This window comes from Euprymna scolopes, chromosome 14, assembly GCF_053919585.1.
Source record: "Euprymna scolopes isolate OS-2025 chromosome 14, ASM5391958v1, whole genome shotgun sequence".
In the NCBI taxonomy this organism is placed as follows: domain Eukaryota; kingdom Metazoa; phylum Mollusca; class Cephalopoda; order Sepiida; family Sepiolidae; genus Euprymna; species Euprymna scolopes.
The window spans coordinates 150,088,569-150,160,657 of record NC_136495.1 but is presented as its reverse complement, the minus strand read 5'-3'; the positions used below and the strand labels follow the sequence as shown (position 1 = coordinate 150,160,657).

The 72,089-nt window shown below is 33.4% G+C and overlaps 1 protein-coding gene across 2 annotated transcripts; it reads left to right on the top strand.

Annotated features, from left to right (window-relative positions):
- The first annotated feature begins 16,904 nt into the window (after nt 1–16,904).
- On the top strand, nt 16,905–71,615 carry LOC145293288 (protein limb expression 1 homolog). Of its 2 annotated transcripts, none has more exons than XM_080139891.1 (5): nt 16,905–17,053; nt 60,202–60,534; nt 66,592–66,755; nt 69,165–69,305; nt 70,190–71,615. In XM_080139891.1, the coding sequence occupies exons 2-5, from the start codon at nt 60,276–60,278 to the stop codon at nt 70,601–70,603; spliced, it is 978 nt and encodes a 325-aa protein (XP_079996017.1). In that variant the 5' UTR covers nt 16,905–17,053; nt 60,202–60,275; the 3' UTR covers nt 70,604–71,615. The 2 variants fall into 2 exon arrangements, with proteins under 2 accessions (XP_079996017.1, XP_079996018.1); XM_080139892.1 differs by lacking the exon at nt 16,905–17,053 and adding an exon at nt 22,068–22,088.
- Nucleotides 71,616–72,089: the final 474 nt, after the last annotated feature.

Genomic DNA, 72,089 nt, shown 5'->3' with positions numbered 1-72,089 from the left:
TAAGCAGGGAGCACATCGAGCACCTAATATTCCCAAATGGTCACCCATTTAGTACTAACCAGACTCAACATTGCTTGGCAATAAACAAACTTCCTATCAAAGAGTGATGGTAAAGCCAGGGAGGCTGCTTCTGCTAAGATCAACTAAGACCTTACAGAGCAGGGCCAGTTCATGACATAATGGCTAACCCTAACCGCTCAGACTGATTGTTGAAGATATATCCTGATATGAAGCTAAAACAGGTTGAAATTATTTCTTTCTAGGATTTCCTGGACGACTAGAACCCAGGCTCACTCAAGAGATTCATAATTGGTAACATATTGTTAATCATGGTTTTATGGTAGTGTTTTATATCTACAATATAAAACTGAACATCTGTGTGTGTGTGTGTGTGTGTGTGTGCGTGCGTGCGTGTGTGTGTGTCTGGTCACGAATAGGCCCTTATATGGTTATATTTTAAAAAACTGATTACATATAATGATAGAAGATGTATCGAGGATCAGGAATGGGCATGTTTGATCTGGCAGAACGTTGGTTCATAAAAATTGCGCCACCATTTTCTTCTTATTCATATTTATATCGATTCTTTGCTTTAAAAAACTAAAGTAATTACGTGTTTACTTTTTTAATATCCCATTTTGCTGTTTCGGATTATTTTACTAAAGTAAGTAAAGCTTCATTATTTTTCAAAACTGTTTTTGTTTCTTTGTTTTTCGATATTTCGTCGATATTATTTAGTAAGAGTGTTTAGCAGAAAAGCCAACAAACGACTACCCGAAAAAAATAGATATACAAGAAATAAATGTTACCATGGTCAATAAAAGTTCAGTTCATGTTTTTTGTTTTGTTTTGAAATAGTTTTTAATGCTCTTTACTTGAAATAATTTCAACGAACCGAAATTAAAACGAAATTTGAGGCGATAACTACTTAAATGAAATTTTATATAAACTACACATGCCATAATCGGATATTCCTCAAGCACAAAATAACGGAAATCATTAAAATATGTTTATAAATATTCATTACGTTGACGGAACTCTCTTAAATTGTTAACACAGATGAGAAATTGATGTGCGAGATGAGATGAACGAGCTAATATAAGCTACTCCTTTTCTTTCTTTGTTCATTCGGCTTACTCTTTCTTTTTTCTTTTCACTTCTTTCTTGGCGGGGAGCATCAAATTTTTACATTAAGATGCGGTTGGATAAATGCTAAAAAGCAGTTGGCTTTAATTGCTACCTTTTTTCTTTTCACACTTTATAAAATCAGTTTTCACAGGAACGTGTGAACTGAAAATATTTACCAACCAATAAAAATTGTTTCAAACTCCAAAACTAACAATCCTGTGTGCCATTAAACAAGCCTGTGAGACAGTGGCTTGATCAAGTGAAAACAGAGTTCTTCTGGGTGAAACCTGCGATGCACCTTGCCCATCAACGATGCTCATCCGAGAAGATTGAAGTGACATACTGAAATTTCTATAAGTCTGTTGCTATATCTCAAAACAGCCACCTAGAAAATAAACACACACACACACACACACACACACACACACACACACACACACACACACACACACACGCACGCACACACACACACACACGCACGCGCACACACACACGCACACACACACGTACACACACACGCACGCACACACACACACACGCACGCGCACACACACACGCACACACACACGCACACACACACACACACGCACACACACACACATATAACTTGGAAAATAAATTTTTGATGCTTTTGTCTGCTTCTTATTCAAGAACTTTAAAACTTCTCAACAAACTTTGGTCTTTTACAGTATATTTTACATTTCTATAAAATTCTTGATATATAAATATATTTTGTTTATTAATTCATGTTTTCCCACATTCGTTCCAAAAATCCTGTTGGTGAGTTAGCACCTGTTAACTGATGACCCATTCATAATTCATAACAGTCATGTTTTTTTAATCCATCTTTTTTTTTTATTCTCGCTAATTTCACTGAATGTTTATTAATTCTTAGTGTTGTTCTTGTCATTTTTAAAAAGTAACAATTCTGTGTCATATTAGCAAGTTGATGTGAACTCCTATAAAACAGTGGCTTAGTGAACAGAAATTCAAGGGTAACATCTTCTACACGCCTTTCAACAGCAACAACGACCGTTCTAGAAGACTGGAATGTCCCACGCTGAAATTCCTTTATGTCTGTTGCTATATATTCAGTGAACACAACTAATCAGAAGGTAAACACACACACACACACACACACACACACACACACACACACACACACACACACACACACACACACTGGAACTTTGAAACGCCTATTTCATTACATGTATATTAATTGATAGCGTTGTTCTTAGCACTTCTCAAATATGTTAGTATCACCAAATTACACTGCCTGCTGCCAGGAGCAGTACAACTACAACCTTTGATACTCTTGTCTCTGCAGATTTTAAATTAACCTTTTCCTGTCATTGAAAGTAATTTAAAACTGGAGAACATTTCAACAAACTCACATTCATTTAAACTGTAAAACTATATTTGATCACACAGCAATTATATTAACATTGTAGTTGCTAGTCTTTCATCATCCTTTCCTTTACGGCTATATTTCTTCTTTGCCTTCCATGTCAGTCTGGCTGCTAAAAAGCAGCCAGACTGACATGGTTTGAGCAAATCTATAGCTAAAATTAACAGGCACAAAAAAAAAAAAAAAAAAAAAAAAAAACTAATAAAAAAGAACTAAAAAAAGACACGTTTTGCTAAAATATTGTAGCATTTACATGACAGACTTATTTTGTTTGATTTGAATTATTCGAATTACTATACTCATCTTCATTGTTATTCTCACAGAAAATGTGTACTTATTTTCTATAATACAAATCTCACCTGTCTGTTTAAATGTATGTATGCATGTATGTATGTATCGCAAGAAATTTCGACAGAGGCGACGGATTTTCACGAGATCAGTATCATTTTGAAGTTAGGCCCTTTGGACGACAAATATCGAAAAATTGGCCAAAAACATTAATTCCTTCGTCCTTAACTGGGCACGTTTCTACAGGAAGGGGTCGTTTTCTTTTTCGCTAATATTTGCGAAAGTCACCGCCTCTTTTCGATTGTCTAGCCTTAATTTAAACCTGTGTCACTTCCGGTTTGCCAATGGGCGCATCAGCTAACGCGTCACGTTTTTTTTTTTTTTTTTTTCCTCCTTCACAGTACGGGATCGAGCCTGCCTGCCTATTACAACTTTTTTTTTTTTTTTTACGTTATCAATTTTTTTTTTTTTTTTTTTTTAGTCAACCAATACCGTCACACACACCTCCACTTTCTTTTCCGCCTTTGCGTCATGGGTTAAGCCTGCCTGCCTACTACAACTTTTTTTTTTTTTTTGCTCAATACACACCTACAAACACCCGGGCAATGCCGGACACCCAGGCTAGTTAACATATAAAATAATCTATACTAATACGAGATAATCGTCTCTTTCTATTTTTTTTCATACAAATCGTTCCAGACAAAGCATGAAGCTACTTGATGTAAAGAAGATGTCAAGATCAAAAACTAAACAACGATAAATGTTAGATGGATTAGATTATTCATACAACTCTTCTCATCTTCAGTTATTCTCAAAACGTTTTGGTCGATGTAAGCTCCGAGCTTCTTCAGGTGTATCTTATTGAACTCATGAATCTTTTTTGTGGAATTTCAAACGGAACCGTTTATTTAATCCATGAGGATCATTCTCTCATTCCATCAGCCACGACCCTATAGAAATCTAAAGTAATTCACAGTTATATTTTTAGTATTGCGCGTTCTGAGGATTACATTTTCAACCTCCAAAAGAGTGTCACATACAACTGAATTTTACTTAGTTCTCTATCCGTTATGCCACGGGTGCTAATAAAACTCAAGATGAGAACAGTGATCCGAATAATACAAATGGCATCACAAATAAAAGACTTATTTTCTCGTGCGAATCAATGCCCCTCCACTTCTAATAAGTGATTCGGCCACACACTGACTAACCGGCTGGCAAGGCGCATTGATTCCATCTGTCCCCTAAGGAACTTTTTTTAGCCCCTTTGGAAATCACGTTCAGCCAGATATTCAGAAAACCCGGCAAGCAATAAAGACAGACATGCCCTCTCTCCCTCCCCCCCTCTCTCTCTCTCTCTCTCTCTCTCTCTCTCTCTCTCTCTCTCTCTCTCTTTCTGGACACTCCAGCATAAACGATTTTCACTGGCCGAACTGAGACATTCCAAAGAACTGCTGCCTGACCAAAGAACTTTTTATTCTTTTTTGCACTCGGACAGTCGGACACAGTCCAACTTTCGACTGCCGAAATAAACCTTCGTTGTTTTGATTTTAAAAGAGGTTTTGTTAATTATTCTGTGCTATGTGTTCGACTATCCATCCAAATTTTCTTATTTAAAAAATTCAGGAACATTATTTTATTCAAATGTGCGCACAGTATAATGCGTTAGATTGAGTCGCGATTTGGCTTCACGCACTTGAGCCCGGACTGTTAACTGTGTGGGTGTTATGTTACATCTGCGAAGAAACAAGATAAGTACGTGTAGGCGTGTCATAGAAAAAAAATAAAGAAACAAAAACCTAATATATCAGGATTTTTTAAATATTTTTTAGACGGATTTGAAATTTGCAAGACTTGCAATATTTATTATCCAATATGCTATTAAGTTGAGAAGAAAGTTTTTGCGAAATTTTTAATTCTGATTTCAAATAATGTATTTTCCAATAAGTTTTCGTTATAATACGATTACTTTTAATATCATTTAAAGAATTTTTTGCGCGCTTTCTAATCGTTTAAATTACAATCGTTTTAAAACAATTATGTCTTCTTTTCAGAATGTTGAATACAAGATGGAAAAAAAAAAAAAAAAATTCTCACAATTTTCTTCTCAACCTATGTACTCAACGAATTTTTTATCTATAGACTTGAAATTTGATGTATAGGATATTCAAACACCTGGAAAACTTTTTAATCGGTTTTCATCCGGAAAAGAAGGCTGCTAAGGGGTAAAAATTGAAAAATTGGTACACAGGGATGATCAGATTTCTATCTTTTTTGAAGTGTTTCACGACTGCGCATGCGCAGTGGTGAAACATGACAGCTTCCTTATGTTAAATATAAGTTGGTTTGAAAACACTTTTTAAAGATTATGTCAAGCTGGCTTAATGGTTATCATACTTTACTCACTGCTTTTAGGTTTTGGTTTCGATCTCAGCTGGAGATTATTTTTACTTACAAGAAGTGAACTGTTTAGAAAAAAACTAATACTCGCATGCACATGTCTCAGTTTCTTTTCGTGTTTTTTTTTTTTAACTTCATTTTTTTAAAGGAATTTAACGTTACATTTCATACCTACGGTATTTCTGTTTCAAATAAAGAAGAATATTGCACGAATTAAAATATAAAATTTATGTGTATTTTATGACCAGGCAACGCCCGGCGGCCTGCTAGTATATCTATAAAAATGAGAATGTGTGTGTGTGTGTGTGTGTGTGTGTGTGTGTGTGTGTGTGTGTGTGTGTAAGGACACTTCTCAACCTATATAACGGATTTTTGATCTACAGACTTGAAATTTGGTATATAGGATATTCAGACATGTGGAAAATTTTTATTCAGTTTTCATTCATAAAAACGGGTTGCTAAGGAGTCAAAATTGAAAAATTGATCCATGGGAGGTCATCGGATTTTTATCCGTTTGCTAACTGTTTCATAAATGCGAATGTGTGAATGGTTCACATGACAGATCCATTATGTTAAAAATAAGTAAGTTTGAAAACACTTTTTAAAGATTGTGTCAAGTCAGCCTTTGTTTGTTAATCATGCTTGACTCACTGTCTTTAGGTTTTGGTTTCGATTTGGACCCGAGTATTTGCTTCTTTTTTTTTTACTTACAGAAAGTGAACTGTGTAGAAAAAGTATAATACTCGCATGCACATGTCTCAGTTTCTGTATGAATTAAAATATATTTATACGTATTTTACGACTGGGCAACGCCAGGCAACCTGCTAGTTCTAAAATAATTACTTTTTTCTTTTTGTCCAAATTTTCAAGTTGTTTACACGTAATCACCTAAAAAGTAGAATCTTAAAACAAGTTTTTGCCTCAATATGTGACAATGAATGAAACATGGATCCAGCAGAACAGCAAATGAAAGCTTTTCAAAGCAACTAACGATACAAACATCAGCAGGTAAAGTTTTAGCATCCGTATATCGGGATGTGTAAGGTATTTTGTTCATTGATTTCCTTGAGAAAGGAAGATCCATCAATAGTGAATATTACATGTTAATGCATTTGAAGAACAGATCATCAAAAATAAATAAGCTTGCAGCAAACAAAATAATGATATATTTTCTCTTGCGAATCAATGCCCCAACCCCCACTGAGTGATTCGATCACACACTGACCAATCAGCTGATGGAGCACAGTGATTCATCTGTCCCCTAAGGAACTTCTTTAGCCGCCAGCAGAGAGCTCAACTAGCAAGTAATACAGATCTCTTTCTCTCTCTCTCTCTCTCTCTCTCTCTCTTTCTCTCTTTCTCTCTCTCTCTCTCTCTCTCTCTCTCTCTCTCTCTCTCTCTTTCCACTATTAACCCTTAGCCGTAGAAACTGACGACCCACTGGGCGCTTCAGCATACCAGCCTTTGCCAAAGAAACAACTTACTTCTTCTTGACCGGTCTACTTTTTATATTGAAGAAACCTTTTTATTGTTTGTCTTAAAGAGATGCTGTTCTTTCTTTTGTGCTCAGAAACTTATAATTAGGAGGAAAACATAAATTCCTTTTCCTAAATTTGTTTTATAACTTGTGCACTGGAATTATTGTGGTATGATAATAACGTGGATATCTGATTAAAAAATATGAATATTTCAAAATATTATTTTCTGAATTTCAACTTATAAATGAAGGTTCATAAAATTCCCTTAATTTGATATGATCTTGTAATGTAGTGCTCAGGCTTGTTGTTGTTGTTTCCACTGTCAGTGTTGTTGTTGTTGTTGTTGCTGCCATTATTATTGTTGTTGTTGTTGTTGTTGCCATTATTATTGTTGTTGTTGTTGCCATTATTGTTGTTGTTCTTGTTGTTGTTTCCACTGTCAGTGTTGTTGTTGTTGTTGTTGCTGCCATTATTATTATTGTTGTTGTTGTTGTTGTTGCCATTATTATTTTTGTTGTTGTTGTTGTTGTTGTTGTTTCCACTGTCAGTGTTGTTGTTGTTGCTGCCATTATTATTATTGTTGTTGTTGTTGCTGCCATTATTATTATTGTTGTTGTTGTTGTTGCCATTATTATTGTTGTTGTTGCTGCCATTATTATTGTTGTTGTTGTTGTTTCCACTGTCAGTGTTGTTGTTGTTGCTGCCATTATTGTTGCTGTTGTTGTTGCCATTATCATTGTTGTTGTTGTTGTTACTTCCATTATTATTATTGTTGTTGTTGTTGCCATTATTATTGTTGTTGTTGCTACCATTATTATTGTTATTGTTGTTGCCATTATTGTTGTTGTTGGTGCTGTTGTTGTTGCCATTATTATTGTTGTTGTTGTTGTTGTTGTTACCATTATTATTGTTGTTGTTACCATTATTATTGTTGTTGTTGTTGCCATTATTATTGTTGTTGTTGTTGTTGCCATTATTATTATTATTTTTGTTGTTGTTGTTGCCATTAGTATTGTTGTTGTTGTTGTTACCGTTATTGTTGTTGTTGTTGTTGTTGTTACTTCCATTATTATTGTTGTTGTTGTTGTTGTTTCCATTATTATTGTTGTTGTTGTTGTTTCCATTATTATTATTGTTGTTGTTGTTGCTGCCATTATTATTATTGTTGTTGCTGCCATTATTATTATTGTTGTTGTTGTTGTTGCCATTATTATTTTTGTTGTTCTTGTTACTGCCATTATTATTGTTGTTGTTGTTGTTGTTGTTGTTGCTGCCATTGTTGTTGTTTTTGTTATTGTTGTTGTTGCGGTTGCTGTTATTGTTGTTGCTGTTGTTATTGCTGTTGCCACTGTTAGTGTTGTTGTTGTTGTTGTCATCGTTCTAGGGTTAATTAGTTAATAGTACACAAGACACAAAGCAATGCTTACACTTGGTTTTAATATTTTTTAAAAATTATTAGTATCTGAAAACAAAGAAACAAATTATTAATATTTGAAAACAAAGAAACAGAAAACTCTTATTAATTTGTCGTTAGTGGGTGTTGCTGCTGCTTGTTTGTTTCTTTCTTTCTTGAGCACCATCTAAGATGATGATTTTTGTTAGCACTTCTTTCCCCAATATCATTGTATTAGAAATTCTTTTTAGAAAGATATCGGATGCTTATCAATGCCCGAAGGCCACTCGAGGATATGGATTAATGAATATAAGGTGGTAGTTTAATAATCATTAATGGTGTAGATTGGGTAGAATTTGGATTATTTAAGGAGACCGCTTAACAAGAACTTGTTTACATTGGACTTGAAGGCTGCCATGTTGTAATCGGCTGAGAAGCAGTCCAATAGAACAGTGTTCCACATATGGGCAGTTCTAGAAAAGAAACTTTGCTCATGGAATATGCATTTCGAATTAGGCATGGATAGAGAGTGGGGAAAAGTCGGCATAAATGTCTATGAATGATCTAAGAATTTGATTTGGAAGATTATTGATGATGATCAAGAAGAGAGTTATGCTCAGGATGGAATCCTGAGGGACGCCAGCATTGATATTATGAGCTTCTGATTTCTGCCCATTGATGACTACGTGACTTTATAAGCGTATCAGAGAGAAAGGATTTAATTGAGGACATTTCCAACTATTGAATAGCTGGAAATCTTGTGAAGTAGACTTTCACGCCATATCCTATCAAAAGACTTTGATATGTCAAGAGCTATTGCTCTAGAAACGAAGCCGTTGTCAAGAGATTCATTAATCCTGTGTGATGTTACAGTTAGCACATCAGCTGTAGATATAGAAGAACGGAAACCATATTGTATGTCACTTAGATTATTACTGTAAAGGTGGTTGACCACTTTTCTATTTATCACAGATCCAGCAATTTACTCAAGACACACAGGAGACTGATTGATCTGTATTGAGAGGCAGATGACTGATCTCCAGAATTTTTAAATATGAGACAGATTGATTCGGTTTTTCAAAGTGTTGGGAAGCATTTCTCCTTGAGGCAACGTTCAAACAGCTTTTTAAGTATGGAAGCTAGTTTCAGTTTCTTTTTGAGCACTATGATTGAAATGTCATCGGAGCCAGTTGTTTTACTGGAATCAAGATTTTTCATAAGTTTGGCAACATGACATACAGATATTTGTAAGTCGTATAGTGTATTTTTAGACACAAAAGGAAATAAGGTGGGTAGGTGGTCATGGTCGAAAAGGGTAGAATTTGCTACAAAGTTCTTGGCAAAGAGTTTTACTTTGTCAGAGGCTGATGAAATTACTTCAAACCAATTCATGATGGTTGGGATAGAGGACACATCTGTGTTGAGGACCCTATTTGTTATTTGCCAAAACTGGTGAGAACCAAGCTGCTGCTCAGCTACTTTAAACTTAATTTACTGTTTTTATCTTAACCGAAACAAATGAGTGATCAAAGATACCAATGGAGACAGAATGTAGGATGAGCACAATTCTAGCAAGTAAGAAAAAGGTCAAGGATGTTAAAGTTGGAGTTATCAAAATTGGTGGCCTTCTTTTATATATTTAGTTATGTCCCTTGTCTCGAGTGGATATTCAATATGGCGTCTGACCAGCTGTAAAACGCGTTTATCCTTATGAGAAGTACTAAGTGAACTAACATTGGTAGCAGAGCATATTCTTTCGTGTGACAAATATTATATCCCTTCAATTTACACTGAAACACAATTGAAAGAAAAATGACGTCATTTATGAAGCAGCCACCTATTTTGCAGAGTAAAGAAATGAGCACCTAATGGAAACAAGACATAAGTAGATGGCCTATCTTCACGGATTTACCTAAGGAAAAACAGGGCCCAGCAGTATTTTTGTCATTGCCACAAAATATATGAGAATGTGTCCGACACTTAGATGTCACAGATATCATCTGAACTGATGGATTAAAAATAATTACGGACAAGTTGGATGAGATATATTTAAGGAACAAAACCAACATGGCGTACATGTCATTCAAAACAAAAGAGTTTCTAGAATAAACATAAACAACTTCCAATGATTTTATATTCCACTATTTTACCTTTACTCGGTCTTTTACCTTTACTAGGTCTTGTAGTATTGCCTTTCAGTTCCTCCCCGTTACTATTGGAATTTTCATCATGTTGATCTTCAACTTTCTTTTCCAAGACTTCATTCATCTCATTTAACGGAATTGTATTTTCTTTATTCTTTGGCTTTCCAAAGTCCTTGTTTACCTTCATCAAGTGACGTGGATGCATCCTGTAGAATGCGCCTCCATGTCAGATCAATACACATTGACCCTTTTTACCCAAAACTTTGGCAAGGTCACGCCATCCTTTATAGTTTTGTCTTCTACAGTAAACGCTGTCTCCTGTCACAAGTTCTTCATCCGCATAATGTCTTATGTTAAATCACAGTGCTCTCCGAATTTTTTCACTTGATTCAGCCTTCATAAACCTTTTTTCTCGCAGAATGTAAGGCATTTAAATTTATTCTAACAATATCACTGGATGTTGAAGCGTCTAATGCGGGTAACTGGTCTATCAAAACTGACTTCGTATTTATGTTGGATCCAAAAACAAGCTCATTTGGGTTATATCCAGAATAATTCTGAAGAGCATTTTTGGCACTAACAACCTAAGCCAAAGCTATTTTTGGTTCACATTTCTCATCTTCTAATGTTTTCCTCATTGATTCAACCAATATTAGTGCCATTACTGAATGTACTTTCAGCGGCTGTAGTGTGGGTTTCAATATTCAGTTTTTCACTCATCTCTCTTTAACCATCATTATTAAATTATCCCCCATTATCACTCAAGAAGTGTTTGAGAACTCCAAAATATGCTATCCATATTAAAAATATGTTGCAAATAATTTCTTCACTCGTCTTGGTTTTAATCAACCTGGCAAGAGAACACCAATTAGGTGTCAAATCCAGCATTGGTTATGCCTGAATTCTTTTAAGTCCATAAATAAAGTGTCATTAAACCGGTTTCCAAGTGCCAATCTCACCACCAGACGAAAAGGTGGTTTTCTAAGCCTTAAACAAATTGAATCCGAACCACAGACATCCCTAATAAGAGCCAGAACTGCCTTATCATGAAAGGCCCGACTGCCTCTCACCAATGATACCAATTTCTCTTTTGATGCATGAGCAAACTGTTTATATAATTTCTCAGCCTTCGTTTTTTTTTTCTCCATTCTAAAGCATTTTTTAACGCTTCACAATATAACACAAAGTTTGGTGACTTTTCAGCCTGCAAAAGCATATTTGTTAATATAAGACTATAATGTCCAGAAGTTGTCTTTTGCAATTTTATATATCTGCCTAAAATCTTGCAACTGTCACTTTTAAAATCTAGCACCATGCCAGCAGTTTTCATTGATTTATGACTTAGTAACAAGGGTATGAAGCAGTTTATACTGACAACAAACCATTCAGCCAGTTTTCACCTCAGCATTTTTGCAAGGTGACATGCTAGAGAGAGAAGTATTTCTCACACCACCATCTGAGGCATGTCCAGGGTCACAAGTGTGGAATCTGAAAAGATGTATTTATGGATTGAATGATGCACCCCATTCATGGTACAAGAGAGTTACTCAGGAATTAACTAAACTAAAAGGAATGGTAAGTGCATATGACAATGCACTGTTTCTTTGGCATGATTTATCTGAGAACTTGATGGGTATTCTGGCAATGTGTGTAGATGACTTTATATTTTGTGGAAATGATTGTTTAAAAAAAAATGTGATTTCAGAATTAAAGAAAATATTCAAGGTTGGAATGCATGAAAATGGAACCTTCAAATTTTTGAGATCGTGCATTAGACAAACGGAAGATGGGATCATTATAAACCAACACAATTATATGTCATCTATTTCTACAATAGATATAAAGGAAGGAAGATTCTTAAGGAAAAGTGTTGAGCTGAGTGAAGAGAAAACAGATTTAAAAAAGCTAACAGGTCAAATGATGTGGGTATTTACCCAAACTCAAACTGATGTATCATTGAATGTGTGTAGGATGAGTAATATCAGAAAATATAAAGTAAATTTACTTTTTGAAGCCAACAAGTCACTATTAAAGCTTAAATCAAATACAGATTTCATATCATTTCCACAGCTGGGAAATCCTTCAGATTTAAGTGTGGTTTGCTATTCTGATGCTACCTATGCCAGCTTGGAGAATGGTTCCTCACAGGGTGGATTTACCATCTTCGTTTATAGGAAAGATGAATAGACTGGTTTCTATATGCTGGTCATCAAAAATACTTGACCGAGTAACAAAAAGCCCATTGGTATCCGAGACGTTTGCACTCAATAAAGCTTCTGATGCGGTGATAGAATGATAGCTGCCATACTGTAAGAAATTTTCAGACTACCCAAGTTGCTCGAAGTACTTTGCAAAACAGACAACACATCTTTGGTAGAGACCTTAAAATCTTGTAAGTGACAGATGTTTGAGAGTTAATGTGGCCAGAGTAAAGGAAATGTTTGTAAAGGAAGAAATCCAAATTGAATGGACAGAAACAGGTTTCAAAAAATGGGAGCCTCTACTGAAATTCTAAGAGACTTGCTGTGTTAAAGAGCCGGTTTTTTTTTTTTTTTTTTGGTTTTTTTTTTTTGTTTTTTTGTTGGAACTTTGACTTACACCTACCACCAGAAGACACCAGCCATATTAAAGTTCGAGTTATCGAATTTGGTGGCCTTCTATATATTTGGTTATGTCCATTGTCTCAAGTAGATATTCAATATGGCATCTGGCCAACAGTAACACACATTTATCCTATGTCATACGAAGTTCTAACTGAACTAACAAAGGAGACTTGCTAACTGTCCGTCAGTGTCAGGTATACGGGTGTGAGTTCGTGAACCATAACCCTAGTCATCCATTTTGTTTGAGTGAGCCAGCCATTCAACATTGTGAATATTGAAGTCTCTACAGATGTGAATGTTAGCTGATGGATGAGTAGACAGAATGTGGTCAATTTTTTTCGGAGATCCTCTCAATTATAGTAACTCCGCTGTTATGAGGACGATAGAGAGCAAATATAAAGCAGTGCTGTCAGCCAGTGCAACTCTGAAGCACATATAAGACAATTTAAGATCTTCTTTGGAGATGTCCCTAGCACATGGAAAGCCATCTCTAATGTAGACACATATTCCATGCCCATGACGAATTTGGGGGTCAGATTTTGATGCCAAGTTTGAGTATCCTTTAATTGCGAATTCATCTAGGAAAATAGTTGGACCAATGCCAGTTTTGCACAGGTTTGGTCTTCTGTAATTGGATTTCAACCGTTGGAAGGTTGAAACGCAGGCTGCTGATGTTGGAGAAAGAGACCTGGTAGTAGGAGTCTACATTGGGAGAGTTCTAGGTTTAATCTTAGATTGTTTCTTGAGACTTTTCATTATTGAGCATGTAGATATGTGGAAGAGGTCGGCAGAGTTGAACTTGGCACAACAGGTTCTCAGCCTGCATTGTTAACTACAGCCACCATCACTTCCCTGCTGCTCTTGCTGCTTAGATATTATGCCACTAGTGCACGAGTGTTAGTATGTGTGTATATATCTGATTTACCATAAGTTCTTTCTTGTTGTTGTTGTTGTTGTTGTTGTTGTTGTTGTTGTTGTTGTTGGTGGTGGTGGTGGTGGTGGTGGTGGTGGTATTATAGCTTTGTAGTAATAGCAGTAGTGAGTTCCATAACACATCCTGCATGTTCAAGGTGCTCTATGGAAAATTTATTCAAATTTTAGTCATTTTTTTAAGACTAAACTAATTACATGAACAAGAAAAGTTTGCACATGGCATTGTTCTTTACATTAATGAAGATTAGACAAAGTTTATGACTTTCAATGCGGAGGGGGAGATCACTGCTCTAGATGGAACAACACTGGAAGAAGTTACTGAGTTTATGTTCCTGTGCAGCAACATAGGTTCCACAGAGAGAGACATCAAAATTTGCATATCAAAAGCATAGGCTGCATTGGATAATCTGCAGTCAATATGCACTTCAATGCTAACTGACAAACTGAAAAGGCACTTCTTCAGAGCAGTGGTGGAGTCCGTCTTTGTTTATGGTGCTACAACCTGGGCACTCACCAAAAGATTAGAAAGAAAGCTAGATGGCATGTACGACTGTATGCTATGAACAGTGTTAAATATATCTTGACAAGATCATCCCATGAAGCAGCAACTTTATGGCAACCTACCTGCCATATCTACTATCATCAGGAAGCAACTTCTATGATTTGCCGGTCAGAGGAGCAAGCAAGAGCTGATGAGAAATGTATTGCTATGGACTCCATGGTACGAGCGCATGACCTAGATCCATGTACGTCCATCAAATTGCACATGATGCTAAGTGTGATCCTGAAGATTTGAGGCAGCTGAGGGAAGACAAGGAAATCTGGTCCGGGCAAGGAACCCCACCAGTTGGACAATTTTAAGACTGTAAATTACTTTTAGTATTAGCAATAGTAGCAGTATTGATATTTTACTCTGCCCTACTCCAATAATACATCCGGAATCTTAAGGGTGCTTCATGCTAAATTTGGTCCAATTCTGTCATGTTAGTTTAGAGCTTATAAGTGACCAACAAAAAAACTATACTAAATAATAATATTGATACAATTATTTTTATTTAGATTTACTTAAACACTCCAAGAATCTGTAATTTCAAATTAAAATTTAAAAAAAAAAAAAATGTAGGCGTTTTTTTTTTTTTTAAATGGTGACACTAGTAACAATTAACAATCAGACATTCATAAAAATCAAGGTATATCCTTTACATTATTTTGATTATTCGGACTACTGTTCTCATCATGGATGTTATTTTCATAACATTTTGGTCTATGTAACCTCTGACCTTCTTCAAGTGTATCTTGCCGAACTCTGTAATCTTTATATTGAACTCAGGAATCTGCACAGAATTTCAAACTGACCCCTTTATTTAATACATGGTGAGTAGACTGTTCTTGTTCCATCAGTCATGTCTGGGTAGAAGTCAAGTAAGTTTTAATTATATTCGTAGTATTACTTGTATTGAAGATTTAGCCTTTAACCTTAAAACTAGAACTATTAGTAATATCATATGGGTAAAACCTCTATACCACTATTTTTTGAGCTGTCTGAGAAATTGTCTTCTGATAGATGGGCTATCACATAGCCTCCTTCCAGTCAGATGACTGGACAGTGTAGGAACTGGTGGTCTGTGTTCTGGAGGGGAGCTTCCTTGCACTTTGGGCAGATTGGAGAGTCTATTTGACCTCACGTGCATTAGTTTACTGCAGTCCTGCAGTGTCTTGTTCTGATCTGGTTTGTTGCTACCCACTGCTTCCTACTATTTGGCAGGCACAAAATTGGGTTATCAATGATGTTCTCTCCTTTGGGAGTATTGTTTCTCCATCCCCCCTTCCATGTCTCAATTGGGTCGAAATTTTTTATTTTTAAGTTCTAGAAGGGCTTTCAGGACTTGAGACTGAAGGTATCTGAGACATCTTTTAAAATTTGTTGGATTGGTAAGTCACTGGTGTCCTCCTTGATGTTTTGAATCCATTTTTGAGTTGACTCTTCCCTCCTTCCATGTCTCAACTCAAAAATCAAAACTAGAACTGATTATCACTTAGTAGTTTATCTATTGTGCTACACACCTGAATAAGTTTGAAGGTTACATCGGCCAAAACGTTGTGAAAATAACATTCAAGATGAGAACAGTAGTTCAAATAATTTTAAAAAGTTTGTCTTTACTTGCAGCCGCACCAATGTGTGGTGTGGCACAAGATCGAGTTTAAATTGGGAAATCTGCCCCCCCCCAAAGAAGGGGGAACGCTGTATGGGTGCAAAAATAGCTACATTCAAAACAGTTGGTGTTCTTACGTGAAGGTGTCATAGGTGAGAGAAACAATAAACATATCCGTACTCCTTGAAAGGTGGAGACAAAGACTGGGAGGATGGCTTCCTAAACAAGGACTGAACATTTTTATTACCCCCGCAAGCCTGATTTCTGATATCCAAATAACATCCAAGAGAAAATAAAATATTTATTTTCCATCCTCATGGATATCTGCTATGTAATGATTCTAAGAATAATTCTTTTTATACTTGTGTTATTGTAGTTGTAATGTTGGATAGGCTATAAGAAAAAATTGTAGTTGTAATGTTGGATAGGCTATAAGAAAAAAAATCCTTATAGTCTCAAGAAATAATGGTGTCTGCATGGGGAGTTTATAGTGAAGCAAATGTTAAGCAATCTCTAACCGCGCCTCTCCTGAACAAGGAGAAGTTCAATTGACTGGAAACAAAGCTGTGATAAAGAGTAATGTTACTATTTGTTCTCATAATAAACTTCATCTTTTTTTGTCCTCGGTCAGCGAAGGAGACCCTTCCAGACTAAGGCAACCCAAAGTTAGATTTTCCCTATATTGAGAATCAACCTTGTGCTTAACTCAGCCCTCATGGAGAGGCAAGGTTTTATTTCAGAGATTTTTTCTTCTTTTTCTAGATTAATTGCACAACCAAGGCTGGAGAGTATAATTTACCCTATTTAATCCATAGCTAGAGGAATAATATATAGATTTATATCTTACTCAAAGGTAGTAATGAACGTGGAAGAGCTCGAACTCGGTACGCCGAGCCCACAATCTCTATAACGATAATACCACGCCACTTCCTATATACCAAAGGATGTTAAGGGGAGATAATTCTATATTCTTGTTTTTCACACTAGGTGACTAGAGAGAGAGAGGTGTCATCCAAGTTGCTGACCTCACACATAAGAATGTCGAAATGATAGATGCGTAGGACTTAAAAGCAAGAAAGAAAAAAATTGTATAAATGTCGGACTACTTAACAATTGTGACAAGTTAGTGCGTTTTATTTCATTTTTGCAGATTGTGTTTATAATGATAAATATTTGTGACATTATTTCGAGTTTTAAATATATATATATATTTAATATTGTTATTCGTTTACGTGTGTCCCTGTACCCTTTTTTTTTTTTTTTTTTAGTTTCTGGTTTCTTGGGGTCGAGTCGTTTCTCTATGAATTTTATTTAAAAATAACACCAACGTTATTCCTTATGTCTCCTAATTAAACCTCTTTGTCTTTATATTCACCTTTAATAACTTGAATGTTCATGACAATGATTTATTTTTTTGTTTTTAGCATCGATTGCTGTTTGGAATGAATTTGTTTTTCTTGTTTCTTTGTATTTATCGTCGTATGTAAATGGTACGATATATTTTTTTTTTCTAGTGGCCACAAGAGATGAATACATTGTTTTAATATTTACTTAACCCAGTATTATTTTGTGTTGATCAAATGTTAAAAAAAAAAACAAAAAAAAAAAAAAAACACGGATAAATTTTAATTAATTGAAACTGACAAATGTTTTTAATTGCATTTCCACTTCCCAAAACACAAATTTATCGCTTGTGTATGCTTTCAGCGTCCCAAATCCACCCCCTCTTTTTTTTTTTTTTAATTCCAAAATACGATTAGGTATATTGATTTTTTTTAGTTTTAAAATTATTTTACGATAACAGTAAAAAATATCGATTCTTGAATTTTTATTCATATTTGATTTTGCTGACTTGGTGTTTTTTTTTTTTGCTTTTTTTTACCGTGTTTTTTTTTTTGCTTTTTTTTACCGTGTTTTTTTTTTTGCTTTTTTTTACCGTGTTTTTTTTTTAAATGTATTCTCAAGTTACCAATTAGTTTTACCAATTCTAGTTTTATGACGTCTTATTAAATTGTTAGGTGAAAGTATAGAATAGTTACTTAGCCATTCTTAACACGGAGAATGTTTTCTAAATGTTACCATTTTAGCATGGTAACACAAGTGCATAAGTACCGTTAGCTTTAATATTAGCATTTTTAACATCCCCCAAGGAAATCTAGAAAGCCATTCTTAGCATGAAGAGAAGGAGTTGTTAATGTTAATTCTCTTGTGCGAACGGAGCTCTAAAATAAAATGCACGAGTGTAAAGAAAAAAAAAAATCCGAAACAACAATAAGAGAAAACGGTACTAGTGCAGAGAGTGATCCGGACGTAAAAAGCCGTTTTCAACATGGGGGGGGGGTGTACCTATTCTGTACTTCAACCTTACAATTGAATAAAAAAAAAAAAAACTTTAAACTTGGAAATACGATTTAAAAAATAGCGCGGATCATTCTCTGCATTAGCACAGAGAAAACAAAATGTAAGAAATGGGTTTAAATATAAAACTTGGTAGAAAGACGTTGTCTTAAAAGACTTGATATTAAATCTATTTCCACTCTGTTAACACATCTTTAAATTGCAATGCAATTTTAAAATTACAAATGAAATAATTGTATTCGAATGTCGTGTTTTGAAAACGAATTTAGGATGCGGAATTTGTAGTATGGAAGCTGGAATTTTTTTGTGTAAAAATCCTACAACACTGATTAATTGTAATATTTAAAACTAATTTTTGAAAATGCAAATGTTTCTATTGTTTTGTTAAAAATAGTTGAGAAATAAGTAAAAACAATTAATTTTAATTTCCACATTTACTCGCCCATTTGTGAGCTATTTGCGCTTTAAAATTTGAGTTGTTAGTGGCCTGGCAATGCCACAAGGGAGACAGCTAAGCAAAACAAAATCTTAACAAAATTCGGTGCTAAATGCACTTACTGATCCGCGCTATTTTTAAAATCGTATTTCCAAGTTTAATCACTTTTTTTTTTAAATTCAGTTGTAAGATTAAAGTACATATTAGGTACAAAACACTCTCCCCTCCCCATGTTAAGAATGGCTTTTTTAAATAATAACGTTATTTCAGCACGGATCAATAAGTGCATGACTGCATGCATGAGTACCCAAAATTCATCCCAAAGCAGCAAAACTAAAGCTGGCTTTCCAGGACACACACACACATACACACACACACACATACACACACACACACATACACACACAAATTTTGGCATATTTTATTGGTTTGAAAATATAAGTCCTTTTTATTACATTTTAACCATAGAATAGTATTATAATCTTCAAAAAACCTGCAAATATTCATGTGATCAGAATTCAACAAATGAAGGCTCGTTGGAAAAGTGATTGCCTGAATTGTGTAGTAGTGGGCCCCATTGCCCTTAAGGTTGCACATTAAGGGATCATCCAAAGCCTATATATTTACCCTTTTTTACAGCCATAAAATGTTTCAATCATAGTCATTTTTTTATGTTTTGCATATGAGTTACAAAAATACCACTGATATTTGCCCAAACCTCTGGCCTTGATGGAGGAGGGGAGATTGAAGCTTGGTGCTATGGTTCCAAATTATCTGAAATAACAGCAAACCCTATTTCCAACAGAGGAGAAATGTAACAAGAGAAATATTTGGAATCAAGTCTCCCTTGCTGTTATTTCAGATCATTTGAAACCACAGCAACTTTTAATTTCTCCAGAGGTTTTGGGGAAATATATATTCATACTGGTAGCCAAATTGAATATTGAAATGCTCATATCTTTGGTTCTATGGGACGAAACTACATGAAAATTTGCAGGCTTTTTGAAGATTATAATACTTTTAGTATTCTACGGTTAACATTTTATGACAATTGGTAAAAAAGATATGCCCAAATTTGCCTACATTTGTATATATAGTTTTAGCATTTTATACTGCTTTGGGATGAATTTTGCCTAGTTTTTTTTTTTTTTTTTTTTATCTGCGGATTGTCATCATCCATAACAGAAACTTTCATATTAGCAGGAGTATTTTTTAAGTTTATTTAATGACTTTTAACGTCGGAGATCACTTTTAAATTATAACGTTCTATTAATTTTTTCTTTTACACCACAAAATTGACCAAAAAAGTGGAATATCAATTTAATAGAACTTTATAAGTGACCCCCCCCCCTCTACGTTAAGTCATTAAATAAACTCTTAAAAAATGTTCTTGCTAATGTGAAAGTTATGTCTGTTATCGACGATAATCTGCGAAAAAAGACCAAAACAAAACGTGAAAAAGAACTAATTTTACGGCAGGGGGGAAAGCTCGTTCACGTCCGCCTAAATATCTGTTAGTGTTAAAGTATGCACAACCAATTACTGAACACGATGTCTGGCTTCTGATTACTTCATTCACAACCAATATTTATGGTAACGTCACCAAAATAGTTTTGAATAATTTCTCAACTGTATTTCCTTTTAAAATAATTTATCGGTAACATTTAGCAAAAACAAATCAACTTACAAATGTAAGCTTACATACATTTACTTTTTATATATAAAAAAAATGCATCGTAAAATTTTCAATTTTTAAACTTTATTTTACTAAAATCCTCTTAAAAGTAAATCGCGCATCTCGAATGTTTTCAATAACATTGAACAAACACTTGCTTTTGATTCATATTTCTCCATGTTGAGTATAAGTGTCGCCATGTTTTTAATAACATATTGAACAAATATTTTGTTTTCAATATTTGTATGACAACTTCTCGTGTGTCTGTATTTCTCGTTTCAGCGTAACTTTTGATAATTATACATTGAATTATTATTTTTATTGGGTTTGTTTTACAATCCACAGAGGTACGAAAAAGTTGCCACAAAACAAATATATAGCAAATAAATGTAATTAAAAGGCAAGACATGTTACTTTTCTACCTAACTGGATAAATTTTTAGTGAAAAACAAACAATGGACTGAACGGTACCGAAGAACAAGAAAATATCCACGACGTCATTGAAGTCTCGACAAAGACTTCAAAATAAGAATTAAACGATGGTAGAAACCCACTTAATAAATGTTGCCATGACATTTATTGGGGGGGGGGGGGCTACCACCATTTTTGGGCGCTTCTAAGACGAAATTTCGGAAATCGTAATACTGAATTTCACACGAAAACAATGGTGTTGGTGTCTACTTATCGTATTTTTAAGATGATTATATACAAAAATCACAAATCGAGGAAGTAGAAAATTATTAAAGAAAATAAAAATAGAATTTGAAAATGATCGTAAGACACAGAAGGGAGGTCATTCATTTCCGTTTCGATTCATACAAGATAGCTGCAATTTTTCACCTGCTATCAGCATTAAAGTTTTTTTTTTTTTTTTTTTTAATTAATATATATAGTAATATTCAGGTAATTTCGACTGCATAATTTGGAAGCTACTGTTGTAATTTATTAGAATCGACAAAAAAAATAATCAGAAACCATTTTTTTTAAACTCTGGAAACTCCATTTATCGACAAAATCTCGTTCCAATAGTGTAAAAGCGCTCCATTTTGTTTTATTTCTTATTTTGAAGTGATTATCGAAACTCCAGAGATGTAAAGAAACATCGTGGCCATTTATTTACGATTAATCTGTTGATCCCGAAACTTTTTCTTCTTTTTTCTGCGGCGCTGCTCGCTGCTGAACGTGATTTCATTATTTCAATATAACGTGTAAAATGTACTCTAGCTTACTAAGGCTGGCAAATAGTAATTTGTTTTAATCCGAAATAATTTGAGATGTGCTTTCGAATCAAGATTCGAAAAAGTGGTCAAAAATCCAAATATCTAACAAATCTTATCAAAGGTAAGATAAGTTACTCTTCAGATATGTCCAAAAAATTCAGTACGCAAAGTTAATTATTTTTTTTTGTTTCATGATAAAACGAAGTGGTTCCATATGGTTTCGTTTTTCGTTTAATGCTTAGTGACTTCCGTTCCATATTTGGGTAAATCGAGTCCACTTCCGGCGTCTTAACTTTGCGTACTGAATTTTTGTACATAACCTTTTTAAAAAGTGAAATAAAATGGAGTAAAGACTCCCGGGAAACGCCGGGTAGATACTGGTAATCAATAAAAGCGGATTTTTTTTTTTGTTGTTTTTTGAAGATGGAGAAATAAAACTCTAGCCGAAAATGTCTATTGTTTGCCATTGTGAGTGTGAGAAATCTTTCTTTTCTTTACTCATGTCGTTTACACGTGTTAATATCATTGCTTACTAAAAAAATTTTTTTTTTCTTGTGGGACTCACCGTTATTCTATTTGTATTGTTCACTGTTCATTAGAGCAAATAGCTTTCTGCTTTTTTTTTTTTTTCCTTCTTTTGACTTATATCCGACCACATTCCTAACATACTTTTCCTCTGCGTGAGTGGACTTGTATATTGTGTTATTAAAATATTAAAAACAAGGTGAAGTATTTTATTGACTTAACAGTACTATAACCTTCGTAAATAAAGATAGGCTATGTATGGTTCTTTGTTAGAATAGTGTCGCGGTCTCAAGATATTGTTTTACTCTCTTGCTTATATGTACTATAAATCGTGAAAAGTAGCCTGAGATGTCGGAAATTTTCTGTTTCTATGTCTATCCTTGTGGCCATGTCACTAGTAAGGGTGCTGGAGATAAGCGTTTCATCTAGGCTGATGTTATCTGCCTGATAGTTAAGGACCATAACCTTGAATTAACCACTAAGGAGGCTGTCCTATCAGCAGGTTCAGAGTACTGGGGCTGCTGTATTGCCATTTGATGAGTGGATTCTGAACCATGCAGTACTTTCTGGTGGGGCATCTCGATGCCATACTAGTGGGTAATTGTTACGGCTTTACCTTATGTGCTACAAAAAAAAATCCTGTCTTTTTCTCTCCTACTTTCCCTCTCTGTCCTGCTCTAACCAAGTCTGTCGACCCGTTCCACAAATCCCAAAACCTCAACATGAAATATCTCCAGAAAAAAAAACACGAATAAACCTAGAACCCCATCCTCCAATGTAGACCCCTACTACCATGTCTCCTTCTCCAACATCAGGGGTCTATGTTCCAATCTTTCAGGGGTTGAAACCCAATTACAGGAGCCAAAACCGGGCATATTCTTCCTAAGCGAAACCGGCATAGGGTCGACCAATTCCCTAGATGAGTTCATAATTAAAGGATACTCTAACTTAGCATCTAAATCTGACCCCCAAGATCGCCATGAGCATGGAATATGTGCCTACATTAAAGATGGCTTTCCATACAGTAGGGATATCTCCAGAGAAGACTCTAATTTACCTTATATGTGCTTCCGGGTTGCACTTATCGCCCTCACAATAGTGGGGTTACTACCTTAAGATTATATCTGAGAAAATTGACCACATCCTGTCTGCTCATCCTTCGACTAACATTCACATTTGTGGCAACTTCAATGTTCATAATATGGAATGGCTGACCCACTCAAATTATACAGATGATGAGGGGAGGTTCTGTCATGATTTTACCATTGTCTATGACCTCACTCAGATTGTTCACGAACCCACCCGTGTGCCCGATACTACCAGTCAGTATGCAAACCTTCTAGACCTTTTTCTCACAACTTCCCCTGAGCTATGTTCATGTTCCATTCTATCTCCTCTGGGATCCTCCGACCACGCCGTTGTATCAGTTAAGATAAAAATGAAATGTAATAAGTCTTCAGACGTACCTCTCCACCGTACTGTATATTGATACTCTATGGCTGACTGGGATAGCTTCCGTACACTTATATCTGATCTATCTCTGCATTCCATGTTTAAAAAGGATGTGTACTCTATAGTATCAGACCTGACCGAATGGTTAATTGTAGGCATAGACCGATTCATCCCATCCAAAAATTTCCAGCAAAAACCTAACAGCCAGTCATGGTTCTCCTCAGAATGTGCTGCTGGCATCGCATACAGAAATCACTTTTTCCATAGCTACCAACGTAATTGATGTACTGAGACTAAAGCTGCCTTCAGGACTGGCAGCAACCACTATAAAAGAGTAATAAAAAAATGCAAGAGAGCTATATGCTCAGTCCGTTAAATTCAAAGTAGCTGAGCAGAGGGTTTGGTTCCCACCAGTTTTGGCAAATAGCAAACAGGATCCTGAACAGAAGCACGTGCTCTATCCCAACCATCATCAATGGACCTGAGGTCATCTCGTCAGCATCAGACAAGGTCAAACTATTTGCCAAGAACTTTGCAGCTAATTCTACTCTATGCAACGAAGGCCATCAACTGCCTGTATTCCCTCCTATAACAGACAACACGCTATGCAACATACAAATATCTGTGCGTGAGGTCGCCAAACTAATCAAGAACCTTGATTCCAGTAAAGCAACTGGCCCTGACGGCATTCCAATTATAGTGTTGAAAAAGTTTCAACCAGAACTTGCCCCCATACTTACAAAACTGTTTAAGCGTTGCCTTAAGGATAAGTGCTTCCCAACACCTTGGAAAACCTCATCAGTATGCCCTATATTTAAGAATTCAGGTGATAAGTCATCTCCCTCTCAGTACAGATCAATAAGTCTCCTGTGTGTCATGAGTAAGCTGCTGGAATCCATGTTAAATAGAGAAGTAGTCAACCACCTCAGGAGAAATAACCTTCTTGGTGGCATACAATATGGTTTCAGTTCTGCTAGATTTACAGCAGATGTGCTAACGGTTCTATCCCATAGGATTAGTGAATCTCTCGACAAAGGCTTCCTTTCTAGGGCAATTTCTCTTGACATATCAAAGGCCTTCGATAAGGTATGGCATAAGGGCCTACTTCACAAGATTTCCAGCTACAGTATAACTGGAAATGTTTTCTCAATCATTAAATCATTTCTCTCTGATAGGCTCATAAGAGTGGTGGTTGATGGACAGAAATCAGAGGCTCTCAGTATTAATGCTAGAGTCACTCAGGGGTCCATCCTGGGCCCAACTCTCTTCCTGATCTACATCAATGATCTCCCAAAACACATACTTAAATCATTTGTTGATATCTATGCTGATGACACATCCATCTATGGCAACACATCAAAGACCGTAAATGACAAAGTTCTCTCTGATTCTCTCTCCTCTGATCTTAAGCGCGTGGTACAGTGGGGAAAGAGGTGGCTGGTTACTTTTAATGCATCTAAAACCAAGCTCCTATCTTTACATCATCAACGCTCTGATCCCCATCTGGCATCAATTGAAATGGATGGCTCTCATCTTGGGGAGGCTCCATGTTTTGACAAGCTTCTAGGTTTGACCTTTAGTCCTGATCTGAAATGGAACACGTACATCAAATCTGTTGCCAAGGTCACTGGGAAGATGGTGGGATCCTTCTACCGCTCTAGAAGATATCTCACTACTGATGCAATTCTCTATCTATATAAAAGCCAAGTACATCCAAAGATGGAGTACTGCTGCCACATCTGGGCAGGAGCTGCTAAAAACGGCCTATCCTGCCTTGACAGAGTACAAAATAGATTTTGTGGCTTAGTGAGAGATGCCTATTTCTCTTCCCTGCAACCTTTCTCTCACAGAAGAGACGTTGTGAGCCTGTCTTTATCGTTATTTCTATGGCAAGTGCTCACCAGAGCTCCAAACTCTGCCCCCCCCTTGCCAATCTTTCATGATAAACACCTGTCTAGCTGAAACCACTGTCGTTAATTTTCCCCACTCTTTATCTCTGCCTAAATGAAAGCGTAGATTCTATGAACAAAGCTTCTTTCTTAAAAGTGCATGACTGTGGAACTCTCTTCCGTTTGCCTGTTTCCCACCTGACTACAACTTGGATGTCTTCAAGTCCAGCATAAACAAATTCTTGATGAACTGCCCTCTTAAGTAAGACACTTTATCAAATCTCCAATACTAAGGATTACTATGATACTATCCCATTGATTACTGTACATGCAATAATCCTTATCCCCCGAGTGGCTTCTGGGCCTTGATAAGTGGTGACCTCTATGTAAAAAAAAAAAAAAAAAAAAAAAAAAAAAAATTGTCCATTTGGATAATTATATAATTGCAATTATTATAATAATTGGACATTGGGATAATTTTAATCTAACAAAATATAACAGTAAGTGGATGGTTTCTATATCTCGGTGGCCGTGATGGTCTTATCAGGAAAATGATATCATATGGTATTACTAGACGAATACTGCAATAATTAAATCCTTTTCTAATATAAATCTCACCTGTCTGTTTAAATGTATGTTTGTATGTCTCGCAAAAACTTTCGACAAAGGCGACAGATCCTGACAAGATCGGTATCATTTTGGAGCTTGATGTCTCCGACAAATACCGAAAAATTGGCCAAAATCATTTATTGCTTCACCCTAAACTCGGCTTTTTTTTTTTTTTCTTTTTTTTTTTTTTCCCCCCCTAACATTTTTTGCAAGTCCTCGTCACTGTTAAATTAACTTTGGTTAATTTCAACGCTTTTGACTTCCGATTGCGTCATGGAGACATCGACTAAGATGTCAGATTTTCTTTTACTTTCTTTTCCACCTTCGTATTAGGGGTTCGAGCTTTTTTTTCTCAACAAACACCTCCAAACACCCGAGCAACGCCGGGCACCCAGGTTAGTTTTAAATAAGAGAATAATCCAGGTTGTCCTCAGTGGTCGTACGTCAAAACAATATGATATAAATGCAGGTGTCTTAGAGGTCGATCCTTGGATCTTTATTATTCCTGATATTCATCAACGACCTCCCTGATAAAATTGTCTCTGAGATGGGTATTTTTGCTGATGATACCATGCTCTATAATGGGTATGAGAGGAAAACGAATGAGCACATATCTAAGGCAATAGCGGAAACCCTAGAGGAAGACCTCCAGTCTGTAGTTGAATGGGGATAAAAATGGATGGTCACATTCAATGCTGCCAAGACTAAGCTTCTTTCCTTTAGTAATTACAAGAAACTTTCTCAACCACTAATAGCTATGACAAAAGATACATTACCTGAAAGTACTTCTTTCAAACTCCTCAACTTAATGTTCACAGGGATGTTACGGATTTGTTCCTAGTCTAGGAGTATCGGAACACCGCAAACATATCAATGAAAAATAAAATCGTAAAAAAGAATTTGAAAAGAAAAGCAAATTTTTATTAACAAAGAAAAAGAGAAACAAAATCAAAAATAGTGAAGAAAACGAATGTCTAATAAGCTGTTTATAATTAACTAGCGCGGCTACCCGGCGTTGCCTGGGTGTTTGAAGGTGTATATGTGTGCTCTTAAATAATAAAAAAAAAAAAATGTTTTGGTAGGTAGTTAGGATCAAACCCGAAGCACTGAGGCGAATTTGGGAAAAAAAAAATGTGAGACGTTAACCGCTCGGCCAGCAAGAAAGAGTAAGTGAAAGACGTTTGAATTTATTTAAGTAGAAGTGACAGGTGCCCGCTTAATGAGGTCAAATAGAAGTCGCGGAGTTAAGATTTACGACAATGTAAGCAATGGCTATTCAGCAGTTAACATTTTCTGCAGGACAGTTTTTAATGAGGTGAAAATCCAACTTTGGGGAGGAAAAGCAGCCCCCCCCCTTATTAGGGGAGTGTTGTCCAAATGAAAGCAATCATCTGATATGATGGTGAAAAGCTGACATCAACCAAACGGTTACGTCGCTTTCTGGAGACCACTCGGCCAATTCGAATACAGTTTCGCGTTTTTTTATAGCGAAAGAAACATGCGGTGATCTAAAAATCTAGAAAAAATAGCGTTTAAAAGTCAAGCAAATGAAATACACATGCAACCCCCGTTAAGTTGTACATATTATCATCTAGACAGCACATAAAAAGTTTTAAGGAGTGAGCCGACCGAGAAGCCCGGCGAAAAAAGCCTTTGGCGGACATGCACAAAAATAAGCGCACACACACACACACCTTCGCTTTTATATTTAAAATTGATTAGTGTAAGGGAAGTAACTCTGTTTTCTAATTATTTCCCTTTAGATAGAAGTAAATGTTTTCATAGTAATGTTTGTTTTTGATCTTTTAGACATAAATGCTTTTTGGTCAAATATAATTCAGAAAAATCTATAATTACCAGTTTTTGATGAAAGCGATTTTTCTCTGTATCTTGTTTGGTTCATCTGTTATTTTAATGACTCTGGCTTTCTTTTGTTTTTAAATACTTTTTTGTTCCATCCTATGAAAATCTCCAGAGATACTTGGAGAAATCTGAGGTAGCAAGAGTTGAACTTCCAATAAGAGTTGATTTGATGTCATTGAAAGCTTCATGGCAGGAATCAGTCCATTGTATTTTTCATCCTTTTTTAGGAGACTAGCATTTCAGCCCGGGTGTTTGGAGGTGCGTGTGGAGCAAAAAAAAATTTTAAAAAGTGGTAGTAGGAAAGCGGGCTCGAACCCGTATCGCAAAGGAGGAAAAGAACGTGAAAAAAACCCTGACGTCTTTGCTGTTGCGACCACCGCCAAACCGAAAATGACGTAGGTTTAAATTAAGGCTAGATAATCGAAAAGAAGGGATGACTTTCGAAAATATCGGTGAAAAAAGCGACCCCCTCCCTATAGAGAAGTGCCCAGTTTAGGGTGAAGAAATTAATGTTTTTAGCCGATTTTTCGGTATTTGTCGTCTGAAGGGTCGAGCTTCAAAATGATACTGATCTTCGAAAGTTTTAGGCAGACATGCAAACATACATACAATTATATACTTGTAGCTCAAATTTTCGACCCAACCCGATTAAAAAGCTTGCCTTGTCTCTGAATACCCTTTATGTAAAATTTCAAATGTTTATACCGGAAATTGAGTAATTTGGTAGATCACAGAGGTCAAATTTTAAAAAACTTTGACCCCTATTATGATCCTTAACATTTATTGTTTTGGGCTCCAATCAAGTTAAGTTAGATCCATGTCCAAGGAACCTATATCTAAAGTTTCAATTGTTTATACACAAAATTGGCGGAGGAGTTTGGTAGATTTCTCAAAGGTCAAATCGTTGAACTTTGACCCCTTAACAGTCAAATTTCTGGCAGAAAACGGATTACAAAGATTTTCCCAAATCTCCATACCCTGTATATCAAATTTCGAGTCTGTAGACTTAAAATTGACAGTTATTGTATAGGGAAATGTACACACACACATTCACTTTTATAGATATAGATTGGTGAGAGGACTTGCTAATGTTGAAAAGATTTTACAGAATCTATGAAATCTAGCCATACCGAGAAATCTCATTAGTTATTTTTTATTTATTTATTATAGCATCAACTTTTGCCGAGATAGGTGTTACTTTACCCTGACTGACAGTATGAACCAAATAGTCAACTTTTGCTTGATAGAAATAACTTTTGTTGATATTGACACACAGGTTGGCATTTTGTAGGGTTTTTTTTTTTTTTAATTTATTTTTTTTATAATATCTAAATGTTCTTCCCAGGTGTTATTGTACACGATCACATTGTCCATGTAAAGTTCACAGCCATGAATATCCTGTAGTAAGAAATGCATCATTCTTTTAAATGTTGTTGGAGTAATTTTCATTAATTTTTCCAAAATCTGTCACAAATCTGTAAGTTCTGTCTGGATTAGACACGAGAATGCATGGTGAATTAACATCTGGAAAAATATCTCTGAACTTATTGGCCAAAGCATATTTATATATATATATATATATATATATTTATTTTTATAAGATAAATGTTTAAGTTTGTTATTTAGGTTTAATAGGACTTCTGAGTTTCTTAATTGATCGCTGTGACCTATGTCTTTTTCTTTAGTAACTAAGCTTGTTTCATTGTCTGAGTGTTCCGTTTAATATCTGTAATAGTTTTTAAAGTAAAAAAAAAAAAAAAACTGCCTTTTTTTTTTTTTTTTTTTTTTTACAATTCCTAATTGTAAGCTTTTCACATGTTGATGTTACATTTTCTGGGTTTCTTCTATCTAAAGTGCGTATAATGTACCTATTTACTATGCCTCCCCACGGGACAGAGTTAGACACCAGGGTCGTTTTTTAAGTGGAGAAAAGGTACAAAAAGAAAAATTGTCTCAGTCGTGAAGGATTTCTCCTTCACTGACAGAGAACAAGAAATGGAAGTGCAGCATCTGAAGAACAGATACTACACTTTGATCTCGTCCCGAAGGCCAAATGTAATTCACATCATTAATTTTCTGTTCTATTTCATATGGTCCATAATATTTTGCTTTTAAAGAATGATTTGGAATTGACAAAAATACTAATACTTTATCTTCTACTTGGAAACTACGATGTTTGCTATTCATATCGTATCTATTTTTGATTCTAACTTGAGAAATTAAAGTTTTTCTGTGGAAGTGCTTTATTTTTTAAAAGACATAGTTCTGTATCTTTTTGTTCTTTTACAAATTGATTTTATAATTTTTCTGTTTCCACTATATAATGTACTAAGTTTTTATCTATAATGTGTATAGTTTTTATCTATAATAATAGGTTTTTCCTGGTTATGTGGTATGAATGTTTCATTTAATTTTAATAAACTAGTTGGTAATGAAGTGTTTTGGTTTTCTAATAGTTGTTTCTTTTTTCTAGCTCTAGTGATTACACATTTTGGGTATAAGTTTTTCTTTTTCCTTATTTTCTTTTAATTTTACATTATCTGTAATTAATGGATCTGGTATTATTTTATTACCCCCTAAATCGTTCCCTAAGTAGAGTTCCCTGGTAGAGTAGAACGAACCCGAACTATGACTAAACCCTTTATGTAGTTTGATTCTATGTAGATTTTGTGAAGTGGTACTTTTGTGACATTCGAATCTATTCCCTGTAGCAAGACATAATCTCCCGTGAAGGTCGAGTCAAATAATGGTAAAACGCCTTCTAGCAATAATGTTTGAGAAGCCTCTGTGTCTCGTAAGATTTTTGCAGGTGTAATTTTATTTGGGTCTGTTATGGAAACCCAACCATCGGATATGAATGGTTGGTATGCATCTAGGAATGGTTCAGAAACTTTTATTTGTGTCTGAACTTGAGAGAGATGAGTGAGGGAGAGGATGAATTTTTATTTTTTTTCGCGAATGCGTGGGGTTTGCAGGTTGTACTTGCTTCGGTATCTCTTTTTCGTATCCTGCATTCCAATATCAGATGATTCTGTTTACCAAAGTATGTGCATTTATTTTTTATTCTTGTGTCTGCGATTATTGCTGCTTCACTTATGCTTTCGATTTCTTTTTCATCCACATGCATTTGTGTGTCTTTGTCTACGTATCGATTAAATTCTAATAAATTTAGCCGATGTAATTTTTCATAATCATCTTTTCTCTTTTTAACTCTAAGCCATCTATTAAATAGGTCTGTTCTCTGGCGAATTCAACAAAAGTATGATGTGTCAAAATTTCTGAATTTAAGTCTATATTCCTCTGGAATTGTATCCATTTAATATCGCATTTTTTATTGTTTCATAATCTGTGGATTCTTCGATGTCTAATGCAGCATACGGATTGTAAAAGTGTTGGCCAGATATCATAGGGCCATCCTAAATTTGTTGCTATCTTCTCAAAGAGAGGAAAATATTTATCTACCCTTTTTTCATTAAAATGTGGTACGAGTTTTATGTAACGGCATACATCGAAAATAGGATTAACGGGTAAGTTATTTGAGTTCTGGTTTCTTGTTTGTACCTCCAACCTCAGCTTTTCCAATTCTATTTTTTGTATTTCGATTCTTTCTTATATTTCTAACTAAAGACGTAAGTTAATGTCCTCATTTAACACTAATAAGGTATCCTTTCCATAAGTTCGTCCTGAACACAATTTAGAATTTCTGATTTTTTTTCATATTTGGATTGAGATTCAACTCTAAGTAAGCTGCAATCTCTAACAGTTCTGTTTTTCGTAATTTGTATAAGTCTTTTAATGTAGTCGAACTTAAAAATTCTTCTAAAGAAAAAGGCATTTTTCTTTTTTGTATTTTATTTATGTAATTTTTGTATTACTTCTTTCCAAGTTTTATTTTTATTTTATTTTTTATTCAGTTTTAATAGATATATTGTTTTAGATATTTTGTTTTTATTTTTAACGGTTACGAAAAACGCCGTAAATTGCTGTAAGTTTAAAATTTAAAGGATGAAGTTATCTCCGTTTCATTCAATTAATATTATTATTAATTATTTTTATTATGTGGTATTTGGATAATTAATATTATCTTTTGTGTAATAAATCATAATTTCTTCATATCGTAAGAGGAAAATGTATCGTCCCATGACAGGGAACATGAGTTGGAACAGATATTTAGAAGATGAAATGTAGGTGCATTACTCTCCTAACAATTATTTAATTAATAATCACAAAAAACAACAAAACACCTCCTTGAAACAAATACCAAGAAAAGGGGTTTATTGCAGAAGACGAGATTTTCTCAAACTAAAAAGAAAGGGCAAAGGAATCTGCCTGGTTGGGTGTCGTCTGCTGATGGTCGGATAGGTGAGCGACAGATGGCAGTAGCCAGTGAGTAGCGGTGTTAGGAGTGCTGTGAGAGAGATCTGTTCTGGTCGCTGGCTGGTGTCTCTCTCTGCCCAAATCAGCTTAGTTTCCAAAAGGCTAAAAATAGTCCTTCATGGGACAGCTAAAATCAATGCGCTCTGCCAACCGATTGGTCAGTCTTGTCGAATCACATTGGCAAAGAGTATTGATCCGCATATATAAAATAGTTCTTTAACCGCTACAGATACATCGAGGGCATTGCCGCAGCTGCTGCAAGGAAGATGGGCTCTCTCTACGATGCTAGAAAGTTACTTTTTATTAATTTTTTTATTACATTTTCACCCCAAACAAGGCACGTTGCCACTTTGATGTCGGGGGCTACTATTAGGGAAATAAGCTACTGGGGTACTTTGTAGGGAGTTGGGCAGCGAGATGTCGGTTCACGTTACACTTGAACTTCTGCATGTCAGTACAGTTGGGGGAAGCAGGGACTCAGAAGGGAATTCTAAAGTCTAGTGGTTCTGGGGAAGAAACTATTGGAGTAGAAGGCTTTCTTACATCTAGGGATCTCTACTGTGAAGGGGTGGGATTTAGCTGCTTTTCGGGTTTGTCGGTATTTATGTTGAGGGGGGTACAAGTGCTTGCAGTTTATCAGAGCATTCACCGTTAAAGTACTTGTAGCATCCCTCTGCCTGTTCTACATTTCGTCGATGAGACAGAGGCTGAAGCTTAGATGACAGTTCAGGACCTGTCAGATTGGTGCTCTCTTGTGAACCTTGTTTAAGAGCAAGAAACTAGTAGCAGATGGACTAGCCCAAATATGACAATACTCCATACATTAGCAAATGGTGGCCTTATTGAGGTACAGGATACTTTCGGGCATTAGTAGCTTTCTAGCACAGTAGAGAGAACCTACCTTCTTCGCAGCGGTCCTGGCAATGCTCTCAATGTAATTGTTCCAACTCATGTTTCCTGTGAACGTTAGGCCGAGGAGTTTAAAAGATGTACTTTCAGATAGTCATTGCCCATTGCTATTGGTGGTAGAGAAGGTTTCTTGTAATTATTGAAGGAAATAAGTTTAGTCTTGGCAACATTGAATGTGACCATCCATTTTTGCCCCCATTCCACTACAGATCGGAGGTCATCCTCTAGTGTTTCTGCCATTTCTTTATATATGTGTTCATTTGTTTTCCTGTCGTGTCTGTGGTGTCATCAGCATATATACCATCTCACAGACAATTTTGTCAGGGAGGTCATTTATGAATATTAGGAATAATAGAGGTCCAAGGATAGACCCCTGAGGCACTCCTGCATTTATATCATATTGTTTAGATGTATGACCGTCGGGGACAACCTGGATTTTTCTCTTATCTAAGAAAGATTTAATTATGTTAAGTATTCTTCCAGTGATACCATATGATCTGATTTTCTTGAAGACCTTCATGCCATACCCTGTCAAAAGCCTTAGATATATCTAGAGCTACCACTCTACCCTCCCCCACTTTGCCCAGTGAATGGTATATACGTTCAGAGATTAATTAGGATGTCTGCTGTGGAACGGGCTTGCCTAAATCCATATTGTTGATCAGTCAGAAGTTTAGCATCTGTAATGTGATGGATTGGAGCTTGGTTAATTATTGTCTCAAATATTTTGGCGAAAAGTAGGAGGCGGCTAATGGAGCGATAATTTACTGGGTCAGTTCTTTCGCCAGAATTCTTGAAAACTAGTACCACAGAAGCAGTTTTCCAGCAGGCAGGAAAGCAAGATTCATTAAGGCATTTGTTGTAAAGTTTGGAGAGAACTGGAACTACTTCGGTGCACTTTCTTTTTAATAGCACAGCCGGGATGAGATCAGGTCCACATGCTTTTGCAGTGTCAAAACTTCTTATAATAGCATGCACCTGAGCAGGGTTGATTTCCAGATTGTCTAGCGTGGCATCTGTCCACAAAGGAAAGTCTGGGAGGGGGTTAATTTAGCTAAATTCAATTTTTTTTTTTTTTTTTTACATTTTCACCCCAAACAAGGCACATTGCCACTTTGGTGTAGGGGGCTACTATCAGAGGCAGCAACTGAGTGCTGCTTCTGCTCTGCTGGGGGACTGTTGGGATTTGGGCAGCAAGATGTCAGTTCGCTAGTTGTCTTCGAAAACTGTTTTCAATTTTCTACGTTATCGTTTTTCGTAATTTTAGGATATTTTCATTATTGCGACATGACAATTAAGTAGATACCATCGGTTTTACTTGAAAGTTAATATTTTGAATTTTGGTCTAATAACATAGAAGCACCGTAATTTTAAGGCCTTTTCATTAGAATGTAAAATATACGCTAGTCAACAAGAAGTGCTCTTCCTAAAGTATTTTCGACCGCTTCTTCGGCGCTTTCACTGTTCTACTAAAGAACTGAAACTGCAAATCAAGGCAGTTGTTTTTGAATTCTTTTTAATTCATTCGGTGACACAAATTATCTTTGGTGCTAAAAAGAAAAAAAAAGGGGGGGGGGGAGATGACTGTCTCGCTAGGAAGTTGGAAGAAACATATTTCTTTTTTTTTTTGTGCCCCCAATGAGAGAAAAAAGTGGTGAAAGGAATGTGATTTTATTTTCGTGTTAGTCAAGGAGACCGAGAAATAATTGATTTCTTCTCCTTTTATGTTATTTTCACTTTAAGAGAGTTTAATTTTTCTTGAATGAATAAACAAATTTCCGAGCGATGATAACGGAAGTTCTCGGGTATCACCCAAAATTGCCCCTTTTTTAAAAAAACACAACAAAAAAACCTTCGTTTAAGGTAAGATGAATCATTTCAGTCTAGATATATTATTTGTTTAAACTACTTATTTACTTACTTACAAGTAGTAGTAGTAGTCACTCTTTTTACTTTATTTGGTAATGAAATACCTGGGGTGGTCCCCTTCAGTGTGTAAAAAAAAAAAAAAAAAAAAAAAAAAAAAAAAGAAAATTTCTTTCTGAAACCATCTTTATTAACTAAAACAAAATAAAATAAATACCTTAGTTTTATGTTACAAATATATAAGTGCTGAAATTCGTTTATAATTATTAAAGAAATCCTGGTATTGTTTAAAAATAAGAAATGCGGTCACGAGTCCAAATAATAATAAAGCCAGGTGTAAACTAAGCAGGTGCCACTAGCAATAATTAACTTTTTTTTTTCTGCCAATCTATTCATATTTGTTTTTCATTGAATTGCCTGATATTCTACTTACAACATTTAAAATACATTGGAATCATTAATTACTTAAACTTTGTCGACTTAGAGAATATTGTTTATTCATTTCGTATATAAATTTAACAAATGTTCTTTCATAATGCCGCGCTATTATAACTCTTTTGGGGCTGTTAACTAAATTTTTACCGCTAACCCTGAGTCCGACTGGTAAGGTCGTAAAGCCACATGGAAATTCCAAAAAAGTACCCCCCCCCAAAAAAAACATACTAAATTTATTTTACATAGCAAAAAAAAAAAAAAAAAAAGTTGCCCTAATTCGCTAAAACGAATTTTTTGATCCTTAGATTTTTTCTGCCCCCCCCCCCTCCCTAGTGGTGTTAACTTTGGATTTTTTATGCCTCCCCCCCCCAGTGGTGCATTGAGGGGGGGGGGAGCATAAAAGATTTGGGATTTTCTTCTGCCCTCTCTACCTCTGGTCCAGATTTTTCTTCACCCCCCCCCACGGTCCAGTTTTTGGGATTTTCTTTACCCTAATTGTCAATGTAGGGTAAGAAGCATAGGGGTTAGATTTATAAGGGGGAAACAACATGAGTAGAGATTTATGCAGCACATACTTTGTTCATATTACATTTAAATTTCTGCCTGTTGGTACGGTCGGGGTAAACAAGGAAAGAATTCCAAAAGCAAATGATCCGAGGAAAAAGTAAAATCTAGCATCAATGACATTTACAGTGAATTGGTTAATTTTGATGCTAGTTAGAGATCTCGGGCGTACTTTTGTTGAACAAGGGATACAAGTTCAGTCAATTCATCGGAGCAGTCGGAGCACAGTCCATGGATGGAAGTTCTTGTAAACCAACCACAAGGATGCAACTGTTTTTCTGTTTAGTGAGTTTTTTTTTTCTTTCCACTTAGTGGTTCTGTTTTTATTTTTGCAGGAAAAAATGTTTTAGTTGGTTATATTTTATTCAATGACAAATATTTTAGTTGGTTATATTTTATTCAATGACAAATATTTTAGTTGGTTATATTTTATTCAATGACAAATATTTTAGTTGGTTATATTTTATTCAATGACAAATATTTTAGTTCGTTATATTTTATTCAATGACAAATATTTTAGTTCGTTATATTTTATTCAATGACAAATGTTTTAGTTCGTTATATTTTATTCAATGACAAAAACCTAAAAATAGGGAAAGAGAAAAAAAATCTGCAGTTTTTACTGTTGTTTTTACCCCCAACGTATGACTGAGATGAAAAATGCGAGCTTTGGTATCAAATTACAAGTTGAAGGTTTACAAGTTTTCATTTTCCCTCATTGCTTGCTCTCCGGGGTTTGGATTTTTTTCTGGAGTTCAAGACGACTGTCAGCAGTCAAAAAAAAAAAAAAGTAAAAAAAAAAAAAAATACCGGCTCTCGCCATTCCGGTAGTCTTACCTTTATTATTATAATTATTATTTGTTTAACTTAGAAATGTGAAGTTATTCCTCCCTTCATGCTAATTTGATTTATTCAAAGTTAAAATGTATTAAAAAAAATTTTTTTTAAATTTGGCGAACTAAATATTATTAGGGAATTTGTGTGTGTGTGTGTGTGTGTGTGTGTGCGCGCGCGCACACGTATGTATTTTAAAACGGTTTTTGGCAAAGTTCCAGTGAAAGGAAACTTATCTAGTAGTTTTATTGCTGGAAGAAGGGGGGGGGGAGACGTTTCTCTCATCTCGTGTATTTTCTCCAAGTCTATTTATGTGGCCTTAATAAGTATATCCATTCATATATCATATTATTGCTAATTAAAATAAGTAATAGTTTATTTAATTCGAATTATTGTTAGTGTTGAAAACTTTCTTTAATCCATCCATTAAATTTATTTTGATTTATTTTTCCAAATAACAAAATACAAAAAAAGTAATTTAATATCCAATCGGTACAGTAAAGTAATTAGAAAAATAACATGTAGTAGATAAAAGTTTTGACAAAAAAAAAATCTATTACCAGTTTAACTATCACCTGTCACTAGGAAAGAAATTGACCTTAGAAACAATTATCGCTTCCATTTTTATTGCTTAAAAAAGATATTTGCAGTCAACATTATCACATTGATTAATAGGGTTGTTTTGACTCTCGAGTATATATCCGACATAGACACAGTTAATCAATCAAGAACCACATCACTCTATCTAAAAACATAAGATACTGATATATCTCGAGAGTCAAAATAATGAAAAGAATATTTTCTTGTCATAGTCCTATAGATTAATGCTGTCCTTCTTGTCACATAAAGAAATAAAATCTCTGCATCCAATTTCGACAAATAAAACCTTAATTTTAAGTTCCTATCCGTCGCGGTTACCACCTGACGAAGGCCAGAGGAAGTTGGCCGAAACGTTGTGAACCAATAAAAAGATACAAAAACAACAACTAATAAAGATGAGACTAATAGTCCGAAATAAAAATAAAATTAACATATAATGCTCATCTCAAAAAATGAATTCCAATTAAGGAATAATATATATATGAATAAAACTTTGTTGAGAAATAATTTTTAATAATAAAAAAAAAAAACAGTAACAATAACTTTATTACGTTACGTTAAATAATGAAACTAATATTGTTACATGTTGTCCGACAATTAATAGGAACACTTTTACACTCAAAATGCGATATTGGAAATCAACTATATATTTATTTTTATTCTTCTCATATAGGTCCTTTTGAAACACGAAACTGCGAAACTGCGAATAAAATATAAAAAAACTCGTAATTTCTCTTTTAAAAGTGGGTTGTTTATTTTCTTTATGGATTATACTTCCAAAATAAACTATTAAAGTTGTATAAAAAGTAATAGAAATATATTTTTTTTATTTTTTAAAAAACAGTAATGAAATTAATTGAATTTTACGAGTTCAGTATTTTTCAATTTTTAAACTTTAAAAATCTATCAAAATTTTTCTATTGATTCTATTTTTATATTTTCAAGGTCAATGTGGACTTTTAGGCTCTTTCCAATAAACCGAATATAATATTTTAGACAAACTTTTTTTTTTAAATCCCCCCCCCATTTTGAAATGTCTATTAAAAAGTAAATAATTAATTTACTCACCAAAGTTTTATATATTACAAATTGAAGATAAAGGATCAATAATATATTCAAATTTAAAACAAAAAAAAAACTAGTGTTTTTCAGAAATTTACCTGTAAAGTCCGAAGTTTAAACCCTTTTTTTAAAAACCACTTTGTTTGTATTTTTTTTTTTTATGAAACCTTGGTCCTTGCTCTTTTTAATTGAAAAAAAAAAAAAGTTTTGAATTACATTTTTCGAGTAGTTATAAGCTTGGAAAGACAGGGGGTCAAATTATTCAATATTTTTCAAAGTTTCTGACACACCTAGTCCTTTTCATATGTGTTCCATTCTAGCAGTGAAAGGTGTTTGTCATTTCACAACATCTCACCCTTTTGAAATTTTAAATCTTACCTTTTCAAAAGTTGAAATGGCCCTTTTATGCTTGCTAGAGTGTTTGTGTTCTGGTGATACTTGGTTTTCAGTACTTCAAGCAAATCATAATTGCATTCATAGGTTCTTCCTTGCGATGATTGTGTTCAATTGCATACCTTTTTTTTTTCTTTTTTATAAGTTCGTTATAGTATTGTTTAATACAGTTTCTCAAAGTGGGCTCCACGGAGCTCTGGGACCCCGTGAGTGAGGCTGAGGGGTTCCAGAAGCCCTTTCTTAAAGAGGACCAAATGCTTTATACGGAAAAATAAAATGGTTGCAAACATTTAATTATTGATATATAACTACAAGTGCAAAGAGTTTCAGGTTGGTTCATGAAAAAGAAAATAAAAAATAAATGGACAAAACATGCAACAATTTTTAATTAAACAACAACAAAAAAAATTGTTGTAAACATTATCACTAGTTAGTGTTAACATGTGAAATTAATGTGTTTTTTTTTTTTTTCATATTTATTTTAGAAATTAGCTTGCTAGGGCTCCATGAAAAACCGATTCCACTTTAATCATCCCAACGCTAGTACGTACTTATATTCATTTAATTTTCGTTAGTAGAAATCTTGCATGGTTGTAGCATTTGTGGAAAATACTTTCTACTTTTCTTTGAAAATATATTTGCTGCCTAGGTTGTTATTTTCTATTTTGATTAAAAAATATTTAATTGCAAAAATGAAAACAAATTTTGCAGAGGTATTATCTATTCTAATTCGAGAATAGACATTAAATGCTTAGAAAATATTTGAAAACATGTGACCGATTGGGTTGTCCATTGAGCTCGTTAAGTCGAGCTTGCCAGAAAATATCCTAGGCAATACCTTTCGGTTGATTTTACCTCAAAGTAGTTGTCTCCATCATGATTAATTTTCATTTACCACAATATAACATTTGTAAGCACTTTTCACTCATTTAAAGTCTGTATTTTTAGTTATACACTAAAATTGAATTTTCGACTAACATTTGACATTTGGCCTTCGGGACAAGATCAAAGTGTAGTATCTGTTCTTCAGGTACTGCACTTCAATTTCTTGTTCTGTCAGTGGAGGAGAAATCCTTCACGACTGAGACAATTTTAATTTTTGTTCCTTTTCTCCACGTTAAAAAACGACCCTGGTGTCTAACTTTGTCCCGTGGGGAGGCATTGTAAATAGGAACATTTGTCATCTCAACATCTTTTCTCACTTTTTTTTTAAATTTTAGCTGAGAAAGACTTTTGTTTCCTCATTCCTTTATTTTGTCTTCCTTTATGAGGTTTTCTCTAAATATTGATGTGCTTATAAGCCTAACCATTTTCTTTGGCCTGTTTATGCGGAGATAAGCTTTCTAGATCGGAAATAATGAGTGTCTTTTTGGTAATTTATGTCACATTGTTTCAGTATTTTTTTTTTATACTTGCAATAAATCTTGGCACATTTGTAAACATTTTAACATAACTTGATATATAGACGCTGTAATGTAATAAGTTATCAACGTGATTGAGATTTATGTGATGAGGATGTTACAGAATCTTTTAATATGCAAAGGTTCACTTTTGTACAATATTTATAGATAAAAAAGAATTTTACAGGGGAATATTTTACGTTACACCGGCCAGGGAAAATCTAAAAAAAACAAACAAAAAAACTTATTGTCATCTGGAGATATAATAGTTCAGTGGTAGAGCATTCGACTACAGATTGAATGATCCCTTGTTCAACCATGGGTGTACCATACCGTTTAATTTTTTTTTTTAAATTTATTTATTTATTTTTTTTATTAATGAGTTCAATTTATGATAAGAGGTATCATTTAAAATGGCCGCTAATCATTTCTTTGTTGCATGTTTTTAAAACTAAACAATCAAATGACTTTTCCAGGGCATTTATCGTCAAGCCCAAGTATCAGCTGACGTGATATTGTAAACAAACACAGACGGAATCTGATAAACATTATCATTTTTTTTTTTTTTTTTTTTTTTTTCATAATTTGCATGATGGACTAGTTGATAGTCGGTAGCTCAGACCACTAGTTCATGAGACGGAAGTTGTTGATAAATGATATTTACAATGTTTTTATGCAAATACTTATTGCTGTTGACAATGCTCTTATTTTAGAAAAAGCTTTGCATTATGCTAAGTAGCAGCAAATGTCTTTTGTTTTGATGTTTTTGGATACAATTTTTGAACTTATGAGGTATGTGTGAAAAATCTAAGAAATCTATATTTGGTTGTTCATGTGTGGGCAAAATGATCCATAAACTTGTATGGATTTCTCCCCCCCCCCTCTAAAAAAAAAAGAAAAACAAACCAATCAGATAAATAAAAAAATATGGAATTATTTACTTTTTGTTTATTTGCTTACGACTGTTAATTCCTGCATTGTAAACCTTCAAAAACACCTTTTTATATATATATATTTTTTTTTTTTTTTTTTTTTACAAAGGCATCACCACATTATCAAGGCCCAGAGGCCACTCAAGGATAAGGGTTAAAGAGTGTACAGTAGAAGTTGGTCAATATAGTAATCATTAGTAATGAAAATTAGGTAAATTTAATAAGTTATATGGAACGGCTCATCAAGAACTTATTTACGTTAGACTTGAACACAACCATATTGTAGTCAGCCGGAAAGCAGGAAAACGGAAGACAATTCCACAGGCGTGCAGTTCTAAGAAAGAAGCTTTGTTCATGGAATCTACGTTTAGGTTTAGGCACAGATAAAGAGTGGGGGAAATTATTGATAGTGTTTACAGCTAGACGAGTGTTTCTTGTGAAAGTTTGGCGAGGGGGGACCATAGATTGAAGCTCAGTTGAACACTTTCCATGAAAATAACAATACATCAGAGACAAACTCGCAACATCTCTTCTGTGAGATAGAGGTTGCAAGGAGGAGAAAAGGACATCTCCTACGAGGCTACGAAGTCTATTTTGAACTCTATCAAGGCAGGCCAAGTCCTTTCTAGCAGCTCCTGCCCAGATGTGGCAACAGTATTCCATCCTTGGACGTACCTGGCTCTTATATAGATAGAGAATAGCATCAGCAGTGAGATATCTACTGGATCGATAGAAAGATCCCACCATTTTTCCAGCGGCCTTGGCAACAGATTTGATATACGTGTTCCATTTAAGATCAGGAGTAATGGTCAAGCCCAGAAGCTTGTCAAAACTTGAGGCCTCCTGAAGACGAGAGCCATTCATTTCAATTGATGACAAATGTGGATTAGAATGTTGATGATGTAAAGAGAGAAGCTTGGTTTTAGATGCATTAAAAGTAACCAGCCACTCCTTTCCCCATTGTACTACGTGCTCAAGATCAGAGGAGAGAGAATTGGAGAGAACTTGCTCGTTTACTGTCTTAGATGTGGTACCATAAATGGTAAGATGTGGTACCATAAATGGTAGTGTCGTCAGCATAAATGTCTACAAATGATGTAATTTGGATGTGATTTGGAAGATCATTAATGTAGATCAGGAAAAGAGTTGGGCCCAGGATGGATCCCTGAGGGACACCGGCATTAATACTGTGAGCTTCTGATTTTTGCCCCTCAACTACTACTCTTATGAACCTATCAGAAAGAAATGATTTAATAATTGAGAAGACTTTTCCAGCTATACCATAGCTAGCGATCTTATGAAGTAAACCTTTATGCCATACCCTATCAAAGGCTTTAGATATGTCAAGAGCAATTGCCCTAGAAAGATGCCACCGTCGAGAGATTTGCTAATCCTATGCGATATAACTGTAAGGACATCTGCTGTAGATCTAGCAGAACGGAAACCATATTGAGTGTCACTAAGAAGGTTATTTTTGTTGATATATATATATATATATATATATATATATAAGTTACAATAAGTTTACTAAGGTAATCAAAATGGTAAACTTAATGTGTGTGTCCTGGCAGAGGCCAGCTTTAGTTTTGCTGCTTTGGGATGAATTTTGCTTAGCGTTTTTTTTTTTTTTTTACTTGGTTGTTTCCCCTGTGACCTTGTCGGACCACTGATATGATATACTCGTGTGTGTACACACCCCAAATGTTAACATTTGCAAAAAAAAAAAAAAAAAAAAAAAATGTACTTATGTCGCTGTATTTTTCTATTTAGAATATATATTCCAAAATTCATGATGATCTGTTCATTAGTTTAGGAAGTTGCCCTGTAATATATATATATATATATGTGTGTGTGTGTGTGTATTTTTTCTTTCCTTTTATAGAAGAAATAAATATAGCAAAGGTAATGACAAATCTCCCATGGAGAGATTGTGGAGGAAGAGCGAAAATGTTTTTTCTAACATATGAAATCAATTTTCCTCTTCAACCTGATAATTAGTCTGTATAAATCTGTAGCGACATCTAGTCTCAAAGTGTTCTTATCTTTTATTGAGATATGCGTGGGAAGGGAGTCTATCAATATTATATTCCTTTGCTCTATAAATGAAATATCATGGCACCATTTGCTGTTAAGAATTGGCATTAGACTCCTAGAGCAGGGGGCGGGGGGGGGGAAGGAATGTAGCATGACAAATCGTAAAGAGGAGGCAGGTGCAGGAAGTCCCCACTGAGATAAATCATGGCTCACACATAAAACCTTTGACATTTACCATTCATCGTTCTCTCACTTGAGTATCAAGAATTTTATGAATATAAAATTGGAATTGAATGAGGACAGAGAATGGTGTTTTATTGTTTATTTATTTTTACCTTTCTCTCTTGCTTAGAACATGAATAGGAACTCATAAAGAATTTGTATTATTTGGATTATTTAGACCACTGTTCTTATATTACTTATTCTCAGAACATTTTGGCTCACCATTCCTTCTTAAAGTGTATTCTATTAGTATATTTATACTCTATGCCAGTGGAAATTCCACAATTGAAAAATATCAAAACGCGACCAACACTTTTGACAGCTCTAGCAAGAGGTATTGGCAATGATACAAATGTAGGAACAATTCTCTACCGTAAAATACATCTTGTAGATACTCCGAAGTCACCAAGGTATTGATGAACTGGCTTTGCTAAGAGTTCAGATTTTAAATCCTCATTTGCTCCACCAACAACCCAAGCTGATCTCCAAAAAAAAAAAAAGAAAAAAAAAAAAGCTTCCTCAAATGCAATGTTATACTATACACAAATGAAATAGCCTAATCTGTTTATGCATAAAACCTCTATTGAGCTTTGTTATTCGGATATATTGAATGTGAGTACATCCGGTTCCGCCTCACAAGAATATGATTGGCTGATTAAGCCATAAATACCGACTGGTAGAGCAATTTGAGAGGTGTCAAAAGATACACCAAAAGCCTCAAGCTTGAGGATATTACCAGCTCTGACCATGAACACCCGTTCAGTAAGGTGGCTAACTAGATCATTACTCGAATATTGTAGTGAAAACTACTCAACTACTTCAAATAAATATGTCCTTTTCGCGGAACATATTAGTTATGCATTTTCAATTTTCATCATTTAGTTTAGTCTTTTCATTGTACTGACTTGGACTTGTATTTAGGTGAAGCGTAAGCATTTTTAGGTCTACAGCATACAGATATAGAACAAAGATGTTTTAAATTTTGATTTGAGCCACATCTGGTAGGTTGCTGCTCAAAAAGCATTCTTGCCTTTTTAGTACAAAATTGACTTTGCAATCTAGTGAGTGAAGACCTTTTCTGTTTCTTTTCACAAAAAAGATGTTACTATTTCCATGGAAGGTGTAGATTGATCTTCAATCTCTGGTTACTACTTGTAAGACATTCACAGCAAGAACTAGTCTTTCTACAATAACTGTAAAGATTTTTTTTTCCATGTGCCTAGCAGTAGGCTGAATTTCCATTAGTAAAATTTCTTTCCAATAACTTCTCGTCTATGGAACACAATACCATGGAACTGCTTCTCTGCAGACTACAACACGTACATCTTCAGATATCACCATCACATCACAAAATATTTATAAACCGTTTTTTTTATTAGTAATCACTTTTTTGTTCCATTTAGCATTTTTAATCTTTTCGTATTAAATATTCAGTAAACAAAAATCTGTCCTCAACTTTCATCCTTAAGTGGTTTTTGTCCTTAATAAGTAGTGACTCATTAATAAAAAAAATCACTTAATGTGAGTTAAAATTGTTCTTTTCAATTTATTTTTCTACTCGATAATGCTGATAATCATTCGTCATTACAGATGAAGAAAACAAAATGAACGCGTATTTGCATTCACATCAACATTTTTTAAATCTGAACTTATAAGCAATTAGTAAGCTAAAATCAGTTTTTCTATAACCATATTTTTCATTTATTTTTAAATTAAAAATATATTTAAAACCTTTTCTTTCTTTTTTTTTAATCGAAAATTTTAATCAGTTTACTATTTTGTAAACATCTAACAAAATTGCAATATTTTTTCATAATGTAGCCTGAAAAAAAAAACCCAGTATGCCAGTTAAAATAAATTCATCTCAAATAATATCTTAAAATATGGATTGCGTTTCCACCCCCCTCCTACCTTCCTGGTGTATTGCTCTGTACTGTTTAGATTGAACTCTATTCTCCTTTAAAAGACTCTGTAGGGATTATCCAAATTGCAAAACAGTTGGCTGTAATAATTATTTTATATGAGCAAAAAACTACCCGTTTATTGGTTTGAAAATATAGGGTTTTTTTTTTTTTGTTTTTTTTTTTTACCAATTGCTCTATAAAATTTTAACCATAGAATAGTATTATAATCTTCAACAAGCCCTAAAATTTTCATGTGATTTTGTCCCACAGAATCAAAGATATGAGCGTTTCAATATTCAATTTGGCTACCAGTATAGATATATCCATACATAGATATACCACGTTTTTGGCAATTTTATAAGTTCTAAATCTTGGCGACTCTTGATCAGATTTTAACAAATGAAGGCTTGTTGGAAAAGTAATGACCTGAATTGTGTAGTGGGCTATGTGACATTTGTCCTTAAGGTCGCACATTAAGGGGATCATCCAGAGCTTATTTTTGGCATTTTTTACAGTCATAAAATGTTTCAATCATAGTCATTTGTTTTCCTAGTTTTGTATATGAATTATAAAAATATATTTCCTCAAAATCTCTGGCCATGGAGAGGAGACTAAAACTTGCTGCTATGGTTTCAAATGATCTGAAATAACAGCAAGGGAGACTTGATTCCAAATATTTCTCATTTTATATCTCCTCTCTTTGGTTTACATACATTAAATAAATTTCACAGTGTATAAGGATTATTTGATATTGTAAATTCCGTTTCCAAAAGAGGAGCGATATAACTGCTGTTATTTCAGATCATTTGAAACCATGCCAGCAAGTTTTGTCTCCCTTCCATCAAGGCCAGAGCTTTTAGGAGAAAAAAAAAAAAAATATATATATATATATAAGTATTGCAAAATATTATGTTGTGTCATTGTTAAATTAGTTTGATCTGTTTTGAATTTAATACATTTGGGATAAGTGGACAAATCTTTAGCATTTATCCATTTAGAGATATACATTGATATTGCAATTACTGTCCAACAGGATTTTTTTTTTTTCAATCACATGATTAAACAGCCATGCAGCTATAATCAGATGAACAGTTCTATACATTTGGTCCGCATATAAACTTAGGTCATAGAAGAATTCCTTGGTCTATATTTCCTCAAAATAGTGTCCGTTTCCATATTGATGACCAGATTACCGTTTTTGTCCCCCCCCCTCCTCTCTAAAACGAATGATCAATATCTTCCAATTTCTGATGACATGATCTGACCACACATTTTCCTTCTTTCATGTTAAATTTCTCTGAGAGACTGGCGGTTTTGACAGCTTTATTTGCCTTGATTCTGACCTCCCTACACATCTTCCGTATAGCAGCAGTTCCTATTTACCTGTCTGCTCACAAATGCAAAGTTTTATAGAAAGTTGGTTTTATAATATTGGGAAAATTTAGTTCCCCAAAAAAGGGGCACTCCGGATGAGAACAAAAAAAAAAATTCCCACCTATTTCTTATGTATTAACCGATGACAAAAAAAAATGAAGTATCATGCCAGGACAGATAATACACTTTGCTCCTAGTAAAAAAAAAAAAAAAAAACAAGTTATCTAATTCGAAAATCTGGGATATCGGCAGTTTCTTTTTTTTTTTTTTTTTTTTTCTCAAATCTCATCTCCGACATCCTCTATCATATAAAATCACTGCTTGAATCAAATGCACTTGACTCCTTGTGTTTAGGTTTTGGTTTCGATTTCAACTAGAGTATTTTTCTTTCTGAACGGTTTAGAAAAAAACATACTTGGGTGCATATGTCCCAGTTTCTGTATTGATTAAAATATAATATTTATGCGTATTTTATGACCGGTCAATGCTGGGCAGCCTGGTAGTTAAGGCTAAAACTGAAATTTATAATGAAGTTAATACAAAAAAAAAAAAACTAATAAAAAAAAAAAAAACACTATAAATGTAAAATCTAAGCTAGACTGAAAAATGTGTTTTTTTTTATTTTCTGCCCTTTTAAATGAATGTAAAATATTTTGAGAAAAAAGAGTGGGAGGAGAAACTAATGAAGAATCTGTTTTCGGTTATTTAATATTTAAATTACTGCGGTAAATTGTTGCGGAAATTTCTATTTGCCAAATTCTCGTATTACATAGTCGTGACTGAACATTTTTAGACAAGTCTGTCGAAAGTAAAATAAAAATGAAGTTCTAACTTACATGGAACTGTATTAATTCTCATTTAAAATATACATTTCATGAAGTTTTAATGTCTATTTAATCAGTTTAAGGTTTTCAGGAAGTCAAACTTCCTATTTATATGTATAAAAAATCCTTCTCTAATTCCTATAATTGATAATTTTAGGAGGCGTTTAGTTTTGCTGCTTACTTGGAAAAGAATCTGCTTCTTATGAAGAGGAGATTTAATTCTCCACAAAAGTAACTCTGAAACCATCTTTCTTTTCTATTATTGGTTCAACTTACCAATAATAGAAATGAAAGAGGTGGAGGGGGTTATAAATTAGTTTTGTGGAGAACATAATCTGGTAATAATAAGCAGATACTTTTTTTTTATCAGAAAAGGTAATTATTCTATTTTTGAGTAAGTTTTTTTTTTGTGTGTTGCTTTCCTAGGCTACAAAACTCCGGATCAGAATTATTTTTTGCTGACAAGAATTAAAAAATTATTCTATTTATGAGTTAGATTATTATTATTTATCTTTGTATATCCATTTATTTTCCAAAAACAAATGCAAATAAGTAAATATGGATTAATTCTTTGAGATAACAAGGATGGTGGAAATCTTTGATATTTCGAGAATATATCTTTTTCAAAAAAACAAAGAATCTTAAAAAAAAAAAAAAAAAAAAAAAAAAAAAAAAAAAAAAAAAAATGGAGAATATATTTTATGCGGGTGTTGGTTGGTTGCTTATATTCCCAAAATACTGCTTAGAATTGAATCAAATTTGCAGAATGGCATCAAATTTGGCATGTAGTATAGTTAGCAATTCAATTTTTATAAGGGGTGAAAATTAAATTAGAAACGCTTACAGGTTGAAAATATTGAACAGAATTGATATTAAGTTTACCATCATGGAACCTTTAATGTGTGAGATGCAATTAAGTAAAAAATACTAGTTATGATGCTTAAAGACTCGATAAAAATTATTGCCCCCCCCCCTTTTTTTTTCTTAAGTTTGCATCGTTTACTATAGTTCCTATTTACTTGTTTCACAATGCGGGGTATTCGACATAAGGTTGGTTTTTAATATAAGGAGAATCCATATCTCCAAAAAGTGGCATTATGAATTGGAACAAAAATAAAAGTTGGTTCAGTCTAAAAAGACCCCTTTACTAAGGAGAAAAAAAAAAGATATGTAGTATCAGAACAGATACTATAATTTACTCCTAGTTAAAAGGCCAGAGGTATTTAAATTATTGCTGATTAACTGAATTGTGAAGATAATGCTTTAATTTATATATTCTGTATTTTTATTTTCATCGTTTGTTTTTAAAACATTGGCAATTGGGATATAATTGCAATGTGTTAAGATTTGTAAACATTAACTGATATTTTCATTTGACAAGGTTGTTGATTACAGCATACCACCATCCCGAGTGCATTCAATGTCAAAATGGGGGAGAAAATCGATATTTAAAGTGAATGTTCGATTTTTGGAAGTAACGAGGGTAGACTTTTTTGTTAGCCAATCTTGTAACCTTTCCTATTATCTTAAAGGCCTGATTTTGGAGCTAACCTGTTTAGAATCTATGTGATTGAATGCTGGTAGTGGTATTTCTTTAATTTATTATCTTCTGAGCAGGAGCTGCTAAAAACAGCCTATCTTGCCTTGACAGAGTACAAAATAGACTTCGTAGCCTAGTGGGAGATACCCTTTTCTCTTCCTTGCAACCTCTCTCCCACAGAAGAGACGTTGCGAGTCTATCTTTGTTTTATCATTATTTTCATGGCAAGTGATCGTCTGAGCTCAAATCTCGCCCCCCCCCCTCGACAATCTTTCACGAAAAACACCCGTTTAGCTGAAACCACTGTCACCAATTTTCCCCACTCCTTATCTGTGCCAAAACCAAAACGTAGATTCCATGAACAAAGCTTCTTTCTTAGAACTGCACGCCTGTGGAACTCTCTACCGCTTGCGTGTTTCCCCACCTGACTTCAACTTGGATGTCTTCAAGTCCAACATAAACAAATTCCTGATGAACTGCCCCTTTAAGTAATGACTCTTTATCAAATCTCCAATACTAACGAATACTACAACACTATCCTATTGATTACTGCACATGCAATAACCCTTATCCCCAAGTGGCTTCTGGACCTTGATAAGTGGTGACCTCCATGTAAAAAAAAAAAAAAATACCTCCTTTTTTTTTAAATTGGCTTCATGTCTTGTCTAGAGCAACTTCCATAAATAAATTTTAAAAAATTATACTAATTTGAATACCTTTTATCTTAAAACTTTCTCAAAATTTATACTTATACTTCCTAATCCATTTCCATTATTTCGGTACAAGCATCAATTTTCTCTTTCTTTGAAAAACAAATAAATTTGGTTTGCTGTTTATTCCAAAGCAGATCCTAAAAATGTATGATATAAATTTATTGAAATTGTGCATTAAAATATTAACGCTAACCACATAAGCATCAAGTTTCTCTACACAAAAATGTCAGACATCCATTTGATTGTCTTTAATAGCAAAATCGAATTTAGGATATTTTTCTTTTCAATATATCTACATTCTTATGCCTCTGGATTTGTTCATCAGGTGGGCAGGCTTAAGTTTTGAAGTAGCATTTTCAGTGCTAATTTTAGATTCATCTTGATAAGAGGCTCTCTTCGTCAGTTACTTTGTCACTCGTATGGTTAAAATAGCACTATGTCAACATTGATACATCATACATTAAGCTATGCTAACTTGGAGATGGCTATTACGCAGATCGCCATAATGGAGTTTGCAAATACCTTTATTGGAAAATATGTAAGAAGCTAAATGTTGAGTGTAGTAAGAAACCCTAGGAACATATACCCAAACGAATAGTATAGAAGGACACAGACACCATTCAATATGACTAGTAATTCCTACTGGTACATATCTAGAAAACGCAGCTGTTAAACCAGATATAGTGATTTGGGACAGAGCAAATAAAAAAGCGACTATAATAGAGGTCAGTGTATCCAGTGATACAGGACTTAAGAGCTGAGAGGGGAAAAATAACAAATATATCAAGGACTTATGTATGACATGAAACGAAATTAGAAACTAAAAGAAGTTTCAATTATACCAATCATCATAGGAGCAACTGGGCTTATGAAAAAGAACTTTAAAAAGTACTTGGCAAGTATACTCGATGAACCAAGTGCAGGTGAGATACAAACGATTGCATTGAAAGAGACGGTTAAAATCCCCAAAAGATCTCTTGGTTGGACTCCTTAAAATAGGGGTAAATGTCAGACATCTGGTTGGATGTCCCACCCCCAGAAGGATAAAGATAAAAAAAAAAAAAAATAACGAAAGTAGGTGTGAGAGTTGGCCATTTTGAATTATTAGAGATGTTTAATATAAACCGTGTAAACTTCTGTAATGTTGGATCTGCCCCATTTGAGGGTTCTTGATAAGATTCAGATTTGATATCTGTAATTTAGTCTCCCCTCCAACCCCTGTTCTCTGCACCTTCCCTCTCACAGACGTAATGTAACTTGTTTCAGTTTCTTAAGTACCATTATGACAGGTATCCTTCAGAGTTTTCATATTCTCTTTTGTTCTAGATAACTTTTTTCTAAGAACTGTAGACTTAAGTTCTTCCTCGCCTTATTTTCCTTCTACTTATAGCTTTTGTCTTTTGAAAACTAATGTCAGTATACATCTTCTTTCGTTCTTTTTAGCTCCTTTCATTAAGTGACTTCATAACTTATCTGGAGTGACTTCCATTAAAAATAGTTTTATCTGTTGGTTTGGCATCTGTTTAAAATATCACTTGAAAGGTCATCAATTTGAAATTATATATACATATTTATATATCTATAAAAGTGAACGTGTCTGTCTGCGTTTGTGTACATTTCCCTACGTAATAACTCTGTCAATTTTTAGTCTACAGACTCGAAATTTGATATACAGGGTATTAAGATTTGGGAAAATCGATGTGATCGGGTTTCGGCCAGAAATTTCGCTGTTAAGAGGTCAAAGTTCAACGATTTAACCTTTTGAGAACTCTACCAAACTCCTCCAACAATTTTGGGTCTAAACACTTGACATTTTAGATATTGGTTCCTTGGACATGGATCTAACTTAATAACTTGATTTGAGCCCAAAACAAATGTTAAGGGGTCATAATAGGGGTCAAAGTTAAAAAAAAATTACCGTTTTTTTTTTTTTTTTTTTTTTTTTTTTGCTCAGCATACACCTCCAAACACCCGGGCAACGCCGGGCCGAAATGCTAGTTTAATATGAACTGCATAAGCAACCTTTGTAAATAGTTTCACAATATATATATATATATATATATATATATATATATATATATATATATATATATATATATATATATATATATATATATATAAAAAAATTTAAAAACATGAATTACAGGATTCTAGTCTTAAGCTTTTGCAAAAAATGCTGACTCCAATTCCAACTCAACTCTGGAAAATAGGTTAATTTTCACACTTTGCAAAGTTGGGTAAGAGGTGGCGTCAGCAATTTTTACTTTTTTTTTTTTTTTTTTTTTAAAGGAGAAAAACACTCCAAACAAATCCTTCAACTCATAATAAAATGTTTCTTACATTTTAACACTTATGAAATAGTTTTGCAATATGAAAAACTATTTTGGTATTTTGTTTTCAAGTTTATACTAAATATCTATCCACGTAACCGTTCACAATGGGGATATACAAACTGTTTTAAAAACTTATCTAATACTATTATTTATTTACATATATTTTAAATATTTATTGTATTCACTCCAAACAAGGTATATTGTCACTAAAGTGTAACGGTCTACTGTGATAAGAGTCAGATGTTTTGATGTTTTTTGGGGGGGAGGGGGGTTATCTTGGTGAAGAGTTGTAAGAAGTTTATTCACATTACATTACAATCAGGAAAGAAGCTTTCAGGGTAGAAAATTTTCTGGCATCCAGAATCTCTAATGAATGGGGTGAGATTTTGCTGGTAGTTGGATGGGTCGGGAGTATTTAGATTTTGGTGGATACATGTGCAGTGAATTCACCAGAACAGATTCCATGAAAATAAAATTCCTTTAAAAAAAAAAAAAAGCCCAGGGATACAGCTCTGCGATAGGGGCTGGAATTTGACAACACCTATAAGTTAGAAATTTGTTTCAATGGTATTTTATAAAGTGCTCAATATTATAAATTCTATTCAACGTCACTTTCCCTTATCCAGGTATCAGAATAAATAAGAATTTATACAATTGTTACAATTCAGTACACAGGTCTCAACATTACACTAGGTATAAGTAATATTGAAACTGAATATAAACTGGATATATGAGTTATAACTTATATATACTAGCAGATATCAGCCTGCATTGATCGGGTAATCCTTGCTAGTCAAATATGTTGAACATAAATGATTTAATATTTTATCGCCTATATCACAAAAGCAGCAAAATCTTAACCCTTTAACTACTGAGGTCCTTAGATGCCAGAAAGCCTAGTCTGCTAGAATTTGGAATTCCTTCCTTGTTTACTGCTTCCCAGACTGTACTAATCTACAAAAGTTTAAATGGAATGACTTTATAATTTTGTAGCCCCAGAGCAAACGATTCTTCCCGTGTTGACACGAAGAAAACATCTGCAAGGTTGCCAAAGAAAAAGGTTTAATTTTTATGGAGCAATTCTGGTTTCTGATTGGTTGGCAGCAGAACGTGAATTAATTTGATTCGTTAGTTCCTAGCGGCATCGTTTATAAATAGAATCTCCCAACAGTGAGGGACCACAACCTTATTATGTATCAAAAATACTGCAACAAATCTGACTGTACTATTAAGTACCTCCAAAGTGCACCACAGAATTACCTCTCTATATAACAGGATGTAACTTTAATATAACTTTTGTATCATTCAAAAGTAGCTTAAAATAAACCGCTAGTAGTAAAAAAAAAAAAAAAAAAATCAGCAGACGAAAATAATGAAAATGTGAAACTAAAATTGCGTTTACATTATTGACACCTTTTAAACAATGTTTCTTTGCAGTGACAATTTTAAAGGTGCATTGATTTAATAAATCTAGCAAAATAAGAGCCAGGTACGTCCAAGGATGGAGTACTGTCAAGACCGTCTTAAAAGACAACGAAGGCCACGGTACTGTTGCCACATCTGGGCAGGAGCTGCTAGAAAAGACTTATCCTGCCTTGATAGAGTTCAAAACAGACTTCGTAGCCTTGTGGGGGATGTCCTTTTCTCTTCCCTGCAACCTCTTTCTCACAGAAGAGATGTTGCGAGTTTGTCTGCTTTATCGTTATTTTCATGGCAGGTGCTTGGCTAAGCTCCATTCTATGGTCCCCCCCCCCCGCCAAACTTTCACAAGAAACACCCGTCTAGCAGAAAACACTATCACTAGTTTCCCCCACTCTTTATCTGTGCCTAAACCTAAGTGTAGATTCCATGAGCAAAGCTTCTTTCTTAGAACTGCACGCCTATGGAATTGTCTTCCGTTTTTCTGCTTTCCAGCTGACTACAATATGGTTGTCTTCAAGTCTAATGTAAACAAGTTTTTGATGAGCCGTTCCATATAAGTTAACAAATTTACCGAATCTCCATTACTAACGGTTATTATATTGTCCAATTTCTACTGTACACTCTTTAACCCTTATCCTCAAGTGGCCTCTTGGCCTTAATAAATGGTGACTCCTATGTAAAAAAAAAAAAAAAAAAAAAAAATCAACTATAGTCAGATTTTCACAATTTTCGGTAATTCACTTTTAAATTAATATTTAAAATGCAGTTTTCATAAAATATTAGTGGAAATTTATATTTTTATACATGATTTCACGTATTTCATTTTATGAAATCTGAGCAAAACATTGTTATTGATTGAAATTTCAATATCATAATGCTGAGGAGTTTAAAACTTACATAATGTTTGAATAAAATAAATATTTATTAGATACGTTTGAAGCCAAAACAACGTATTATTACAAAATAAACAGATATTTATTCTGTTTGAAATTTATATTGAAAGTTCAAACAAAATAAATATCTTATTTTGTAATAATGCGTTGTTTTGGCTGAAAACGTATCTAATACATATTTATTTTATTCAAACTCAACCAGCACTTCCATCAAGGAACACAAACCCTAACGTACATAATATTATTTATTTTATGGTTAATCGACTTAGTGTTTTGTTACTAAACTTGAATTTGTAAAGAAAAATGGAAATTGATGTTTTTGTTTTGTTATAATCTGTTGAATCACAAAGAAAAAAAATTTAAAAAATAATTTTAAGATTAAAATTTCATTCTTCCAAAATATTTAGTTTTAAACGTAGAATTTTGAATAACAGTTTCTAATTTTTCAAAGTATTTTAATATATCATATTTTATTTATTTTAATACATAAAAATGACTATTGCTAACTGTAAAATGGCAAAATGGACAATTTTAAAATGACTGTACTATTGCTAATAAATATTAAAATCGGTCCACAACCCCATTTTACATTTTTGTCTGTCAATAAGTAATGCAAAATCTGTTTATTTTACTAGGTACGTACAATTTACTGGTGAAAATTGATAAACTGGCTTTTATAACCATGGAGTGTATCATAAATTTTTATAAGTTTCTGATTAGTTTTTGATTGTGCTTGAAAAATTAAAGCGTAAAGTTAATCTCTAAAAGGAAAAAATGGTTATAATGAAAAATGTTTTTATTGCAGCTTCATAATTCAGCTACATTTGAAAATTAAATAAATTGTAAAAATTCCTTCAAGGATAACTATTAGTTTTCTGGAACTGTTGCAAAGATAATTAGTTAGTCTTGAGATACTAAAATTAAGAAAAAGAAAACTTGCTTAATTATCCCCCCCCCCCCCAAAAAAAAGAGTTTAGTAACAAACCGGTCTTCGCTCTATAAAAGCAAATAAAAAGGTGATGTGCAGAATTTTTATGGAAGCCCAAAATATCAAGTCAGATTTATTATTTTTCAATTTATAGAAAAATTGAAATATTATTATACTTTAATTTCTGTATTTTTGAAGATTATAAAAAAATATTCATAAATTTAAGTACTCCTATTTTTTTATAAAAAGAAAGTGCTTATTAGAATATTTTTCAATGTATACAATTATGATTTATTTTTTTTATTTTTTTATTTTTTTTTATTTTTTTTTTTATGATTGATATTTAACTTTGTATTAGTTTTAAATTCAAGCACATTTTTAACAATGGCCAACAGTATTATTGGATAAAAATTCCCAAATTCCATAATATTTTGAAAATATTAATGAATTCTGTTTATATCAATTAGAATTTGAAATAAAACTTTTGTAAAATGTCTACAAGTGTCAATTTTATTTATTTTACATGACTCAATTTATTCTTGAACATATAACGATTAATTTAATCTTTTAAATGAAGTGTATTTTGACTGAGTACACTGACAATTTATTTGTTGAAAAAATAAACTAGTACAATTAATAATTAAATAGAATATGGCATGTGGGATGTAAATCTTTTTTTTTTTTTTGCAGTGTTGCCTATCCGTACTTCTCCAAATTAATTGTTAGAGATTATTCCATTAAAACTTTTTTTTTTTTTGTTCTCGGTCTGATCCTCAATTTTTTTTTTTTTTTTTTTTTTTTTTTTCAAAAAAAAAAAAACATTCTTCATGCTAATGTTTACATGCTCTGGCATACAAGGAAAATATTACATTTGCAATTTTCGTGAGAATTGTTATTAAAATCACCTGAAATATGTCTTGCAATTATATTTTTTTATGAAAATATTGAATAAACTTTAGGTATTTTTGTTTCATGATGGTCCTAAAATATTAAAAAAAAAAAATAAAAAATTTATAAACGTTTACGATGCTTTATTTTCATAAAAGAAGCAAAAATAATTTGATCCATTTTTTTTTCTTTAGTATTTAAAACTATGACTTTAGTAAAAGGTGTTTCTTTGTTTACAAAAAATGTCTTCACAAAAGTTTAAAAAGAAATAATGGGTTAATTATATTCTATGATCGTTAATTAATAAATACTGAAAATTTTATTAAAATGGGTTGATTTCTTGAATTAAGTGAAGGGAGACGTCAAATTCGTTTTGCACATACGTATTACGTACCATAAAGTAATTCGAAACAAAAAGGAATGTTTTGAGATGGGGATTGATAATTTTTATTGAAACTACTGTATTGGATGTTATTGACATGTTTCAACTACGTAACCCCCAGCCTTCTTCAGGTGCATCTTATTAAACGCTGGAATCTGTATAAAATTTTGAACGGAACCTTTCTATTTAATCCATGAGGATTATTTTTTGTCAGCTATGACTGGGTAGAGGTCTTTTAGTAATTATTCTTAATATTGATTTCTCCTCACTGTTTTTTTTTTTTTTTTTTTTTTTTTTCGAAAAATAAATTTACAAAGAAACCACCATATGAAGTAAAAAAAAAAAAAAAAAATAATAATAAAAAAAAAAAATCAAAATGCTACTAGTTTCTTGATGTGCACTGGTTAGCTGGAAGGAGAACTGGTTAATTGTAGGCTAATGATAAATCTTAGAAATTTGTGTTCAGTTTGCATATATGTCTACAAATTCTTTTTACTGAAAAGAAAAAAGTTGATTAAATATTGCAGCAGGACAGTTTTCTCGTTAATAAGCTTATATGATCACAGAAGAAACTTGCTATTAGTAATTAGCGAATAGTGTTACAAGTTTTTATCATGGACTAATTACCAGAGACGTTTTTTGATTGTCACATTGAATTGGTTTTATTACGGGCATTAGTTTTTCAAATTGGGCATTTAAGTCTTTCCAACCCCCCCTCTCTCTCTCATATATATATATATATATATATATATATATATATAATTTAAAAAAAAATGTTCATGTCTATTAGATTTTAATTGAAGAGTTGGTTTAATTTTCTTGAACCGTTTGCATTCCACGTTATTGTAGATAGAATTTCGTGGTTGTCGCTTAACAAAATAATTTTGGTGCATATTAGGTACGAATTGCCAAATGGAATAAGATCTGGATATTTATCTCTCACAGCGAGAAAATGTGACACAAGGGTTGGAAAGTGTAATTAAAAAGCTTGCACCCCAAAAGAGGAACACTCTGTTCTGCAAAGTGTATGTGCAGCCCCATTGGCATTCAACAGTAGAGATACCTTAGGCAATTATCAATAAATTAACTCCTTTTTGAAGAGAAAAGGTAAAACTTGGGAGGGTCGGCTTCTACAGGCATAGCAACATTTGTCGGTCAACAGGGAAAAGGCCATACGGAAAAACATCTTATGTCTATTATTGATATGAATACATCAGTTAAAACTTGACAGAGAAGCTTAATTTCCTTAATATATAAAAGCACTAATGTAAATTGATAACACTATTTATACAAATTAGTTTAGATTTGTAGATTAACTATAAACACCCTCTGTTGAATATCTATCCCCCCCCCGCCTCTAAGAAAAGAAAGATCTGTTTTTTTTATTGGCAATTACATCTGAAAAAAAACCCAAAAAAACTTGGTGTAAAGAAAATCAACAAGAAAATAATTGAAGAATTTAGAGTGAAAACCACTTTCATATATAACATAAAATGACCCATTTCCTGTATATTTTAGCCTTTTAGAGCAGTTAACTATTTTTTTTTTTTACCACTAACCCTAAGTCAGCAAGGTCATAAGCCACACGTAATCACCTAAAATAGTAGCACCCTTCAAAAAAAAAAAAAAAAAAAAAAAAAAACTGCTCTAAAAATGCTAGAATAATCTGAAAAATTGTTAAATTTATATGATAAACTGATTTGGCACTCGAAATTCTCAAATATTTTATTTTTCTTTCTAGCCACGTTTTACTGGGTGTCCACACATAATCACCTAAAAACAAAAAACAAAAAAACAATCCCCCCTTCCCCCATATATTCTACATGCAAAATATTTGTGTAAAAAGATTACAGTAAACACAAACCTCTTTCTATATGTATATTTGGGTTTTAGCTGGGAAAAATCTGTATAGAAGTGAAAATTAAAAAAAAAAAATGAAATTGCCAGGTGAAGGTCAAGCAACGGTATTACGAATATGCATGCGTAACGTAATAGCTATTGATTCAGGTTTTAATTTTTAGCCTTGCAGCAAACATGTCTTCATAGGTCAGACATTAACGTCAAAGAAAAGTAAATTGTAAGTTAAATGTTTTGGTTTCAATTCTCTGTGGTGGCAAATGAGTATTTTTTAACTTTTTTAAAATCATTACTATACATTGGGTCCAATATAATATAATAATAAATACGAAATTTGCATTAATCAAAATATCATATTTAAGCATATTTTACGACCAGGCAATGCTGGACGGCCTGCTAGTTAAACATTTATTCACAAATATCACAAAGTATAGATTTAAAAATTAATACAATTATAGTAGATTTTAGAATATTTTGGTTGAAATAAACTCGGCAAGTGTCAAACTTCTGCTGGTTGTGTGATTATGCGCAGATCAACTTGTGTGTATTTTGCTCGCATGCATTGTTACAAGTGGTTATTTGATACGGGTGTGCAAGACATGGGTTCACAAACTGCTAAACGTTATGTTTCTGCAGTGACAAGTATTTGTATATTGAACTACAGAGAAGTTGTGCTTCTTTAATAGTGTGAGAATAGGCTCCTTGCGGCTTGGCAGCAAATATTTAACAAATTCTTTGGTGCATGTCTAAAATTACCCTGATACAAAAAAAAAAAAATCTGCATGATGTATGTACCCAGTGATGGAAAGAAAATATCATATTCCAAATGTCACGTAAATCGATCAAGTAACTTTATTTTTGTAAATGGGACATTAGAAAAATGCTAAAAATGTTTTTTTTTTTTTTTTTTTAAATGCTTTTTTTTTTTAAAACTTTGCAAGTTTGAATTAGTTGGTGTTATTTCCCTTATTTTCAAGATGACATCGCAAAATTGTCACAGTTCGTTTGGCCACAAAATTTTCTTTTTTAAAAATAAAACTACTTGATCAATTTACTTAGTTACGATATTTTCTTTTGGTCACAGCTATGTACATCATAGAGATTTTTCTTTATTTTTGATTGTTAATATGGGGATAATTTTGGACTAGCACCAATTCTTTTAATAACCTTTGAAATTTTTTTGAGTTCTTTTTAGTGGATGAAAATATATTCTCATATATTTCATTTTGTATGAATTTGCAGCAAAGTTTTGTACAAAATATGCATCTTTTATTTTTTAAATTAAATTTTCTTGGTGTTTGCACATCTATTCTTCATTTCATAGATTCGTAAATTGAAACCAATTTTTCTATGAGAAATAAATTAAAATTGAGCACAAAATTAGGTGTTTATTATCATTATTTTTTTTGCAATGTGTTTAATTATAAGTCTGCTATAGTATAAGTTCATTATAAATATTATTGGAAACTTATCGTTTTATTTTGCAAATGTTTTTATATCTTTTTTTTTTTTTTTTTCTTTTGCTGATTCTATTATATATTTTGTTTTTCATTTCAGTCCGTGCAAGCAAACGTCTTGAAATTGCCTTCCTGCCTCTCAAGTCTCTTCTCTTTTAACTGCGCACTTTAACAATGGCCATGACATCGCAACATCGGCCTGTCCCCAGGACAAACGCTCATGTGAACCGGTCCAATGCTAGTCAGAGATCTGGTATTAAGATGGGGGGTGGTGCCAGTGCGACATATGCACCAATGCCACACCTCATCTATAGACAAGCTGCTCAGGCTAGCTACCAACACATGACAGATCCGAAAGGAAAACACGTCCTTAAAGAAGCTGTTGATGCTGTCGTCAATAGTTTCGCAAAACATACCCATGGTTATGGCAGAGGTAAGTTTCATTGTTATTTTTAAATAATAGACTCCCAGACTTTTATTTTGACCTATTTAAATGTTAATAATTTTATTTTGGCCTAGTTAACTCTTAATAATTTTAAATGTTAACTCTTTAATATGACAGAGGCGCATGAGAAAATTGTCTTCAGTTTTGGAACTTGAAACTTGATGTCCAGCTAGAAATGATCTTAAAACTTGTATGACAATTTTAGAGCTATAGAATTGGTGTCAATGAGTCACAAAGTAAACCAGCAGCCATTTTATTTTTTATTAATTATGGATGAAGGTGGCTAATATCTGTTATTTGTGGCAATACTAAATTAAATCAAGTATTATAGATATGCTTATAAATACAAAACCCACCATTTCTAGATGACCTCTGTCATACCATTAAGTGAAAAATTCTTTCAGATTAATTAAAACTATCCTTCATCTGTTTTATATTGCTGCCACGTTTAAAAAATAAAAATGTGCATACTATGAACGTTAAGTGTGAATGCAGACCCCCATAATATTGTACCACTTTTTTTTTTTTCTTTTTTAAACAAACATACTTATCTAAGTATTCGGAATGTATCCGATTATGAGGATCTTTTCAAAACCCTTGTAAGAGTTTTTGATATATTTCCATTCTATGAATGTTTGATAAGAATGCAGAATCCTACAATATTAATATACCATTTTTGAATAGAACAGATGCAACACTAGTAACATACTTCTCAGACCAAAAACAACTTTGGTTCGAATTTCATGTTCAACACAACAGTGGAATCTGATGAAATTTTAAATATTCCTCTTTATTTTATTGCACTGCATCTTTGACAATCTTTTAATAATAAATAATGTACGTATGAAGGTGAAATTACCTTAGTGTATTATTATTAGCGCTAGGACAACCGAATATTCTTTTCATTGTTTTGACTCTCAACTATATATCCATTGATATCTTATGTTTTTATATAGTGATGTAGCTCTCGGTTGATTAACTGTGCCAGATATACAGGGTTTCAGAAGTCATGGACAAATTTCAAGACTTTATATCTACTGAACTATACATAATAAATGAAAGTGACATGATTTGAAAATTAAGTTTATCAAGTTTGACTTTAATATTAATGATTATATATACATCGGCATACTTTTTATATCCTTAATAGTTTTTGAGATACTTAATGTCCAAACGTGTTCACAACTTGTGGAACACCCTGTATACTCTAGTCAAAACAATAAGAATATTCTGTCGTCCTAGCCTCAATTATTATATAGATTGCATTTTCAGAATATTGGAAAAAAATTAAATTTATGATTTGATTAGGGACATATCTAAAACTTCACTTTTGTAATCAGATTCATGAAAAAAGCCTGTTCTTTTAGTCTGTGTCTTAAGATTGGAATTTTAAGCTATCAACACTAAATTAAAGGTGCGTGATTATCATAATGGATGTGGTCGCAGACTATTGTCGGTCATATTGAGATCAAATCTTATCAGATCTAGGTTCAATTGTGTATTAATACTTTTAGAAAAGGTATGAATTGCCCATCCTCTCCACCATACACTGAATAAAGTAACAATTTCTGTTCAATTTATACAAGTTGTTTATAATAGTGTACATTTTGGCATTAAATAACTTTTTAAAAAATTATAAACTAATCTTAAACTGTTTTGGAAGTTTTTTTTTTTTTTTTTTTTTTTTTTTAAGATAAGGATTGATAATATGGATTATTTCTCTCTCTCTCTCTCCCTCTCTCTCTCTCTCTCCCCCCCCCCTCCGCCTGACAAAGGAGGGATTGGTACCAGTAATTCACTCTCGTTTGTTTGTTCGCACTTTTCTCAATAACCATGCCTTGGAGTTTTTTGGAAATTTTGCACAGACGTTAGTCGTGAAAGTAAATTTTTCACTCGTAGAGGGGGACTCCGTATGCTCAGTTTGTTCAGACTACTTTTCTCATTTTCATTACTTTCACATTCGCTTTGAAATTACATCAAAATTTCTGAGTTTAGAACGATGCACCTTTCTTTGGTTATTTTTTACTTAGGGGTCACCACTTATCGAGGCCTGGAGGTCACTCGAGGATATGGGTTAATGAGTGGGACAATATTGTAGTAATCATTAGTAGTGGAAATTTAGTAAATTAAGGGGACGGCTCATCAAGAACTTGTTTACGTTGGACTTGAAGACGACCATATTGTAGTTAGCTAAAAAGCAGGCAACCAGAATAGTTCTACAAGTGTGCAGTTCTAAGAAAGAAACTTTGTTCATGGAATCTGCGTTAAGGTTTAGGCACATATAAAGATTGAAAAAATGGGAATATAGCGACCAAGATGAGAATAATTGTCCGAATAATCCACATAATTCAAATTCTGGACTTTTCAAAATCATTTGCGTTTTAGTGGTCTTAATTTTCTGTTTTATTTTTATTCTTTCAAAATGAAAATCATCCAGTTTAATCACATAGAATTATCTGGAATCTTAGGAAGAACGCATTCCAGTAATTATAGGAGCAACCGACTCACAAAACTACCTGGCAAATGTACCCAGTGAACCAAGTGCAAGAGAGATGCAAATAATTGCACTTAACTCTTTACTGCCAGAATTTTTTTAAATGTAATAAATTTTTTAATCATGAATTTATATTCATCTGTACTCGAGGGAAAGGGATAAAGGAAAAAATCATCAGAATGTTGGATCATGCTTAAATCTGTACTTTAAAGACCAGTTGGGTTGACTAGCAATAAGATTAAGAAATATTTCCTATACAGGTGTTTCTTTGAAAGACTACTTGAAAGTACAATTTGGCGGAGGGTTAAAGGGACGATTAGAGTTTTAAAAAAATTTCTCTGTTGGAATGCAAGAGTTAGCAGGTGAATGTTTGGCAATGTAAAGGATGCACCATCGCTAGCTTGAACAAAATAAGAAAATTGAAAAAAGTGTGGGGGAGGGGGAGTGATAGCAAATTGTAATTTTTACCTTGAATCTGCAATCGATGTACAAAACTCATCCGATCTGTTCTCTATTCACTTATACTTAAATGCAATTAAAAAACTGAAATAAGTTTTTCACTTATTTTTTTGTTTACAAGCGTGGAAAGTTGCAGGGGTTAATTGTGATATCGTCATACTGTATTTGAATTTGGTTTAGGATATTGCATCATTCTCATTAATACCCTTGGAAAAGGTATGAATTCATTTAGAAGACCCCCTCTTCCCATAAAACCTTTTCTGAATCGAAATAGTAGAGCTACTACTTAAGGAGATGGAAAATTTTGAAATAGTACAACTCCTTCTTAGCTTATGCCACTATTGCTTATAGTTGTCTTGGATTTCTTGTCAATGTCAGTTAGAGATTGTACAATCTTTGCTTCACTATATAAGCTCCTTAGTGTACATAACTTCTTCAGTTGTAGAATCTCCTAATCTATAATTGTTTAGTTTCAGCTCACCTGAACATTATCCCAGTAGGTGTAGTATATAAAACCAAACCAGTTAAAACTCGTCTAGTTGAAAACACTATCAATAATTTCCCCCACTCTTTATCTGTGCCTAAACCTAAACATAGATTCCATGAACAAAGCTTCTTTCTTAGAACTGCACACCTGTGGAACTCTCCGTTTACCTGCTTTCCAGCTGACTACAATATGGCTGTCTTCAAGTCCAACGTAAACAAGTTCTTGATGAGCCGTTCCTCTTAAGTAATCTAATTTTACTAAATTTACACTTCTAATGATTACTATATTGTCCTTTTGACCAATGTAATTCTTTAACCCTTATCCTTGAGTTGCCTCTGGGCTTTGATAAGTGGTGATTCCTTTGTAAAAAAACAAAACAAAAAAACATGGATTCTCAATTTCATATCCTTGTTTTTCATTTTTTGCACTGTTATTTTATTTATTTATTTTTTTCATTTGGGCTGCTGTTATCTTGACACTAGTTTTTTTTTTTTTTTTTTTCTTTTTAATGCATTTATGGATGCCTGTGTTGGTGTCATTTATTTAATAAATTTGAAAAAATGTTAGATTTTATATCTGGTACTATCAGATTAGGCTGTCCGAAGATGCTGGCTTCTGACCTAAAATGCACAAAACATTGTTTTTTTTTTTTGTTTTTTTTTTTTCCACATTTTTCTCCTAATCATGTTCTGCAAAGTGAGACAAATACAATTTTCCTATACAAAACAACTAAACCAAACACTATAAATAAATATTTGAAAGTATAAAGAACTTGAAGCATATAAACTTTTACCAAAATAACTGGATTTGACATTATATAATCCGAAAAGTGTTGCTATGCTACAAAACAATCAAACCAAACTTGTATCCTCATTGTCACTGTTTAGTATTATTAAACTGAGCAATTGTTCAGCAGACATGGAGATCAATTACAGATTTGTAATTAAACTAAAAACCTTAGTTTTAGTTTAAATAAATGCTTGTACTAGGGATTCATTTTTATGCTGTTATTGTAGATTATTGAAAGAAAGCAGAAGAGTATTTTCATATTTGGACTCGCATAGCCAAATTCACTTGCAACCGTGTGTATAATGGATACTAACACAGACTATGGAATCTGCTTGATCAAATTTAAATTGAATTGGATTTGTGTTCATTTACTAATGTAATATTATTTGAAAAGGTATGAACACCCCTTTTTCTAGCTATGAATAAAATAGCAACTTGTGTTCACTTGATTATTTATATTGCATAATCATATTGACAAACTGGTTCTCGTTAGATCACCAAAGTTAAGCATCGTTGAATCTAGTCAATACCAATTTGGGAATACTAGGTGCTGTATGTAAGAGGGCATTGACATCTCCCTGCAAAAATCTAATGTTGTCATCTCCACTAATCAGGATATAAATTTGATTATGATCGCTTGTGAACTTGATATTTCCTAGAAACTTCTTCCTTTGGAGGAAACCAGTTCAACCTGCCTAGGGTGAATAATGCCACTGAAAAAAAAAAAAAAAAAAAAAAAGATTTAGAATGAATTTTGTGCTTTATGAAACAGCTGTAAAATGGTTGATGTGAAGCCACCAAACCATTAATTGACACTCAGCAGCTAAAATCTAGTCAAGATCAAATTCTGTTTATTTTTATTTTTTAAGTGCATTTCTAAAGTGAATTTGATTGTGAATTTCAAAATAGTTCATTCATTTGGAAAAAAACTATTTGAGCATTGGGAATAAAACTGAGGAGAGGTAAGATATCTCTTCTAAAATGGTCATGAAGAAAAGACAGATGATTGCTGAACATTTTGCAGTTGGCTTTGTTTGACATGGGCTGTATTTCTTGTTCAAGGTTCCTATTTGATAAGTTGAAAGCCTTCCCTCCTTCGACTTTTGCTAAATACTTGCATTAATTTATGCTCTAGGCTCTTGAAATTAAGACAAATTTAGTTCTGATATCTCCAAAGATTAAATTTGGACAGTATAGGGAGATGTGTACAAAAAAGTCTTTGGTGTGACCATTTTGAAAGAATGGATGAGAGTTTTTGAGTCATTAGATGCATAACATTTGAGGGAGCAAGTTAAGTTCACTAGGGAAGTCCAAGAAAAATATGGCAGAAAGTGATAAGGATATCTTTGAGAGAAATGGATAAACAAGGATTTGGTCAGAGATTAGTTATTTTGGAAGTCAATTTCTTAAAGCTGTCCAACACATGTCAGTATATAAAATGAATATGATTTGGAAACTAAAATTTAAATGTTAATTATGTATTTCATATCAAAACGTGTGATCTTTAAGTGATAGTTGATAATGACTCTAATAAACCAAAAATCGATTTCAACTCCCAATTTTGGTGAAAAGTTAACAGTTGGGTATGTAGAATAATGCAAGGATCCATTCTTCACATATTGCCATGATCGCCTCACCTTAAACTTGTAATGTTAAGCATTCACCTGTGATCCCTTCCCTATTAATAATACTTTTGCAATCTTTTAATTTCTACTCCAATGTTAATTGGGTAAAAAAAACATTTTTTTCTTCAATTTTGTTTAAATGAAATCCAGATGAAATATTGTAACAAAGCATTTTTTTTTTTTCTTTGCAGTCAATGTTGTTGAAGCCTTACAAGAATTTTGGCAGATGAAACTTGAAAAGGGAGCAGATTTAAAAAATGGAGCTCTGGTAGTTTATGAATCACAACCTGCTAACGCTTTACCTTATGTGTGTTATGTTACACTCCCTGGAGGAAGCTGTTTTGGAAGTTTTCAGGTAAAAAAAAAAAAAGGGTAAAAATTGTATATTTGTAAATTCTAGCAACTCATTTTATTTGTAAAGCTGAAAAAATGAGAGCTTGTCTCATCAAACTTTTTGCCAACAATTCTTTAGGTTAAACAAAGATTATGAAAGGCATATTATTTTAAGGTTGTTTCAGTAGTGATGCAATAATCTGCATCAGCCCGTCATTGATCATAATTAACTTTTTATAGGGGTGTGAAATCTCTGTATTTTAAGTCTAAATGACCCTATACAAATAGGGGGGGGGGGGCATAGATGAAAATCGCAATTTTGAATAAATTAATGGGAGAGCTCTTTGATATATATATATATATATATATATATATATGAGGCAAAAATAGGCATCTACACCAAAAATTAGGGAAAATTATCGAGTAGAAGTTAAAATAAAAATCAGTTTTATCATGTTTTGCCAGTCTACCATTAAGAGTGAAAATCCCGTAAAGTAGGGGCAGATAAGTCAGTCTGTCACCAGACCAAGTTATTATTAGGGCTATGACAACAGCATATTCTTTTCATTGTTTTGACTCGAGTGTGTACCTGGTGATATCTTATATGCTTTTATACAGTGATGTGGTTCTCAGTTGATTAACTGTCTGTGTAGAATATATACTCAAGTCAAAACAAAAAGAATATGCTGTTGTCATAGCCCTAGTAATAATAAATGGCAAATTTGCATAATACGATAAAACTGATTTTTATTTTTAATTAAAAATTTACTGGATAATTTTTCTAATATTTGGTAAGGATGCTTTATTTTTGAAATATACTTAAATATATCAAAGTTTTTTTTTTTTTTTTACTGAGAATGTGATTTTCACTTGTGTCCTTTACTGTATAAACACCCAACTGTCTCTTCATGAGATAGAGGGTTTTGACTCGTTTTGCTTAAGATGATCTGTGAAATTTAACAACTTTACTTTTATGAGTGCGGTTGTTCGTCGGGTGAAATCCTCTTTCTGATCAGATGTCATTGGTGATATGGTGGGTTCAACCATTGCCACGATTTGAGTATCATGGTATGCAATCTGATTGCTCTACAGATTCTAATCACTTATTGAAAAAAAAAAAAACTGTCAGTTGAAAAAATGTCTCTCCCAGATCTCAAACTCATGTTAGTCTCCACATCTATAACCTTTGTTGGTAGAATTACAAATGGATGACAATTTCATGTGAGCGAGCTCAAAATCACCAAGCTTCATGTGCAGTGAAACACGACCTTAAATTGATGGGAACCGGTTAATCTTTGTTGCAACAAGATCAGAATTTATGAACTAACAATCAACATTTTCATAATAGAAATTTAAAAAAAAAAAGAAAAAAAAAATATTCTCGAAGTCGGTTTTGTTAAAATTTTGTAAAGATGTTACACAATTTTTCAGTTAGCCACTAACTTATATTTGTTACACAATTTTTCAGTTAGCCACTCGGTCACTAACTTATATTTGATCAGTATCAGCTGGATTACACATAAAGAGGACTGATGCTACAAAACCCAAAACCCGTAAGGATGTTTGACTCGTCATCACTGACAACATAGTCCAGTACATCCAGATGATTCCAAAAATAAAGCCTTTTTTTTTTTTTTTTTTTTAACTCAAAAAGTTAAAGAGCTATGAAGATGGGCATGGTTCCATTAAAACCAGTGACCTTTGTTCTCCAGAATTTATTCTTCTACAAAGTCACCACCATTATCAATGCATTTTTGCCAGGAATTCAATGACGCATCTCTGCTTCTGAGTGGAGTTGCTTTCTTGGTCTCACACCATCAATATCTGCAGCAAAGGGATAAAACTTTAAAGTCATGAATAAGTTTAGTCGTTATAAGAATGCAATTTGCAATCCCATCTGATCCATTTGGGTGGAATAAAACAGTAGAAGGCATTATTTTTTAAAGCTTTTGTATTTTACAATACTAGAATACCTAGGTATTAAGTATAGGGGGAAATTTTTTTCTTTTTTTTGGGGGGGGGGTGGAAATGACTCTGAATAAGGCTTAAAGCCACTTAATCTAAAGAACTAAAAATACTACTTCAAGGTAAAAAATTAACAATAAGTGTTAGATAAATCGATTCTGACTCAGAAAATAACAATTCTTCCCTTTTTATCAGAACTATTGCTCATGGAATACAAGAACAAATTAAGGGAAGAAAGAGTTACGAGGTTGACGAAAGTAAACTAAAAAGTTCACTTTCTACTCTCTTTATACGGACTCTGTTGCATGATTTAGATTTTTTTTTTCTTTGCTCTAAGATTTAATGGACACTCAATATCACTTTATAATTATTCATATTGGTTTAATGTCAATGTTTATCTTATTGTTATCCATTCTTTTCATAAAAGATCTTTTTTTTAATTTTTATTAATTTTTACTCTCTGCAGAATTGTTCGACAAAAGCAGAAGCTCGAAGAAGTGCTGCAAAGATAGCTTTGATGAATTCTGTTTTCAATGAACACCCATCACGAAAGATTTCGGATGAATTTGTTGAAAAAGCAGTCGGAGATGCTCTAGCTGCATTTAAGGTTGGTTTCTTTGAATATCGCATGAGTAGTATGAGTATAGAATTGAGTAGTGGAACGACTTGCAGTTGATATAGACAATTACATGTTAAACGCATTGCTTAATTATGTTATAGTTTTGTTAAACCAAACATTCAATATCTTTCAACAAACTTCTGCTTTGCTAAGAAACTCATAGAATTTGCATATTGAACTCGCAAACTTTAGATAATGATGCTATTCTTTAACCAAGCCGCTGAAATTGGGTCAATTTTTATATTTCAACTGATTCAATCCACGACGTCATAGACGCATGCATATATCGTTATCTTGTCATGAAGGAAGAATTTTTTCCTACCCTCCCTGTAAAAAAGCGAGCCATTGAGGGTGAAGGAATTAATGTTTTTAGCTAATTTTTCAATATTTGTCGGCCAAAGGTTCGAGCTTTAAAATGATACCTATCTGGCGAAAATCCGTGGCCTCTGTTGAAAGTTTTTGTGAGACATACACACACATTTGGCCTTTCATATATATATAGATAAAAAAATGTTGAAAAGATATTTTTCATTCAGTAGTGAGCTTTGGAAGATTGTCGGTGAAAGAAATACAATCACCGAAAGATAAACGTTTCATCATTTCTAGTCGCCACTTTGAAAAATCTCTCGCAAATGCGACTGTTTTACTCACAATGTAGAGCCCTGAATCACTTAAAATTGTAAAAAAAAAAAAAAAAAATACTTGCTCAATTTGCATGATTTTTAGAATATAATCTTTTCATTCCATGAGGAATATGTACATCAAAGACTTTTCTGTGTTTTCATTTTTTAATATCGGGGAATTCTAGACAACTACACACAAAAAAAAAAAAATAACAAAAATATAATTGTTTTACCTTTGCTTTATTTCAGGGCAACAAAGAAGATGCTGAAAATCCCAACACTGGCATCGGAGCGTTTAAGTTCATGTTGGAAGCAAACAAAAGTCGAACGATGCTAGAATTCCAAGAACTGATGACTGTTTTTCAACTGCTTCACTGGAATGGCAGTTTGAAAGCAATGCGTGAACGCAATTGTTCCCGCCAGGAAGTTCTCGCTCACTATTCACACCGCGCGCTAGATGATGATATGCGCTCTCAGATGGCCCTTGACTGGATCACTCGCGAACAGGAGACTGCGGGAACCATCGCGCATGAACTTGAGGTTGCCGAACAAGAATTAGAGAGTGCGCGACTTGCTGGCAGGGAGCTGCGTTTCCCAAAGGAGAAGAGAGATATATTGGTGTTGGCACTTAGTCAAACTGGACCTTCAGAGAGTATGGCATAAAAGCAAAGAATAATTAGAAGAAACGCAACCTGGCACTTTGCACATCAAATTTTCTCTCTCTCATCACGCGACGCTTTCATTCACAAATATCTTTGAATTTAGCCGATTATTATTTTTTTATTTTTTTTTACTATTTTTTTTTTTTTTTAACATTGGTAGATTTCTTTCCTTTTAATCCATTTATTTTGAGCAATTATCTAAAATTTACTGAGGCTTCAAAGCAAATGATTATTCATGTCTTTTCATTCTATTTTTATTTTCTGTTTTAAAAGAAACCGTTTAAAATGGAATTTTCATTAAATTTTTTTTTATTAAAGACGGAAGTAATCATATGATAAATTACATAATTTTACTGTTTGTAATTAGATAATAATTTTGTATCAGACATTTTAGAAACTGATACATTTTTTTTTTCTTCCAAAAACTTATTTAAAGCACAATTTTCGTCACATTTCTCATGTATAAACCTGATAAAAACACGACAGTTTTACTGTCTACTTATTAACAGATATTATCTGTTTACTTACATCCTTACAAGGGAAAGAGTTAACAAAGTATAGTTTAAAAGTGGGAGCATTTGCTGACTCCCTTTCAAGTACAAAAATTGACTTTTTCTCCTTGGTATTTACCAATTGTGACAGCATCATACATTTTTGGATGCATTCGTCAAGGTTTGCTGCTTATGAAGGCTGGGGTTATTACTTTTTCTATAAACTCCACCTACTAAATGTGAGATCTCTCCAGTGAATTTTCCGAAAACAAAGTTTGGTGTGAGTAGTATAATGAATATTTATGCAATTTGCTAAGGAGTTCAAATCCTAGTGGATCCTTTGTGTTCACTTATACTGTAATACCATGAGGAAAGGTATATACCCCAATCCCCTCTTCAGTTAGTGGATAAAACATGTTCGATGACTCTATTATAATGAATCGTTTCCAGTAGGTATTTTCTTGATATTAAATAACCCCCAAAAGGTTTGATATGCCATAAAAGATCAACCAAACCAGAAAACAGTCTGTGGAAATATCCTGTAAGGAAGCCAACATTTTTTTTTAAAACCAAAATGTTTACAATATTTTTATTTTATAGTTATTGCAAGCAAAATTGACATGATGATAGTGTTATTATGGCAACAAGTAAGAACTAAAAAATTCAGAAATATAAGTAATAACTAAGTTGTATTAATTAATGCCCAACCATTTTTTTTAATTCAAACTTTCTATATTTTTGTAAATTAATTATTAATCTTTTATTAGAGATTTGAGATTAAATTTAACAATTTTAAAGATATTTTCATAAAAAACAAACTTTTATAATTTATAATGAAACCTCAATTTTAATTTTGACTTAGATTTTACCATATATATGATCTGCGGATGTGTTTTTTTTTTTTTTTTTTTTGGTAATTTGAAAACTGAAATAAATCTGGCAACAAACAACCCAAGATTGGCAGTTGTTTGTGCCAATTGCAGATTAGTACTGGTC

Coding starts and splice junctions, on each gene's coding strand:
- LOC145293288 (XM_080139891.1), top strand. CDS start 60,276: ATGGCCATGACATCGCAACATCGGCCTGTCCCCAGGACAAACGCTCAT. Junction 60,535..66,591: donor TACCCATGGTTATGGCAGAG/GTAAGTTTCATT, acceptor TTTTCTTTGCAG/TCAATGTTGTTGAAGCCTTA. Junction 69,306..70,189: donor ATGCTCTAGCTGCATTTAAG/GTTGGTTTCTTT, acceptor GCTTTATTTCAG/GGCAACAAAGAAGATGCTGA.